Source organism: Hordeum vulgare, chromosome 1H (genome assembly GCF_904849725.1).
Source record: "Hordeum vulgare subsp. vulgare chromosome 1H, MorexV3_pseudomolecules_assembly, whole genome shotgun sequence".
NCBI lineage: Eukaryota > Viridiplantae > Streptophyta > Magnoliopsida > Poales > Poaceae > Hordeum > Hordeum vulgare.
In genome coordinates this window covers 515279259-515350415 of record NC_058518.1, presented here as the reverse complement: position 1 = coordinate 515350415, position 71157 = coordinate 515279259, and the positions used below count along the sequence as shown (strand labels likewise).

General features: G+C 45.1%; 4 protein-coding genes across 8 annotated transcripts; 2 read left to right on the top strand and 2 right to left on the bottom strand.

The window, feature by feature from the left end:
- Window positions 1-34886: 34886 nt before the first annotated feature.
- Window positions 34887-54992, bottom strand: LOC123452804 (sm-like protein LSM8). 3 transcript variants are annotated; one of them, XM_045129540.1, is made up of 6 exons: window positions 54981-54992; window positions 36765-36836; window positions 36607-36647; window positions 36263-36337; window positions 35388-35440; window positions 34887-35293 (listed from the first exon to the last, which is right to left on the bottom strand). In XM_045129540.1, the coding sequence occupies exons 2-6, from the start codon at window positions 36790-36792 to the stop codon at window positions 35203-35205; spliced, it is 288 nt and encodes a 95-aa protein (XP_044985475.1). In that variant the 5' UTR covers window positions 36793-36836; window positions 54981-54992; the 3' UTR covers window positions 34887-35202. The 3 variants fall into 3 exon arrangements, with proteins under 3 accessions (XP_044985475.1, XP_044985468.1, XP_044985463.1); XM_045129533.1 differs by lacking the exon at window positions 54981-54992 and having other exon boundaries at window positions 34887-35124; window positions 35195-35293; window positions 36765-36943; XM_045129528.1 differs by lacking the exon at window positions 54981-54992 and having other exon boundaries at window positions 36765-36943.
- LOC123452764 (notchless protein homolog) lies at window positions 37118-43241 on the top strand. The gene is made up of 12 exons (XM_045129479.1): window positions 37118-37362; window positions 37481-37562; window positions 37657-37746; window positions 38136-38261; window positions 38881-39008; window positions 39309-39508; window positions 40002-40065; window positions 41787-41897; window positions 42119-42256; window positions 42466-42608; window positions 42739-42793; window positions 42925-43241. The coding sequence occupies exons 1-12, from the start codon at window positions 37213-37215 to the stop codon at window positions 43063-43065; spliced, it is 1428 nt and encodes a 475-aa protein (XP_044985414.1). The 5' UTR covers window positions 37118-37212; the 3' UTR covers window positions 43066-43241.
- On the top strand, window positions 43371-44688 carry LOC123452795 (alpha carbonic anhydrase 2-like). The gene is made up of 2 exons (XM_045129516.1): window positions 43371-43528; window positions 43738-44688. Exons 1-2 carry the CDS (start codon window positions 43468-43470, stop codon window positions 44511-44513), a joined length of 837 nt encoding a protein of 278 aa, XP_044985451.1. The 5' UTR covers window positions 43371-43467; the 3' UTR covers window positions 44514-44688.
- Window positions 51223-54893, bottom strand: LOC123452774 (DEAD-box ATP-dependent RNA helicase 56-like). 3 transcript variants are annotated; one of them, XM_045129490.1, is made up of 10 exons: window positions 54535-54887; window positions 53943-54221; window positions 53589-53820; window positions 53373-53491; window positions 52611-52667; window positions 52345-52529; window positions 51948-52092; window positions 51785-51868; window positions 51635-51698; window positions 51223-51548 (listed from the first exon to the last, which is right to left on the bottom strand). In XM_045129490.1, exons 1-10 carry the CDS (start codon window positions 54715-54717, stop codon window positions 51538-51540), a joined length of 1359 nt encoding a protein of 452 aa, XP_044985425.1. In that variant the 5' UTR covers window positions 54718-54887; the 3' UTR covers window positions 51223-51537. The 3 variants fall into 3 exon arrangements, with proteins under 3 accessions (XP_044985425.1, XP_044985439.1, XP_044985431.1); XM_045129504.1 differs by having other exon boundaries at window positions 53943-54115; window positions 54535-54875; XM_045129496.1 differs by lacking the exon at window positions 51223-51548 and having other exon boundaries at window positions 51615-51698; window positions 53943-54115; window positions 54535-54893.
- Window positions 54993-71157: the final 16165 nt, after the last annotated feature.

Sequence of the window (71157 nt, the reverse complement as noted above, 5' to 3'; positions counted from 1 at the left end):
CTGGCCCAGCTGCTCCCTCCAGAGAGAGCCCACGCGAGGCCTCTCCTTTCCCCCTTTCCTGACGGCGTCCTCCTCCTCCCCTCGCTGTCTGCTTTCCGTCAGCACGTGTGAGAGAGAGAGAGATGACGGCGCCGTGAGCAGCTCGTCGAGGGCCCCCTATAAGTTGCATTGGCGTCCGTGCCCGAAGCCTAGGGTTCCTCTTCTCCCCTCAGCCGCCGCCGCCACCTCTCCCAAACCCATCTCGTTCCCATCTCTCTTCCTTCTTCTCTGTCAGGTAAGTTAGCAGAGGGTGCAGAGAGAGAGAGTCGCCGGCTTCTTCCGCGGGCGTCGTCGGGCGGCTCGGCCGCCATGTCCGGGGGCTCGGGGCGGCTCCCCGCGTCCCATTCCCGGAGCTAGGACCCCGAGGAGCGCCCCCCCCCCCCCCGTCGAGCACGTCCTCGTCAACGGGACGAACCGGGCGAACTGCGTCCGTCCTCTTCTTCGGTCTTCGGCGGAACGACTTCGTCGGCCCGTCTTCTTCCTCTCCGGCGCTCCCCCTCCCCGTTCGACGCCCCTCTTCTCCCCAAGGTGAGGTTCTCCGCCCTTGCCTCCTCCTCCGCGGTTCGGTCATGTTCTGCAGTAGAAGCTTTGTTCCTTCTCTGCTGCTGTATGTCGTCTAGATAGCGGGCGAAGGGTAAGAGGTGATGTGGTGTCGCCTTGCTGCGAGTTGGTAGAGTTAGCAGTAGCAGCAGCAGTGCCTCCTCCCAGCGCGAGGATCCGCCGCGTCGGGAGGGCGTGCGCCCCCTTCTCTGACGGAGGCTTCAGCCCGTCGGAACCCCAGGTCTGCAGCTTTCGTGGTTCCTGTTAGTTCAGCTCGCGGGTAGTCTAGTGGTAGTAGGAGGAGGGCTTCCTCCCCCCTCTCGGCAGCAGCGCCGTGCCCAGAAGACCCCCTCGTCGTCGGTAGCGCAGCTCGGCAGCGCCGGCAGGGAGGCCCGTCAGGTTCTCTGTCGCCGTGCTCCCAGGCGGGCGGCGCTGCCGTAGCAGAGTAGGCCGATGCAGTTCCGGCAGCCAAGCGGAGACCTTTTCCCGTGCTCAGGGCGGGAATGGAGTCCCCGAGAGTCCCGCGTGTTGAGGAACGTCGCATGGGAAACAAAAAATTTCCTACGCGCGCGAAGACCTATCATGGTGATGTCCATCTACGAGAGGGGATGAGTGATCTACGTACCCTTGTAGATCGTACAGCAGAAGCGTTTAGAGAACGCGGTTGATGTAGTGGAACGTCCTCACGTCCCTCGATCCGCCCCGCGAACAATCCCGCGATCAGTCCCACGATCTAGTACCGAACGGACGGCACCTCCGCGTTCAGCACACGTATAGCTCGACGATGATCTCGGCCTTCTTGATCCAGCAAGAGAGACGGAGAGGTAGAAGAGTTCTCCGGCAGCATGACGGCGCTCCGGAGGTTGGTGATGATCTCGTCTCAGCAGGGCTCCGCCCGAGCTCCGCAGAAACGCGATCTAGAGGAAAAACTATGGAGGTATGTGGTCGGGCAGCCGTGAGAAAGTCATCTCAAATCTGCCCTAAAAGCCCCATATATATAGGAGGAGGGAGGGGGACCTTGCCTTGGGGTCCAAGGGACTCCCAAGGGGTCGGCCGAGCCAAGGGGGGGAGGACTCCCCCCCCCCAAACCGAGTTGGACTTGGTTTGGTGGGAGGAGTCCCCTTCCCTTCCCACTTCTTCCCTCTTTTTTTTTCTTTTCCTTTGATTTCTTTCTCTTGGCGCATAGGCCCTCTTGGGGCTGTCCCACCAGCCCACTAAGGGCTGGTGTGTCTCCCCAAAGTCTATGGGCTTCCCCCGGGGTGGGTTGCCCCCCCCCCCCGGTGAAATCCCGGAACCCATTCGTCATTCCCGGTACATTCCCGGTAACTCCGAAAACCTTCCGGTAATCAAATGAGGTCATCCTATATATCAATCTTCGTTTTCGGACCATCCGGAAACCCTCGTGACGTCCGTGATCTCATCCGGGACTCCGAACAACATTCGGTAACCAACCATATAACTCAAATACGCATAAAACAACGTCGAACCTTAAGTGTGCAGACCCTGCGGGTTCGAGAACTATGTAGACATGACCCGAGAGAATCCTCGGTCAATATCCAATAGCGGGACCTGGATGCCCATATTGGATCCTACATATTCTACGAAGATCTTATCGTTTGAACCTCAGTGCCAAGGATTCGTATAATCCCGTATGTCATTCCCTTTGTCCTTCGGTATGTTACTTGCCCGAGATTCGATCGTCAGTATCCGCATACCTATTTCAATCTCGTTTACCGGCAAGTCTCTTTACTCGTTCCGTAATACAAGATCCCGCAACTTACACTAAGTTACATTGCTTGCAAGGCTTGTGTGTGATGTTGTATTACCGAGTGGGCCCCGAGATACCTCTCCGTCACACGGAGTGACAAATCCCAGTCTTAATCCATACTAACACCTTCGGAGATACCTGTAGAGCATCTTTATAGTCACCCAGTTACGTTGCGACGTTTGATACACACAAAGCATTCCTCCGGTGTTAGTGAGTTATATGATCTCATGGTCATAGGAATAAATACTTGACACGCAGAAAACAGTAGCAACAAAATGACACGATCAACATGCTACGTCTATTAGTTTGAGTCTAGTCCATCACGTGATTCTCCCAATGACGTGATCCAGTTATCAAGCAACAACACCTTGTTCATAATCAGAAGACACTGACTATCATCGATCAACTGGCTAGCCAACTAGAGGCATGCTAGGGACAGTGTTTTGTCTATGTATCCACACATGTAAATGAGTCTTCATTCAATACATTTATAGCATGGATAATAAACTGTTATCTTGATACAGGAATTATAATAATAACTATACATTTATTATTGCCTCTAGGGCATAATTCCAACAGTCTCCCACTTGCACTAGAGTCAATAATCCAGCCCTCACATCACCATGTGAATTACATTGTAATAAATCTAACACCCATACAGTTCTGGTGTCGATCATGTTTTGGCCGTGGAAGAGGTTTAGTCAGTGGGTCTGCTACACTCAGATCCGTGTGCACTTTGCATATATTTACGTCCTCCTCCTCGACGTAGTCGCGGATGAGGTTGAAGCGTCGTTTGATGTGTCTGGTCTTCTTGTGAAACCTTGGTTCCTTTGCTAAGGCAATGGCACCAGTGTTGTCACAGAACAAGGTTATTGGATCCAGTGCACTTGGCACCACTCCAAGATCCGTCATGAACTGCTTCATCCAGACACCCTCCTTAGCTGCCTCCGAGGCAGCCATGTACTCCGCTTCACATGTAGAATCTGCTACGACGCTTTGCTTGGAACTGCACCAGCTTACTGCACCCCCATTAAGAATAAATACGTATCCGGTTTGCGACTTAGAGTCGTCCGGATCTGTGTCAAAGCTTGCATCGATGTAACCTTTTACGGCGAGCTCTTCGTCACCTCCATACACGAGAAACATCTCCTTAGTCCTTTTCAGGTACTTCAGGATATTCTTGACCGCTGTCGAGTGATCCACTCCTGGATTACTCTGGAACCTACCTGCCATACTTATGGCCAGGCTAACATCCGGTCTAGTGCACAGCATCGCATACATGATAGAACCTATGGCCGAAGCATAGGGGACGGAGCGCATATGCTCTCTATCTTCATCAGTTGCTGGGCACTGAGTCTTACTCAATCTCGTACCTTGTAACACTGGCAAGAACCCTTTCTTGGACTGTTCCATTTTGAACCTCTTCAAAACTTTATCAAGGTATGTGCTTTGTGAAAGTCCTATCAGGCGTTTTGATCTATCCCTATAGATCTTAATGCCTAGAATGTAAGCAGCTTCTCCTAGGTCCTTCATAGAGAAACTTTTATTCAAGTAACCTTTTATGCTCTCCAAAAGCTCTACGTTGTTTCCAATCAGTAATATGTCATCCACATATAATATTAGAAATGCCACAGAGCTCCCACTCACTTTCTTGTAAATACAAGATTCTCCAACCACTTGTATAAACCCAAATGCTTTGATCACCTCATCAAAGCGTTTGTTCCAACTCCGAGATGCTTGCACCAGTCCATAAATGGATCGCTGGAGCTTGCACACCTTGTCAGCATTTTTAGGATCGACAAAACCTTCGGGCTGCATCATATACAACTCTTCCTTAAGGAAACCGTTAAGGAACGCCGTTTTGACATCCATCTGCCAGATTTCATAATCGAAAAATACAGCTATTGCTAACATGATTATGACGGACTTAAGCATCGCTACGGGTGAGAAGGTCTCATCATAGTCAACTCCTGGAACTTGTGAAAAACCCTTTGCCACAAGTCGAGCTTTATAAACGGTTACATTACCGTCAGCGTCCGTCTTCTTCTTAAAGATCCATTTGTTCTGAATAGCCTTGCGGCCCTCAGGTAGTATCTCCAAAGTCCATACTTTGTTCTCATACATGGATCCTATCTCGGATTTCATGGCTTCTAGCCATTTGTTGGAATCTGGGCCCACCATTGCTTCTTCATAATTTGCAGGTTCATTGTTGTCCAACAATATGATTGACAAGACGGGATTACCGTACCACTCTGGAACAACGCGTGATCTCGTTGACCTGCGTGGTTCAACAGAAACTTGAACTGGAGTTTCATGATCATCATCATTAACTTCCTCCTCAACCGGAGTCGCAATGACAGAGGTTTCCCCTTGCCCTGCGCCACCATCTAGAGGGATGAGAGGTTCGACAACCTCGTCAAGTTCTATCTTCCTCCCACTCAATTCTCTCGAGAGAAACTCCTTCTCGAGAAAAGTTCCGTTCTTAGCAACAAACACTTTGCCCTCGGATTTGAGATACAAGCTGTACCCAACTGTCTCTTTTGGGTAACCTATGAAGACGCACCTTTCCGCTTTGGGTTCCAACTTTTCAGGCTGAAGCTTTTTGACATAAGCATCACATCCCCAAACTTTAAGAAACGACAACTTTGGCCTTTTGCCATACCACAGTTCGTATGGTGTCGTCTCAACGGATTTCGATGGTGCCCTATTTAAAGTGAATGCAGCTGTTTCTAATGCATAACCCCAAAATGGTAACGGCAAATCAGTAAGAGACATCATAGATTGCACCATCTCTAACAAAGTACGATTACGACGTTCGGACACACCATTACGCTGTGGTGTTCCAGGCGGTGTTAACTGCGAAACAATTCCACATTGTCTTAAGTGAGTACCAAACTCGAAACTCAGATATTCACCCCCACGATCAGACCGTAGGAACTTGATCTTCTTGTTACGATGATTTTCCACTTCACTCTGAAATTGCTTGAACTTTTCAAATGTTTCAGACTTGTGCTTCATCAAGTAGACATAACCATATCTACTTAAATCGTCAGTGAAGGTGAGAAAATAACGATATCCGCCGCGTGCCTCCACGCTCATTGGACCACACACATCGGTATGTATGATTTCCAACAAGTCACTTGCACGCTCCATTGTTCCGGAGAACGGAGTCTTAGTCATCTTGCCCATGAGGCATGGTTCGCACGTGTCAAGTGAATCAAAGTCAAGTGACTCCAAAAGTCCATCAGCATGGAGTTTCTTCATGCGCTTTACACCAATATGACCCAAGCGGCAGTGCCACAAAAATATGGCGCTATCATTGTTTACTCTAACTCTTTTGGTCTCAATGTTATGTATATGCATATCGCTATCAAGATTCAATATGAACAATCCTCTCACATTCGGTGCATGACCATAAAAGATGTTACTCATAGAAATAGAACAACCATTATTCTCAGACTTAAAAGAGTAACCGTCTCGCAATAAACAAGATCCAGATATAATATTCATGCTCAACGCAGGCACTAAATAACAATGATTTAAGTTCATCACTAATCCCGATGGTAGTTGAAGTGACACTGTGCCGACGGCGATTGCATCAACCTTGGAACCGTTTCCTACGCGCATCGTCACTTCGTCTTTCGCCAGCCTTCGTCTATTCCGCAGTTCCTGCTTCGAGTTGCAAATGTGAGCAACAGAACCGGTATCAAATACCCAGGCACTACTACGAGAGCCGGTTAAGTACACATCAATAACATGTATATCAAATATACCTGATTTTTCTTTGCCCGCCTTCTTATCTACCAGATACTTGGGGCAATTGCGCTTCCAGTGACCCATACCCTTGCAATAGAAGCACTCTGTTTCAGGCTTAGGTCCAGCTTTGGGTTTCTTCGGCGGATTGGCAACAGGCTTGCCGCTCTTTTTCGAATTGCCCTTCTTTCCTTTGCCGTTTCTCTTGAAACTAGTGGTCTTGCTCACCATCAACACTTGATGCTCTTTACGGAGTTCAGACTCTGCGACTTTCAGCATCGCAAACAACTCGTCGGGAGACTTGTTCATCCCTTGCATGTTGTAGTTCAACACAAAGCCTTTATAGCTTGGCGGCAGTGATTGAAGGATTCTGTCAGTGATAGCTTCTTGCGGGCGTTCAATCCCCAGTTCAGCTAGACGGTTTGAGTACCCAGACATTTTGAGCACATGTTCACTGACAGACGAGTTTTCCTCCATCTTGCAAGCATAGAATTTATCGGAGGTCTCATACCTCTCGATCCGGGCGTTCTTCTGAAAGATAAACTTCAACTCCTGGAACATCTCAAATGCTCCATGACGCTCAAAGCGACGTTGAAGTCCCGGTTCTAAGCCATACAAGACTGCACATTGAACTATTGAGTAGTCCTCCTTACGCGCTAACCAAGCGTTCTTAACATCCTGATCAGCCGTAGCGGGTGGTTCATCTCCTAGCGCAGCATTAAGGACATAATCCTTCTTTCCAGCTTGTAAGATTAGCTTAAGATTACGAGCCCAGTCTACAAAGTTGCTTCCATCATCTTTCAACTTAGCTTTCTCTAGGAACGTATTAAAATTGAGGATGACACTTGCGTGAGCCATGATCTACAACACAAATATATTCAAAGTGGACTTAGACTATGTTCAAGATAATTAGAGTTCAACTTAATCAAATTATATGCTAAACTCCCACTCAAAAAGTACATCTCTCTAGTCATTTGAGTGGTTCATGATCCACTTACACTATCCCAAGTCCGATCATCACGTGAGTTGAGTATAGTTTCAGTGGTAAGCATCCCTATGCTAATCATATCAACTATATGATTCATGATCGACCTTTCGGTCTCATGTGTTCCGAGGCCATGTCTGCACATGCTAGGCTCGTCAAGCTTAACCCGAGTGTTCCGCGTGCGCAACTGTTTTGCATCCGTTGTATGTGAACGTTGAGTCTATCACACCCGATCATCACGTGGTGTCTCGAAACGACGAACTGTAGCAACGGTGCACAGTCGGGGAGAACACAATTTCGTCTTGAAATTTTAGTGAGAGATCACCTCATAATGCTACCGTCGTTCTAAGCAAAATAAGGTGCATAAAAGGATTAACATCACATGCAATTCATAAGTGACATGATATGGCCATCATCGCGTGCTTCTTGATCTCCATCACCAAAGCACCGACACGATCTTCTTGTCACCGGCGCCACACCATGATCATCCATCAACGTGTTGCCATCGGGGTTGTCGTGCTACTTATGCTATTACTACTAAAGCTACATCCTAGCAAAATAGTAAACGCATCTGCAAGCACAAACGTTAGTATAAAGACAACCCTATGGCTCCTGCCGGTTGTCGTACCATCGACATGCAAGTCGATATTTCTATTACAACATGATCATCTCATACATCCAATATATCACATCACATCGTTGGCCATATCACATCACAATCATACCCTGCAAAAACAAGTTAGACGTCCTCTAATTTTGTTGTTGCATGTTTTACGTGGTGACCAAGGGTATCTAGTAGGATCGCATCTTACTTACGCAAACACCACAACGGAGATATATGAGTTGCTATTTAACCTCATCCAAGGACCTCCTCAGTCAAATCCGATTCAACTAAAGTTGGAGAAACCGTCACTTGCCAGTCATCTTTGAGCAAAGGGGGTTACTCGTAACGATGAAACCAGTCTCTCGTAAGCGTACGAGTAATGTCGGTCCAAGCCGCTTCGATCCAACAATACCGCGGAATCAAGAAAAGACTAAGGAGGGCAGCAAAACGCACATCACCGCCCACAAAACCTTTTGTGTTCTACTCGAGAAGACATCTACGCATGAACCTAGCTCATGATGCCACTGTTGAGGAACGTCGCATGGGAAACAAAAATTTTCCTACGCGCACGAAGACCTATCATGGTGATGTCCATCTACGAGAGGGGATGAGTGATCTACGTACCCTTGTAGATCGTACAGCAGAAGCGTTTAGAGAACGCGGTTGATGTAGTGGAACGTCCTCACGTCCCTCGATCCGCCCCGCGAACAATCCCGCGATCAGTCCCACGATCTAGTACCGAACGGACGGCACCTCCGCGTTCAGCACACGTACAGCTCGACGATGATCTCGGCCTTCTTGATCCAGCAAGAGAGACGGAGAGGTAGAAGAGTTCTCCGGCAGCGTGACGGCGCTCCGGAGGTTGGTGATGATCTCGTCTCAGCAGGGCTCCGCCCGAGCTCCGCAGAAACGCGATCTAGAGGAAAAACTATGGAGGTATGTGGTCGGGCAGCCGTGAGAAAGTCATCTCAAATCTGCCCTAAAAGCCCCATATATATAGGAGGAGGGAGGGGGACCTTGCCTTGGGGTCCAAGGGACTCCCCAGGGGTCGGCCGAGCCAAGGGGGGGAGGACTCCCCCCCCCCCCAAACCGAGTTGGACTTGGTTTGGTGGGAGGAGTCCCCTTCCCTTCCCACTTCTTCCCTCTTTTTTTTTCTTTTCCTTTGATTTCTTTCTCTTGGCGCATAGGCCCTCTTGGGGCTGTCCCACCAGCCCACTAAGGGCTGGTGTGTCTCCCCAAAGCCTATGGGCTTCCCCGGGGTGGGTTGCCCCCCCCCCCCCCGGTGAACTCCCGGAACCCATTCGTCATTCCCGGTACATTCCCGGTAACTCCGAAAACCTTCCGGTAATCAAATGAGGTCATCCTATATATCAATCTTCGTTTCCGGACCATTCCGGAAACCCTCGTGACGTCCGTGATCTCATCCGGGACTCCGAACAACATTCGGTAACCAACCATATAACTCAAATACGCATAAAACAACGTCGAACCTTAAGTGTGCAGACCCTGCGGGTTCGAGAACTATGTAGACATGACCCGAGAGAATCCTCGGTCAATATCCAATAGCGGGACCTGGATGCCCATATTGGATCCTACATATTCTACGAAGATCTTATCGTTTGAACCTCAGTGCCAAGGATTCGTATAATCCCGTATGTCATTCCCTTTGTCCTTCGGTATGTTACTTGCCCGAGATTCGATCGTCAGTATCCGCATACCTATTTCAATCTCGTTTACCGGCAAGTCTCTTTACTCGTTCCGTAATACAAGATCCCGCAACTTACACTAAGTTACATTGCTTGCAAGGCTTGTGTGTGATGTTGTATTACCGAGTGGGCCCCGAGATACCTCTCCGTCACACGGAGTGACAAATCCCAGTCTTAATCCATACTAACTCAACTAACACCTTCGGAGATACCTGTAGAGCATCTTTATAGTCACCCAGTTACGTTGCGACGTTTGATACACACAAAGCATTCCTCCGGTGTTAGTGAGTTATATGATCTCATGGTCATAGGAATAAATACTTGACACGCAGAAAACAGTAGCAACAAAATGACACGATCAACATGCTACGTCTATTAGTTTGGGTCTAGTCCATCACGTGATTCTCCCAATGACGTGATCCAGTTATCAAGCAACAACACCTTGTTCATAATCAGAAGACACTGACTATCATCGATCAACTGGCTAGCGAACTAGAGGCATGCTAGGGACGGTGTTTTGTCTATGTATCCACACATGTAAATGAGTCTTCATTCAATACAATTATAGCATGGATAATAAACTATTATCTTGATACAGGAATTATAATAATAACTATACATTTATTATTGCCTCTAGGGCATAATTCCAACACCACGGACCCGCCGACGGTTTCCCCTGCCGGTGGTGGCCGGGAGTGGCGCCGCCAGCGTCCTCGGGTCCGGCCGCCGGCGGAGTGCTTCTCGTGAGAGGAGTGTTTTTCTATTTTTTACCTTCTTGTCTAACCAGTTCTCGATCCGTAGCCCGATGGTAGTGTTGTGCTGGCTTATTCTAGCGCCTGTAGGAGGGCGTGGGTTCGAGTCCCCCCTCGGCGCCTTTTTATTCCTTTGTTTTGTATATTCCTGCAGGTAGCTTACCTTGCCTTTTCTCTTCTCTTATCCAAAACTGGTGCAGCAGCGCAGTGGTGAGATAGTGGTGCTGGACACCAGGGGCCTGAGCTCGAATCCCAGCAGCCCCTGACCTTTTTTTTTTTGCTTTCTGTTCTTTTCCTGCCTAATAATTTCTGTTTCCCTAACTCCATACAAAGTGGTTTGTTAGTCTTGTGATTTCTTGTCATATCTAACTCTCTTATACAGTGGGGATGATTTTGTTCCTGCACAAAATAGAGAGGGTAGATTTAGTAATGTGTGTGTCTTGCACACTAATAGGTGATGTGTGATCTTGCTATACTTGTGATGGTTTTGGTGGGTGCACCTTGGAGAAGTGGAGCTAACCTTGTTAAGTGGATGATGTTAGATGCCTTGACCTTTGTGTGTGTTGTGCTTTGAGGTGATAAGAGTCACTAGCTACTCTTGTATAGCTCCAAACTTTTGAACTTTGGTGTGGGCTAAGGGATCTTGTAGTTTTATTAGCTTTCTTTGATTTAGTAGGGTGTGGGTGCCTCCCCCTCATCACATGTTTTGGGGTGAAGTGAGGTTCTAGATAGCTATCTATGTTAGCATGTGAGGGTGTGGATTGTTGTGGTAGTTTGCATATTGATGGTGACATGAATACTAGGAAGATCCTAGTGATGCTTGTGAGAGTGTGCACCATCACATGCCCATATGTGGGGGGTGTGCATACTCTCTTGTTAGTTTAAAGATTTCTTATGTGTGAGCTTGATGCTAGTGCTTGAGAGGAATTGTGTGTGTTGGAGTTGTTGATGTGCATGACACAAACATGGGGTTCAAACCCCCATGTCACTTTGTCATTGTGCACATGAAACTCTCCTAGGTAATTGTCATCTTAAAAGCATACCTTATGGATTTGCATTTTCATTTTGTTGAAAGTTTGGGCTTTGTTTCCATGATATAGATGGAGCCCAAAGGCATGGATCTTGGTGTGTGAGTTGTAGGGGTTTGTGCTCAATACCATAGTGGTGTCAAACACCTCTTGGGAACTTGTGTGTGCAAACTATGCCTAGACAAAGTGGGCATGTGGTTGGGAACACACAAGCTATGCCTAGACAAAGTGGGCATGTGGTTGGGAAATTCCAGATTTTTGAACTCTGAAAATTTCACTAAGTCTGGGATGCTGAAAACATTTTCTTCCCCTGTAGACAAGGTTGTTCTGGTCATTATGTTGAGAACTGGACTTAGTTCAGTGCTAGTGTTTTGAACCTGGGATGTTTTTGAAGCTTCCTGTCAATTTTCAAGTCCTTTGGAGTCCAGTAGCTTGTGTTTTGATTGCTGTCAAAAAGCTTCAGAACAGAAACAGAAACTCAGGTGCAGGAATTTTCACTAAGTCCCTGAGAACTGATGGTTTTGGGAAAGTTTGTGGCCTTGTATCTTCTAGAGTTTAATTCCTTTTGCTGTGATTCTTGCTGGAGATTGTAGTGTTCTTGGTTGGCAACAGCCACATATATTATTTGTCGTATTTGAAGACCTGTAGCTATGTTGCATGTGGCTCACAAACAGCTAAGATGCAGAAACTGGCAGATTGCGTAGTTTTGCCATTTTGTTCAAAGTTTGTGTTCAGTTGTTGTTGGGGTGTTCTACCTTGCTCCATTTCATTCATGTTGGGTTAATATATGTCTTGGCAACCTGGGAACACCAGATTTGTGCCAATTGTGTGCGTGGTGATGAATCTTTCACGTAGGGCTTCATATCGTGTTTCGTTGATTCCCGTTGATCCGTAGCTCCGTTTGCAAAGTTCTTTACATGGTTTTGCACCGTTTTTACGAGCTGCATCTGTTCATATCATTCCCATGCATGTACAAATAGTTTAGTGCAAAGTTCTGTCCAGGAACTTGTTGTAGTTTATCCTGCTTGTGCTAGTGTTAGAAATAGTGGTGCATGCTCAACTTTCATCTCATGCATCATGTGATTGTTGCATTTTGTGGTGCTGCTGTTCATTGGCTGTTATTCTTGTGTTGGGTAGCACCGGGAGCGGAGACCGATTACGTGGAGTCAGGAGAGTACGTGCAGGACGATCCAGAACCATTCCAAGCTGAGGATATCACAGGCAAGATGACATGACCTTGATCCCATATCTAGACTTGTTATGTTAGTTCCGATTCCACGTCATATTGCTCGCTGCCTACCACTGAAAATATATTGCCTCTTCATATGCCATGAGCCTAAACACCTTACTCCTTCCTAGCAAACTTGCATGGCTAGGTAGGCTTGCTCAGCTACTAATGTTAGCATTGTTAGTTGCAGGTGATTATAACTCATGAGTTGTCATGAGCTTGATATCATTATATTAATTTCTGTTATTAAATTAATGTATCTATATACTTGGTAAATGACGGGAGGCCTAGCCTTTTGCCGGGTGTCTTGTTCCGTTATTGCCGCCTTAGTTACCGGTTACCGGTGTTTGATTCCATAATGATCGCTCCTAACACGTTCGGGGTTGTTATGGGGACCCCCTTGATAAATCGCGTAGTGTTAAGGCTTGTCTGGCAGGACCCAACTTTGGTACTATTTGCTAATCACCTAATAATAATCTGCATAGGGAATAGCTACCCCGAGGATTCTAATCAACAACCCGGGCCAGTGCTCCTCATGAGTGTTGGTCCAAACTGGTCTGCCTGCGGGGCCACCACAAGGAAACTTGAGGTTTGGCACCTGTAGCTAGTTCCATCCGGCGTGTCCTGAGACTGAGATACGCGGCTCTTATCGGGGTAGTCGACACGTCGGGAGGTCCTGCTAGTCTTGTCTTGCCTTAGCGGTATATCTTGCGTATAGGAATCCCGGTGAAGCTTTGGTTTTCCCCAGAGTTGAGATTTTCCTCTAAGGAATTCGACAAGATCACGAGATTCGTGATAGAGGATGCCTTTGCGGCCTGTGTTCGTTTGTGATGGACTAGTTGGAGCACCCCTGCAGGGTTTAATCTTTCGGAAAGCCGTGCCCGCGGTTATGTGGCAACTTGGAGTATTTTGTTAACATCCGGTATTAGAAAACTTAAACATAAACTAATAAAATATGCCAACTGTGTCCGTAACCGTGACTGTCCCTTCGAAGATCTCTCTTCGATCGGGAACACGGTGGGGTTATGAATGCCGTAGGTAGGTGTTCAGGATCACTTTCTGATCAAGTATTCACGATCGTTAGGATAGAACACTGTCTCTTTTCCTTTGCGTAAGCTAGCCACTTATTCAACCTTAGGATGCAGCAGCCTGAAACACTTCACCCCTTCCTTACCCAATAACATGACTAGTTCTGGCACCAAGGTCTTAGATTGCTGAGTCCCCGTGACTCACGGATTCCTCCGAAACTCCCAGCAGGTACAGGTACCCCAGAGGCAGATGATCTCGACGGCACCCAGCTGGCGTGGCAGTACGACGAGGAGACAGATCGCCTTTACGTGAACTATCCAGAGGACTGAACCGTTGTCGTGATCGTGGGCCTGCAGCGGGTAGCATAGCATTTTCCTTGTTTTGTAGTCCGTACCGGAACTACCTTGTTTGTATCTGCGTTGTACTCTGTATTATTAATAAGAAGACAGTTGAATCCCAGATTGTCTACTATATTTATTATTATGTGCTATGTTTACTTGCTTGCAAAACACTTAGATGCGCTTCTTTCCTATTCGGGGGCCTCGACCCCCAGATCGGAAAGGACCGCATCTTGGTCGTTACACCCCATGTCAGAGAGGAACCTGAACGCCACCATGGAGATAGTGAGAATTTTCAATAGAGATCCACACGATTCATATTGATAATATCACACTCACACACAAGTGGTTGTGTAATAGCAAAACAACCTAAATTTTGGCAACAAGACAATAGTTAGTATTTTTGTTCTTCTTTATGAAGCCACTATCAATGCATCTTCGTCCTGTATTTGGTCGAACCTTCACGTTGTCTCTTGTTATTTCCAGCTTGAATAGGTGTAGCTTTGACAAAGTATAGGATGGGCAGATGTCGCGAAAGGAATGATCATGGTTTTTGAAGACTGACAATGCTCCCTCGAGTACTATAGAGCAAAAAACTCAGGCAGTGTGCATTAAGATCTACAATAGTTATGTCGCTGTAATGCAGATCTGAAGATACTTTACCTTCAGTTGGTATAATTTGATCCGGCTACTTTATGTGCTAAGGACTTCCTTGTATATTATGTTCTTCATGGTCGTTAATAAGGGCTCAGATCTTTTTCGCTTCTTTGAATTCTTGCTTTGTTCCTTGCCCTTGCCTTTACCCTTGCCGTCGTCGTTGATGGCGAGAATCTTAATGTTCCTCTTGGCGGTGGCTCTAGATAGTGCAACGTAGAGCTGACCGTGAGAGAAAATCGGGTACCGTAGGTACACCCCGACAGTCGGTATGGTCTGTCCTTGCGCCTTGTTGATCGTCATGGCAAATCTGAGCCTAATAGGAACTGCTTCCTCTTGAACTTGAAAGGGAAGATATCATCATCGGATGGACATAGAGGTATCCGAGGAAGGAACACCCTCCTACCAGCATGTTGTCCTAGCACGATTTCTGCGTCGATGGCGTTCCTCTGGAAACCCCGGACCACAAGCCTTGTGTCGTTACATAACCCATTAGCTGGATCTATGTTTCTCAATAGTATAACGGGGCAATTTATCTTTAGTTTGAGGGCATGCGGAGGCAGCCCGTTGGGAGTCAGGTTGTTGAGGAACTCTGGGGCATAGTAGCCGTGTGGGTCATCCTCTGCACTATCAAAACTATGGTAGATCTTCTCTTCGCCCTGGAAGCGCTCTATCATGCGTGTGTTTATCTTATCAACGTTGTCGTTCTTGGTGGAGAGGATCGCTCGAGATGTCATGTAATTAGGATCAGACATGTTGTGGTCTAGAGCAGGAAATACATGTTCGATTAGCTTCTCTAGGTCAACGCCGTCTCCCGTTGGCGGCACACAAATGTCTTGGGGGAGCCTGATGTGGCCTTCCTCGTCGGTTTCTTCGGTGCCGTTGCCTACCCTTAGCAAGTAATCTGCGTACCACGGGTCGTTATGCGCCCTCATGTTCGTGAGAAGCCTTAGCTGGCGCATACCCTTCCAAGGGTACGAACTCCGCAGGGTCGCATCGATTATCTGACCCCGTGAGCCTTTCCTGACGACTGGAAGCACCTGCCTGAAGTCCCCACCGAACACGACAGTTTTCCCCCCGAACGGTTGGTGTCGTCGTCCCATAATGTCTCGCATGCTATTATCCAGTGCCTCAACAGCTTGCCGCTTCGTCATGCTGGCCTCGTCCCATAGGATGAAGGAAGCCATGCGCAAGAGCTTGTCCGTCCCACTTTGCTTGGTGAAGCTGCACGATGCCCCATCTTCAATGCTGAGTGGGATCTTGAACCTCGAGTGGGCTGTCCTGCCTCCAGGCATGATGGAAGCCGCGACGCCCGACGTCGCCGTAGCCACCGCTATCTTGCCCTCCCCCCGAACCTTTGCAAGGAGTGCCCTGTATAGGAAGGTCTTCCCGGTGCCTCCCGGACCATCGACAAAGAATACACCCCCATCACCGGCATCTACTGCTGCCAGGATCTCGTCGTATGCAAGCCTTTGCTCATGGTTTAGCAAGGACGCTAAAGGAGTGTCGTGTGCGTCAACCTCGATGGTGGACTCCTCTGTGACTTCTCTGGCCTCGCCTCCAGTAGTGTCATAGGTCTCGTCGATGTCCGGAAGAGGGAACAACGCTATGTCTTTGCCCATTGACTGTAGCATGCCCCTGATGTCTAGCAACACCATCTGCTCCACTGCCTTTGAGCAGGTGTGTGATCGGCGGTAGTCATTAGACATCGCCTCTAGGTGCCTATCCCATAGACCGCGCACGTCACCTGGCTCGCAGAATACCAAGATTGTTGCAAAGAGCCTCCTGAGCGAGGCTGGCATCGCGAATTGTGTTGACTCTGTAAGAGACTCGTCAAGCGTGTTGTCGGCCTCGATGAGGCCCAATCTCTCGGCAGCCTCACGGAAGCTATCACATAGCACACCGTCCATGGTCCTTAGGTCCTCGAAGGATGTCTTGCCTGGTACGTGGTTGAGGAGCACTCGTAGAAAGTACCGCTCCCCCTCGGCTAGATGTGCTGACACGATTCGACCTACTTGGTGTTGCTTTTGCCTCGGCCTCTAGTACTTTGCTCTCTGCCATGTGAAACTTCCCGGAAAGTCCTTGTACAGGATGTCTCGAGCCCAAACATGCTGCTGATTAGCGAGGAAATACTCCGTCAACATTGATTTAGATGCTTTATCACGGCCGACGACATCGGTCAGGTCCTCTCCTTCTTTGAACGTGATACTATGCGTATTTGGGAGATGAAGCGGCAACTGTAGGACCGACCGGAAACTCTCGGAAAGATTGAAGCCGAATATCCTCCACATCGCCTCCGGTGGAGTAACCCATCTCGCATCGATGTACCTTTTAATCTCGTCTACAACCCCTTTCTCGTCAGGCTGGTCGATGCTGATTGAAGCTCGGTCGTGGCCCTTGTATACGTATTTGTAAAGGTACTTAACGGCCTTGATGCTGGAGCACACCTCGACATTTATGTGGCAGTTGAACATCCGCAACAGATAAGGGTTGTAAGGCACCACCCATCTGTTATCCAACATCTGACGTCGGACCTTAGCCTGACGACCATCGTCCCGCCGTCGATACGCAGGGTATGAATCCTTCCCCTGTAAGGTGTTTTGGTTGAATGGTCGTGGGTACTGGCTCTTGCACTTCAAGTCTTGCATACACACATTTTTGGGATTTAGATTACCGCATGGGCCGTGCATCATATGCTTCACGACCATGGCATAGAGCTCTGGATACTTATGCTTGTCCGGGAGCTCTGCGGATATGATGTTGTCATACTACTCTAGCACCACAAGTTTATATTCTCTATTCATGATCAACAGGAAGTGCGCGTGGGGGAGGCCCCTCTTCTGGAACTCGACGACATACACATGCGCCACCACAACACCCAGGATGTGCTTCTTGAACAACATCTCTTTCATGGTCTCCAACTTGGCCCTAAACACGCGTGCGACAAGATCTGGTCGGTCCTGGGGTGTCTGGCCAGGAAGTAGCTCATTCAGTATCTCCTCCCAGCTAGGATTGCACGTCATAGTCAAAAAGATGTCAGGCTTCCCATAGGTCTGCACCAGTGCCATAGCGTCCATATGCCTCCCCTTCATGTCCCGGTTGCTCCCCTGATGCGTGCCTGGGAGCACGATCCTCTTGCCAATAGCGCTCGCTCGCACCTCCCCAACCGCGATGCTATCCACAAAGCCTTGATATAAATCGGCACGTATCTGCGTTTGGTGGTCCCTGATCCACTTCAGCCTACAACCCTCAATCTTGATGAACATGTCCACACCCCACTGCTGGAACAGGCATGCTCTGTGAAGTATGGGGTTGAATATCGCAGGGCGTGTCTGTAGCCGGTAACAGTAGTAGTCCCTGACAGAGACGCACAATCGACTGTTCCCCTCTGTGCATAGACGTGATAGAAGAAGGTTAGTTACCATATGGGAAGGATATACAATGCTATCTTTTTTGCATATAAGCATAGCAAACGGGCAAACCTGAATCGTTATCGTGGTTCCATCTTGGTTGCTGTGCAAGCTCCCAAGGGAAATTGCGCTTCGGGATATTAGGATGCCAACCAAGCTCCCCCCTTGGGAAAAAGAGGGGATACGAGAGCGGGTCATAGAAGCCATCTGTGGCATGTATACTATGCTTCTCATCATTGTCCCCATAGAGTGTAATGTTGCGGTTAAACCTGTTTGCTAGATCGTTTCCCTCGACCCAAATCGCAGCCACCTCGGATGACACATGTCTGTTATATCTCCGTTGATCTAGCTTCTGCTCAATGTTGAGGTCTATGCGGTACTCCTCGAGGTTTTCCTTGTGGGCACCCAAACTTCTAAACTGTTGGGAGTAGGGGTTGCCCCTGAGGATGTCCACTAACTTGCTGACTACGCGTTGGTCCAATTTCTTGGTAGCCTCCTTGCGATGGCTTAAGTTGGGGTCGTCGTCATAGAAGTACAACTGCAGATGTCCACGAAGAGTTGTTGGACTGAACGAATGCACTTTGTCGTAAATAGTGCCCTGCGCCCGAAACGTGTATACCCCAGACTTCATGTTCGTATAGTTGTTGTCTAGGCTGACGCCAAGGGTAGTGAAGGAGAAGTAATCGTTGAAGAACCGAATGCTCTCCCGGAAGTGCCGAGAGTTTGCATCTACGCTAGACCATAACCTCATCAGCTCTGGAATAGGCTCTTCTTCAGCCAACTTTATTTTCCCATTTCGACAGCAGAAGCCATCTGTCTCGTACTGGAACTTCCTGGCCTTGCAATGGTCGCAGTTTGCCGTATGCTTCGGGATGTGCGTGTTGTCTGGGATGTTCGAGTAGACATAGTCAAAAGGATCAAGGTCGATAGGCCCCATTTCGGAGGAGTCCACGGGCTGATCGATGTCCGTGCCATCAACGTTGTATCCTGCAAGCATCGACTAGACATAACATGACATGATAGGATTCACATCATAAATGAATAGTATACATGGACGAGAAGCGAAAGGCGTCTCAGAGTACCTTCACCGGCAAACAGGTAGTACTCATCATCCATGAGACCATCGGAGAGTGCACCATCGTCCATTATGTCGCTGAGGAAGGCTTCCATATCAGCTGCATCATTGTTGAGCCGGTAAGACGACGTGCTTGATGAAGGGGGAGGAAGGTTTAGTGTGATTGGTGACATGGTGGACAGTAAAGATGATAGGGTTACCATCGGTCCCTATGGTGTAAGACGTCGTGCTTGATGAAGGGGGGAAGCCAGTGAAGCAGCTCCTATGGGTGGTGAAGATGAGCTTGTTGGTGATTTGTTCACATCTAAGGTAGTTGCCTCTTGGCGGGGAGTCCTCCGCTTAGCTTCAAAGCTTGCATTACGATGATCTAGTAATGCTGACTTCTTACCCTCTGGTATGTTCTTCACGCGTGCCCTTCGTTTTACGACATTCCCTTGAATCTTGTTTACAGTTCCACCTTCTTTGTCAGCTCGCTGCTTAGCCCTACGCTCTGCTCTGGTCTCATGCCTCTGCTCATGGGCATGATTCTGGTTCTCGTATATTCGCTGATCGTTGCCTTGTTGGGACGCATTGATGTGCTCTTCCTGTTGATCTCCATCGTCCAGGGTACGACTAAGGTACTCGCCTGCACCGTCAGGTAGCTAGTAAATACTGGTTGAACACACATGGACATATCAAGTAGTGTAAAGATGGGGGGATTACCGTCTGATTCCAAGCCGTGACCAGCCTTATTTGGTGGCCCGGGGGCATGAGATGAAGCGGCGGGTTCCCCGACTGCGAACAGATGAGTGGTCGACATATGGTTGGGGACAGCTAAGTTAGATGCATATGGTCGCGGCATTGCTATGGATTCAATGCAAGGGGTGTTGCGCCTAGCCGCGAGTTTTGCGTTTCACTGAGCTCGCATATTCGCATATTGACATGTTTTACACACGTGCTCTTCGGCGGGAGTTTGTTTGTTCTTTGTCCTCGACCGACATATTTTGGTAGGCTGCCCTTCTAAGGGTGCTACTCTGTTCCTTCTCGTCTGATGTCATATGTTGCCTAACTTCTCTTTGACGGGAATTCCTCTCCTCACCTCTCTTCGTTTTCCAAGCTGCTCTGCGACGTGCATTGATTTCCTCCTTCTGTTCACGTGTTAACCTATTTCACCGTGCTACGTATTGGTCTCATCTTTTCTGTCTTTTGTCCGATGTAATGACCGCGCTTGAAGCAAGGTGTTCAGGACCAGTTTGTGAGGTGTTGAGCCTCGGCGCTATATATGAAACAATATCATGCTCAGCGCTGCTAGGTATTCCTCCAAGTGATGCACGATGATCATAGTAGATGGCTTCACGAGAATGATTTCCTGAAGAACCATTTTATGGACCACTCTGGTTATGAATTGTATAAATGCTAACGGAAAATACGTTAGTGGTCAAGGGCGATACCACTTCGGGTTTCGACATGCTGCACTGGCCGAAAGGCCGTGAGATTGCTGGCTACGGGAACCATCATACGGAGTTGAGTTGGCAGATTCTCATCATCGTCGGAAGACGAAACATTGTTGTTAGTAGTATCCGTTTGGTCGCGAATGGAAAAACAGAAAGTGGTCGGTGGGTAATGGTGGGTTGTAGCCTCGGTGTCCTCTCATATTCAACAACTTTCCAAGAATTAATGTAGGATAACTTGTGAAAGAACACTGTATACCTTATATGCAGACATGTGATAGGCATAGACATACCTCTTTTTGTTGGGTAACGTAGCATAAATTCAAAAAAATTCCTACGCATATTCAGATCTTCCTATGGAGAGACCAGCAACGAGAGAGGGGTGAGTGCATCTTCATACCTTTGAAGATCGCTAAGCGAAAGCGTTACTAGAACGCGGTTGATGGAGTCGTACTCGCGGCAATTCAGATCGCGGTGTGATTCCGATCTAGTGCCGAATTACGGCACCTCCGCGTTCAACACACGTGCAGCCCGGTGACGTCTCCCGCACCTTGATCCAGCAAGGAGGAGGGAGAGGTTGGGGAAGATCTCCAGCAGAACGACGGTGTGGTGTCGATGGAGAGATGAGGTCTCCCGGCAGGGCTTCGCCAAGCATCGGCACAGAGAAGGAGAAAGAAGAGTAGGGCTGCGCCGAGGGAGAGGGAAAACTGTGTCTCCAAAAGCCCAAAAGTGCCCACTATATATAGGAGGAGGGGAGGGGGGTGCCACCCCTAGGGTTCCCACCCTAGGTGGTGCAGCAGCCCCCCCCCCCAGATGGGAGGTGCGACGGCCAGGGCAAGGGGGAGGGGTGGCGCACCCCTAGGTGGGCCTTAGGCCCACCAGCGCCTAGGGTTTCCCCCCTCTCCACCTTCTGCGCCTTGGTCTGAGTGTGGGGGCGCACCAGCCAACCTAGGGGCTGGTTCCCTCCCGCACTTGGCCCATCTAGCCTCCCGGGGTCGTTGCCCCCTTTCCGGTGGACCTCCGGGGCCACCTCCGGTGGTCCCGGTGGTCCCGGTACATTACCGGTGACGCCCGAAACACTTCCGGTGTCCGAAACCTTCCGTCCTATATATCAATCTTTACCTCCGGACCTCCTCTTGACGTCCGGGATCTCATCCGGGACTCCGAACAACTTTCGATAACCTCGTATAACAATTCCCTATAACCCTAGCGTCATTGAACCTTAAGTGTGTAGACCCTACGGGTTCGGGAGACAGGTAGACATGACCGAGACACCTCTCCGGCCAATAACCATCAGCGGGGTCTGGATAGCCATGGTGGCTCCCACTTTCTCCACGATGATCTCATCGGATGAACCACGATGTCAAGGATTCAATTAATCCCGTATACAATTCCCTTTGTCTGTCGGTATAGAACTTGCCCGAGATTCGATCGTCGGTATACCTATACCTTGTTCAATCTCGTTACCGGTAAGTCTCTTTACTCGTTCCGTAGCACGTCATCGTGTGACCAACTCCTTTAGTCACATTGAGCTCATGATGATGTTCTACCGAGTGGGTCCAGAGATACCTCTCCGTCACACGGAGTGACAAATCCCGATCTCGATTCGTACCAACCCAACAAAGACTTTCAGAGGTACCCGTAGTGCACCTTTATAGTCACCCAGTTACATTGTGACATTTGATACACCCAAAGCACTCCTACGGTATCCGGGAGTTGCACAATCTCACGGTCGAAGGAAAAGACACTTGACATTAGAAAAGCTTTAGCATACGAACAATACGATCTAGTGCTACGCTTAGGATTGGGTCTTGTCCATCACATCATTCTCCCAATAATGTGATCCCGTTATCAATGACATCTAATGCCCATGACCAGGAAACCATGATCATCTATTGACTAACGGGCTAGCCAACTAGAGGCTTGCTAGGGACACATTGTGATCTATTTATTCACACATGTATTACTGTTTCCTGTTAATACAATTATAGCATGAACAATAGACGATTATCATGAACAGGGAAATATGATAATAACCATTTTATTATTGCCTCTAGGGCATATTTCCAACAGTCTCCCACTTGCACTAGAGTCAATAATCTAGTTACATTGTGATGTATCGAACACCCATAGCATTATGGTGTTGATCATGTTTTGCTCGTGGAAGAGGTTTAGTCAACGGGTCTGCAACATTCAGATCCGTGTGTACTTTACTCCACTCTGGACATGGTCCTGGATGGAGTTGTAGCGGCGTTTGATGTGCTTCGTCTTCCGGTGAAACCTGGGTTACTTGGCTATGGCAATGGCCCCAATGTTATCACAGAAGAGTGTCATTGGACCCGACGAGCTTGGAACCACTCCAAGGTCGGTGATGAGCTCCTTCATCCAAATTCCTTGATGAGCCGCTTCTGAAGCATCTATGTACTCCGCTTCACATGTAGATGCTGCCACGACTTCTTGCTTGCTGCTGCACCAGCTCACTGCCCCACTATTCAAAACATATACGTATCCGGTCTGTGACTTAGAGTCATCCGGATCTGTGTCGAAGCTAGCGTCGACGTAACCCTTTACGACGAGCTCTTCGTCACCTCCATAAACGAGAAACATTTCCTTAGTCCTTTTCAAGTACTCAAGGATATTCTTGACCGTTGTCCAGTGTTCCATACCGGGATCACTTTGGTACCTCCCTACCAAACTTATGGCAAGGTTTATATCAGGTCTGGTACACAGCATGACATACATAAGAGAGCCTACGGCTGAAGCGTAGGGGACATAACTCATCTTCTCTCTATCTCCTGTCGTGGTCGGCGACTGAGTCTTACTCAATCTCATACCTTGCAAAACTGGCAAGAACCCTTTCTTTGAGTTTTCCATATTGAACTTCTTCAATATCTTGTCAAGCTATGTACTTTGCGAAAGACCTATGAGGCGTCTCGATCTACCTCTATAGATCTTGATGCCTAATATGTATGCAGCTTCTCCAAGGTCCTTCATTGAAAAACTCTTGTTCAAATAGGCCTTTATGCTCTCCAACATCTCTATATTATTCCCCGTCAATAATATGTCATCCACATACAGTATGAGGAAAGCTACAGAGCTCCCACTCACTTTCTTGTACAGACAGGCTTCTCCGTAAACCTGTATGAACCCAAACGCTTTAATCACCTCATTAATGCGAATGTTCCAACTCCGAGATGCTTGCACCAGCCCATAGATGGAGCGTTGGAGCTTGCACACTTTGTTAGCACCCTTAGGGTCGACAAAACCTTCTGGTTGCATTATATAGAACTCTTCCTTAAGGTTCCCATTAAGGAACGCTGTTTTGACGTCCATTTGCCAAATTTCATAATCATAAAAGGCGGCAATTGCTAACATGATTCAGACTGATTTCAGCTTCGCTACATGAGAGAAAGTCTCCTCGTAGTCAATTCCTTGAATTTTTCGAAAACCCTTTGCGACAAGTCGAGCTTTATAAACGGTTACATTACCGTTTGCATCAGTCTTCTTCTTGAAGATCCATTTATTTTCTATGGCTCGCCGGTCATCGGGCAAGTCCACCAAAGTCCATACTTTGTTCTCATACATGGATCCTATCTCGGATTTCATAGCTTCAAGCCATTTGTTGGAATCCGGGCCCACCATCGCTTCTTCATAGTTCGAAGGTTCGCCGTTTTCTAACAACATGATTTCCATTATAGGGTTGTCGTACCATTCTGGTGTGGAGCGTACCCTTGTGGACCTTCGCGGCTCAGTAGTAACTTGATCCGAAGCTTCATGATCATTATCATTAACTTCCTCTTCAGTTGGTGTAGGCGCCACATGAACAACTTCCCGCGCTGCGCTACTATCTTGTTCGAGAGGGGGTGTAATTACCTCGTCAAGTTCTACCTTCCTCCCACTAACTTCTTTCGAGAGAAACTCTTTCTCTAGAAAGGATCCGTTCTTGGCAACAAAGGTTTTACCTTCTGATCTAAGATAGAAGGTATACCCAACAGTTTCCTTAGGGTATCCTATGAATACACATTTCTCCGCTTTGGGTTCGAGCTTTTCTGGTTGAAGTTTCTTCACATAGGCATCGCAGCCCCAAACTTTAAGAAACGACAACTTAGGTTTCTTGCCAAACCATAGTTCATACGGTGTCATCTCAACGGATTTAGACGGTGCCCTATTTAAAGTGAATGCTGCAGTTTCTAATGCGTATCCCCAAAATGATAGCGATAAGTCGGTAAGAGACATCATAGATCGTACCATATCTAATAAAGTGCGATTACGATGTTCAGACACTCCGTTGCGTTGCGGTGTGCCTGGCGGCGTCAGTTGTGGAACAATTCCACACTTCCTTAGGTGTGTGCCAAACTCGTGACTCAAATATTCTCCTCCACAATCAGATCGCAGACTCTTAATTTTTCTGGCACGTTGATTCTCAACCTCACTCTGAAATTCCTTGAACTTTTCAAACGTCTCAGATTTGTGCTTCATCAAGTAGATATACCCATACCTACTCAAATCATCGGTGAGAGTGAGAACATAAAGATAGCCACCGCGAGCTTCAACGTTCATTGGACCACACACATCAGTATGTATTATTTCCGGTAAGTCGGTTGCTCTCTCCATTATTCCTGAGAATGGAGTCTTAGTCATCTTGCCCATGAGGCACGGTTCACATGTGTCAAATGATTCAAAGTCAAGAGACTCTAATAGTCCATCAGTATGGAGCTTCTTCATGCGCTTAACGCCGATATGACCAAGGCGGCAGTGCCACAAGTATGTGGGACTATCATTGTCAACTTTACATCTTTTGGTACTCACACTATGAATATGCGTAACATCACGATCGAGATTCATCAAGAATAAACCATTCACCGGCGGAGCATGACCATAAAACATATCACTCATATAAATAGAACAACCATTATTCTCTGACTTAAATGAGTAGCCGTCTCGCATTAAGCAAGACCCTGATACAATATTCATGCTCAAAGCTGGTACTAAATAACAATTATTAAGGTTTAAAATTAATCCCGACGGTAGATGTAGAGGTAGCGTGCCGACGGCGATCACATCGACCTTGGATCCATTCTCGACGCGCATCGTCACCTCATCCTTGGCCAGTCTCCGCTTATTCCGCAGTTCCTGCTTTGAGTTGCAGATGTGAGCAATAGCACCGATATCAAATACCCAGGAGCTACTACGAGCGCTGGTAAGGTACACATCAATAACATGTATATCACATATACCTTTAACGTTGACGTCCTTCTTGTCCGCTAAGTATTTGGGGCAGTTCCGCTTCCAGTGACCCTTTCCCTTGCAATAGAAGCACTCAGTCTCAGGCTTGGGTCCATTCTTTTTCTTCTTCCCGGTATCTGGCTTACCGGGCGCGGCAACGGCTTTGCCGTCTTTCTTGGAGTTCTTCTTACCCTTGCCCTTCTTGAAACTAGTGGTCTTGTTGACCATCAACACTTGATGCTCTTTCTTGATTTCTACTTCTGCAGACTTGAGCATCGAGTACAACTCGGGAATGGTCTTCTCCATCCCTTGCATGTTGTAGTTCAGCACAAAACCATTGTAGCTTGGTGGGAGAGACTGGAGGATTCTGTCAATTATAGCATCATCCGGAAGTTCGACTCCAAGTGAAGTCAGACGACCGTGTAATCCAGACATTTTGAGTATGTGCTCACTAACAGAACTATTCTCCTCCATCTTACAGCTAAAGAACTTGTCGGAGACTTCATATCTCTCGACACGGGCATGACCTTGAAAAACTAGCTTCAGCACTTGGAACATCTCATATGCACCGTGTTGCTCAAAACGCCTTTGGAGCCCCATTTCTAAACTGTATAACATGCCACACCTAACCAGAGAGTAGTCATCACTCCGCGTTTGCCAGACATTCAGAATGTCCTGGGCTGCTGCGGGAGCGGGAGGGTCACCTAGCGGCGCATCAAGGACATAAAGCCTTTTTAGCTGCTTCAAGGATGAGCTTCAAGTTGCGAACTCATTCCGCATAGTTGCTACCATCATCTTTCATCTTGTTTTTCACTAGGAATGCGTTGAAATTGAGGTTGACGTTGGCCATCTACAATATTTATAAAGACAACTTTTATACTAAGTTCATGACAATTAAGTTCATTTAATCAAATTAAGTATGAACTCCCACTTAAATCGACATCCCTCTAGTCATCTAAGTGATACATGATCCATGTTGACTAACCTGTGTCCGATCATCACGTGAGACGGACTAGTCACCATGGTGAGCAACTTCATGCTGATCGTATTCAACCATACGACTCATGTTCGACCTTTCGGTCTCTTGTATTTGAGGTCATGTCTGTACATGCTAAGCTCGTCGAGTCAACCTAGGTGTTTCGCGAGTGTAAATCTGGCTTACACCCGTTGTATGCGAACGTTAGAATCTATCACACCCGATCATCACGTGGTGCTTCGAGACAACGATCATTTGCAACGGTGCACACTTAGGGGAATACGTTCTCGAAATTTTAAGAGGGATCATCTTATTATGCTACCGTCGTTCTAAGCAATAAGATGAAAAACATGATAAACATCACAATGCAATCATATAGTGACATGATATGGCCATTATCATCTTTGCTCTTTCGATCTCCATCTTTAGGCATCGCATGATCATCATCATCACCGGCGTGACACCATGATCTCCATCATCATGATCTCCATCATCGTGTCTCCGTGAAGTCGTCACGCCAACTACTATTATCACTACTACTATAGCTAACCGTTAGCAATGAAGTAAAAGTAGTAAGCACATGGCGTTGCATCTCATACAATAAATTAAGACAACTCCTATGGCTCCTGCCGGTTGTCATACTCATCGACATGCAAGTCGTGAAACCTATTACAGTAACATGATCATCTCATACATCATACATGCAACATCACAACTTTGGCCATATCACATCACATGTCAAACCCTGCAAAAACAAGTTAGACGTCCTCTAATTGTTGTTGCAAGTTTTACGTGGCTGATTTGGGTTTCTAGCAAGAACGCTTTCTTACCTACGTGACAGCCACAACGATGATATGCCAAAGCTATTTACCCTTCATAAGGACCCTTTTCATCAAATCCAATCCGACTAAGTAGGAGAGACAGACACCCGCCAGCCACCTTTATGCACGGTGTGCATGTCTGTCGGTGGAACCAGTCTCACGTAAGCGTACATGTAAGGTCGGTCCGGGCCGCTTCATCCCACAATACCGTCGGAAAAGAATAAGACTAGTAGCGGCAAGCAATTTACAAATCATCGCCCACAACCTTTTGTGTTCTACTCGTGCATAGAGTCTACGCATAGAAAACCTGGCTCGGATGCCACTGTTGGGTAACGTAGCATAAATTCAAAAAAAATCCTATGCATATTCAGATCTTCCTATGGAGAGACCAGCAACGAGAGAGGGGTGAGTGCATCTTCATACCTTTGAAGATCGCTAAGCGGAAGCGTTACTAGAACACGGTTGATGGAGTCGTACTCGCGGCGATTCAGATCGCGGTGTGATTCCGATCTAGTGCCGAACTACGGCACCTCCGCGTTCAACACACGTCCAGCCCGGTGACGTCTCCCGCACCTTGATCCAGCAAGGAGGAGGGAGAGGTTGGGGAAGATCTCTAGCAGCACGACGGCGTGGTGTCGATGGAGAGACGAGGTCTCCCGGCAGGGCTTCGCCAAGCACCGGAAGAGAGGAGGAGAAAGAAGAGTAGGGCTGCGCCGAGGGAGAGGGAAAACCGTGTCTCCAAAAGCCCAAAAGTGCCCACTATATATAGGAGGAGGGGAGGGGGATGCCACCCCTAGGGTTCCCACCCTAGGTGGTGCGGCAGCCCCCCCCCCCCAGATGTGAGGTGCGGCGGCCAGGGCAAGGGGGAGGGGTGGCGCACCCCTAGGTGGGCCTTAGGCCCACCAGCGCCTAGGGTTCCCCCCCCCCCCTCTCCACCTCCTGCGCCTTGGGCTGAGTGTGGGGGCGCACTAGCCCACCTAGGGGCTGGTTCCCTCCCGCACTTGGCCCATCTAGCCTCCCGGGGTCGTTACCCCCTTCCGGTGGACCCCCGGTGGTCCCGGTACATTACCGGTGACGCCCGAAACACTTCCGGTGTCCGGAACCATCCGTCCTATATATCAATCTTTACCTCCGGACCATTCCGGAGCTCCTCGTGACGTCCGGGATCTCATCCGAGACTCCGAACAACTTTCGATAACCTCGTATAACAATTCCCTATAACCCTAGCGTCATCGAACCTTAAGTGTGTAGACCCTACGGGTTCGGGAGACAGGTAGACATGACCGAGACACCTCTCCGGCCAATAACCATCAGCGGGGTCTGGATACCCATGGTGGCTCCCACTTGCTCCACGATGATCTCATCGGATGAACCACGATGTCAAGGATTCAATCAATCCCGTATACAATTCCCTTTGTCTGTCGGTATAGAACTTGCCCGAGATTCGATCGTCGCTATACCTATACCTTGTTCAATCTCGTTACCGGTAAGTCTCTTTACTCGTTCCGTAGCACATCATCGTGTGACCAACTCCTTTAGTCACATTGAGCTCATGATGATGTTCTACCGAGTGGGCCCAGAGATACCTCTCCGTCACACGGAGTGACAAATCCCGATCTCCATTCGTACCAACCCAACAAAGACTTTCAAAGGTACCCGTAGTGCACCTTTATAGTCACCCAGTTACCTTGTGACGTTTGATACACCCAAAGCACTCCTACGGTATCCGGGAGTTGCACAATCTCACGGTCGAAGAAAAAGACACTTGACATTAGAAAAGCTTTAGCATACGAACAATACGATCTAGTGATACGCTTAGGATTGGGTCTTGTCCATCACATCATTCTCCCAATGATGTGATCCCGTTATCAATGACATCTAATGCCCATGACCAAGAAACCATGATCATCTATTGACTAACGAGCTAGCCAACTAGAGGCTTGCTAGGGACACATTGTGATCTATTTATTCACACATGTATTATTGTTTCCTATTAATACAATTATAGCATGAACAATAGACGATTATCATGAACAGGGAAATATGATAATAACCATTTTATTATTGCCTCTAGGGCATATTTCCAACACTTTTTTCCTTTATCATAAAGATTCCTTCTTTCGTGTGACATCTCTATCTCATATATGTTATTCACTAAAACTGCATTCATATGGCAAGATACAAAATTAAATTAGAGGGTGTGATGTGCTAGATTTGAAGTATTCCCTTGCTAGTGGGAACTGGGCAAGCAAACCAAGCTGGCACACGAGCTGGTGTGTATCAGGTGTGTACATTTTCATGATCACATTCATGTGTATGTTTTACGTATGCGTCTACATTATCACATCTTCGGAGGTTAAACTCTCCCATTGGGCATGAAGGTTGATATTACTCAAATTGTTTTCCTACAATACTTCGCCATCAAAATTTGATCTTCTCAGGACAGGTAAGTTATTCACATTTTAAAATTCTCTCAGGGCTAGTGATTTGTTGGCCTTTCATATGCAATCCTGAATTAGTTTCATATTTGGTACTTACTATGCAAACATCTTTGTTTCTTCTTTCTATTTGCATTTCTTTATGCCGAGGCCTTTCCTTCATCCTATATTAATGCTCTGCTAGTAATTCACGCTTCACTGATATTTGACATAGAAAATGACTGTTTCCAATATTATCATATAAGGGTACCCCTATGCATGTGTCAATTTTCATTCCGTTTGTTAAATTCGGTCGTGGAGAAAGAGTGCAAATGGGGGCTGACAGGGAGGGAATGAAACAAAAAATGCACATGCTTATAGCTATTTTTAAAACTGGTCACCCATTGCCAAAGTACTTTTCTGTACTATTAAAGTTGTTGTTTTTCTATGGTTATGGATATCAGTCGACTAAAAGCTGCAGTTATATGGCCAATTGGGAGAATAAAGATTCTGACAATGAATTATGAAGCAGTTTCGTCGTCCGCTCCGCCGCCCACTGACCCTACCTTCTCATTCCCCTTCCCGCATTGAGTTCGTATGGCGCTGAGCAAACGATCCTGTTCCACGTGGAACCGCTGGCTGAAGAGGGATTGCTGTCGTTGACCCATTGTTGGCATGCCATTCAATAAAGAGGGATTGCTGCCATCCCTGCTTTAATTCTATCTTTATGGTTCACTCAACTAAATCTTTCTAGTCAACTTCATTAATACATCACAGAAAACAATGACAAAATATTACTTTAGCCCACTTCAGGATCTGGAAAGACTAATTCCTAATAGGTGATGCTTTATTTCTTTTTAAGGTGGTGGAGAATCAGGAAAGTCCACGATATTTAAACAGGCAAGAATCCTATTGTATCTTATTTTTTCCCTGAAAAATCACTATAACCATCCCTGTGACAAAACAGTCTTATCGTTTCTGAATGCTTATCTCCAGATAAAGCTTGTTTATTTCCTCACTTACTGTATAGTGGGGATTATTCAGGAAATCTACATTGGATCGTCTTATGGGGGTGTGTTTACACATCTTATTACTGAGTATCAGTTAAATGTGCACAGATACTATATGATGGAGCTAAAGAGGTTGCCCAAGTGGAACCAGAGTCCTCAAGATATGTCTGATTGTAATTAGGGCCCATCTGCTCCATGGAGGCACACCATTGAAGGTTAGGGTCTGAACCCTGATATGGTTGTCTGTTGGTCTTCCTTGTTACAGTGTTCTTACTAAAAAAATTAAAATAAATCGTCATGTATACTGTTGCACCTTAAGCAATGCTCCATTAGTTCTCTATCAGACTGAAGTCTAGTTTTTACTTTCCGTTTTGTATTTTCAAAATTATTCAGATCTCCTGAGCAGTTTCTTGAGTTGACTTGACTTGGCAAGCAGAAACTATAATTTACATGATTATAACTCACCCACTAATACTCAGATTCTGATTGCAGGATCTGATGACATGCCAGCACATATCAAATTCATCAATGTTTGGCTGTGACTTGACGTATGCCCTCCCTCCCTAATGTTTCTCTTTTACAAAATATGAGTGCCTTCGTCCAAAACAAATTTGTGACATTTTTCCTTTGTCTTCAGAATTCCTATCACTGATGGGTGTCTCTACATGGGAACTTGGCAGGTGCGTAAAGACATTTGACTCACAAAAGGGGTCATCTTTTGGTACACGATTACTAATAATGTAGTATAATCATCTTCGATGCATCTACTCTCAGTATTTAAGGTTCTATTTTCTTGATAGGCTCGACTGAACATACAGTAGAATATTTAGTTTTTAGGTTATATACCTTTGTGTCTATAGATATCTCCTATGTTATAGAGTGTACTTGCATTCGACACGGGCATTCGACAGGGTTGCCGTTATAGAGTGTACTTGCATTTGACACGGGCATTCGACAGGGTTGCCATTATAGAGTGTACTTGATGCAAAGACACACTATCACACAATTACGTAATGAAGCACCTCCAAGATTTGGTACGTGGTACATAGCTTAAAGATGCAATCTGATTACTACTGTATTTTTAATGCCCGTGAGGAATAGATTTACGTTGAGGAATAAACATCGATATCTCTGCAACATGATAACCTTGACCTGCTACAACTTACAACTGAACCTGTTTGGACCGTGCACCTGCTTTAAGCTCTCTTGCATTATTGTGTTATGCTGCTCTTGCATTGTCATTCTCCATCTCGAGGATATGTATTGAATTGTAGATGATTCACCCAAATGAAATATAATAAAAAAAAGGGCTCTTTCCATTTTCAGCTAATTATTTGTCTTCTGAGATGATCATATAACAGGTAACTGGAATAGTTAGTTAGTACACAATTCGAATGAAAAAAAATACATATCCCTTAAAATTCTCACAGCAACTCTAAGGCTTTGTTAGAGTGTTTTGGTTCATGTTTGTTTTCATGGTGTATAGTTATCGGAATTTCCTGCGACGGCATCAAGATAGTTTTCTTATTTGTTGATGTGCAATTTAACTATCTTGGATCGCCCGTCTCCAGGTTGCTCTTGGTTCAGCAAAAGCCTTAGAGTAAGCTACGACTTAGAACAACACACTACAGGGGCTAGCTTTTGATTGATATATCCATACACTATAGAGTACAGACTACAGATTAGGTGTTGGTATTGATTGGTAATGCATCTGGTGTTGTCTTGGGTTGATGGTATTGACATTGATATTTCTGTTTTGGTTCAAATTTGAAAATAAGTTTGAACAAAAACAACATGAGGTCTACATTGTTGTCCTCATATATCCACTACTTAGATACAGTTTCTCTGTTTGTATTGCTCAATGAACTATCAGTTTGTACTGCTTCTTTACACCCCTCAAAAAATACATATTGTGTAGGCTGAGCTGGAGAGCGGGCTGAACTTGTCTGATGCAGTTCCCTGTCGCGGCCGTAGAGGAGGCAGAACCTGGACCCGAGCCCCGCCGCGGCCGTAGAGGAGGAGCCCGACGCGGCCTTAGAGGAGGCAGAGGCCGACGCGCGGCGGAAGTGTGATCGGGAGGCAGAACCTGGACCTGAGCCTCGCCGCGGTCGTAGAGGAGGAGCCCGACGCCGGCGAGCGGCGGAAGTACGCGGCTGTAGAGGAGGCAGAGCCCGGCGAGCGGCGGAAGTGTGATTGGGCTGGGGCTACGTCACAGGAAGATGGAGGAACTGCAAAACCATGATTGTAGCTGCAACAGAACAGTTCATGCTCCGGCTAGACGATGCCTGGAATAGATAGATCGTGCTCCGGCTGGGCGACGTTGATTGGCACCCAGTCGTGAGTCGTGGGTTTGAATGGGCAGTTTTGTCGGATTTTTTAATTGTCGCTGGTTTTCGAAGGGATGTAAAAAAATCTATTAAAGCGGGTGGACCGCCTTGGTTTTTAGAGGGATGTAAAAAATCGGAAGGGGGGTGACGTGGGTGCCGAGACTATTAAAGAAGGATCGTTGGTGGAACGATCACGACGGTAGATCCCCTTTAATAATAAAGATAATACTTACATCTGCTCATAAATATAAGACATCTTATATTTAGGAACGGAGGGAGTACAAATTAAGAGATGATAGTAGAAACCACCCTTACTAAGAAATCATGTCTTGGCTAACAGATCTCTTCCACATTCCCTCAAAAAAGAAAAAAGAAAAACAGATCTCTTCCAAATGGACAGTTATCCCATGTGAATGTGACTGCCATGATTAGTTTAGCAGTGTTGTGCACGCCCTTTGTGCCCGGGCGCTGGATTGACCAAAAAAAGCAGTACCGGTTTGTATGTCATGCATGCACGTACGTCAAAAAAGAGGTGAGGTAGCTAGCAATAGCATGGACGCCGGCCGGCCAACCAACCTCCTTCCCTCCTTTCCCTTCTTTGGTGGTGATATATAGCTATCAAACAGTTGCATCGACGTCCGTACGTCGGCGTTGACATTTGAGACGGACAGTTGACATTTGAGACGGACAAAGAGAGGGAGAGAGCTAGCGGAGGCCGGCGGCAATGGCGCGGACGATGCTCCTCCTCGCCGCACCACCACCACCACCTGCCCTACCACACGTGTTGCTCCTCCTCCTCCTGGGTACGGCCGCCGCCACCATGACCACCATCAGCAGCAGCAGCGACCCGATGACCAACCAACAACAGCAACAGGTGTCGTCGTCATCACCACCACCACCACCACCATCATCATCATCATCATCATTGTCATCGTCATCATCGTCACCATCATCATCGTCACCGTCGTCATCATCACCGCCGTCGCCGTCATCGTCATCATCATCATCGTCATCATCACCGTCGTCATCATCACCACCGTCGCCGTCATCGTCATCATCTTCTTCTTCTTCTCCAGCAGGAGCAACACCGCCCCCGCCGGCAACACCGCCCCCGCCGGTGGTGGGATTCTACAAGGGCATGTCTCGTGAGTTCGTGAACGAGCACAACAAGGTGCGCAGCAAGTACGGCGCGCCGGCGCTGGCGTGGGACAAGAGGTTGGCCATGTACGCACGACGGTGGGCGTCGGTGATACAACAGGACTGCGACCAGGCCCGCCACTCGCCACAAACCGTGCCGCTGGGCTACGGCGAGTGCTTCTTCGTGGGCGACAACGGCACGGCAAAGGAAGCGTTGTGCAGCTGGGAGAGGGAGGAGTTCATCTACGAGAAGGGCACGGACCACTGCACCTCCGGCCACGACTTCCGTGACTGTGGACACTTCATCATCATGATCGAAAAAGCCTACCACTACGTCGGCTGCGGCCGCGCTCCCTGCCTCGGCGGCCCCCGCCATGGACAGTTCTTCATCTCTTGCAACTACAGCGCCGTCAGGCCCAACGCCACCACCACCTCCTCCTCCTCCTGAAGCAAACCACCACCGGAGCACCATCATCCACCTACCTATCTATCTACATATCTACTGTATTACCCTTCCTCCCTCACATGCAAGCAAATGTATATCAACACACATACATAAGTGTATACATATACCTGTGTAAAAATCGATTTGGTCCGTCTTGATTTCGACGATTTCTCTTGTTTGCTGTCAAGTACGTATAAATGGATCATCATATCATAATATCAATGTAGCTTCCAACATTTAATTGCCTGCTTCATTCGTTCATTCATTACTTACGCTTACAGAGATACATGTATCTCTCTCTCACATACAAGAGCATGACCGTTCGATCGACACAGCAAACCATGTTGTTTTCATCATACAAGAAGACGCACGCTCTCGGTGCATGGTATGAGATATGAGATATGAGCAAGCGATCAATCGATTAACCTACATTACAGATTGACTGAGCAAAATCAGCTTTGGCTTGCACAATCAGGATCAGATCGATAGAAGATACCATCATCTTCAGTGGATGACCGGCTTGAGGGGCTGCGCTCTGAGCTTCGACATGTCCAGCGCCGCGTCAAGCTCCTCGTCCACCTCACCCACCACGCCTCTGCATGCGCCGTCAACAAACAACTTCATTTTTTTACGTACATGCAAAGAATTCAGTAAATGCAAACATATAGAGAAGTGAAAGGGGCACGCACATGTTGTCGCCCCTGATGATGTACAGTCCGAGGACAAGCTGTTGTACTCCCTCCTGCAACACAGTGTCTGTCAGCAGATGGACACGACATGTATAAAACCCGACAAGAAAGACAGCAAGTCCTATAGTAGGATTTCCATATGTGAAGGCCTTGATGATTACTAACAGAAACACCGAAACTGGAAAACCAATAACCACAATGGGAAAAAAAAACACGGGCCTCTGTTTACCTCTTGTGAAGAAATAACCAGCAGAGGAAGAGGTATACAAGAGAAGAGAAGAGTGAGTAATCCTTGGACCTAACTAAACGAGAAGAGTGCAGTGCACGGTGAAGGGTGACATGGGTAGAATGAACGTCCCTCCTCAACATGAGAAGAAGGTGACCCAAGTAATTAATTCCGTGCGGCAACAAGAGGATCACAAGAATGCCTGCAGCTGTTGGACTTTGTGGGGATGCAATAGAGTGGTTTAGCGGATTTCCAAATTTATCATCAAGCTGTGTCGCGAGGAAGCCAGTTTCTATCCTATAACTTGTACGGGGTACATTTTAAGCATATGATGAGCTAAGTGGGTGAGGCAGAGAGAGAGAGAGAGGCTATAACAGGCAGGTTGTTGGTCCATGATGTACAATTCTTGTGTCCAGGCAGTCGTTGAAGGCAAATAATTTAATTTTGCAAGCATCATTTGTATACCTCCATCCATCCATCCATCCATCCATCCATCCATCCATCCTCTTAGAATTGTTAAGCACCTCCTAGAGTAGAATTGTTTCTGTCCATCCATCCATCCATATCTTCCATCCTGTGTGTGTGTGTGTGTGTGTGTGTGTGTGTGTGTGTGACCTTAATGAGCTTAATGAGTGAGTGAGGGAGTGACCTTGGTGGAGTAGACCCTCTCGTGGGACTCGTCGAGGATGATGTTGGTGGCCTGGTCGAACCCCCGCAGAGTCCCCTGGAGAAGCAGAGCATATGAAGTTGGTTGATTGATTACAATATAACATAACATAACATAACATAACATAACATAACATAACATGATATATAACATAACATAACATAACATAACATAACATGATATATAACATAACATAACATGATATAACATAACATAACATAACATAACATGATATATAACATAACATAACATAACATAGAGGAGGAGAGGAAGCAGAGGATACAGCGAGCAGAGGCAGAGGCGGAGGCGGAGGCGGGTGAGCTTACCACGATGTTGCGGCCGTCGTTGGTGATGACGGAGATCACCTCTATAATGAAATGAAGAAAAGAAAAGAAAAGAAAGATTAGTGGTGGACGAAAAGGAGGGAAATTTCTTGTCTTGAAACAATGTCGAGCATAGGAGAGGATGGGAGGTGGAGACTCACGGTCGACGAGGGACTCGAGCGTCGCCATCCCCCTTTGTGCTGTCTGATCTCTCTCGCTAGGGTTGAGAGGAGATGAGAGGATTGGGATTGGGCGACGGCGGCGGCGGCGGCGGCGGCGGCGCTGGTCGAATCGAATCTCGCTCGCTCGCTAGGGTTGTTCACTTTCACTTTCACTTGAGACCTCACCTCACCTCACCCACCTGACCTGATCATCTCATCGCAAGAGAGGCCGGGCCGGGCCGGGCCGGGCTCCCTCTTTAGTCTTTAGTTTATAGTTATTAAGTGGGCCGGGCGTCTCCTTCCTGTCTGTCTGTCTGTTACGATGATATGAGCGGCCCGACCCAAACCATAGCAGCAGAGCAGACTCAGAGCAGCAGCCGCCGCCTCCCTCCCTCTTCCTCGTTTTCCGCCGCCGCCGCCGCCGCCGCCGCCGCCTCTCTTGAGCGTGATGGACGCCGCCGCCGGCAACGGAAGCAGCGGCAGCGTGATGTGCCAGCTGGTGAGCGCGGAGGGGGAGCACCTGGGCGCGGCGCTCTACCTGCCGCACAACGTCGGACCGCCGCAGCTCCAGGAGATCGTCAACCACCTCCTACGCAACGTACCTCCTACCTATTCCTTCCATCCTTCCTTCCTATTGCTTCTTGCTTCTTGCTTCTTGCTCCTACACAACGACCTCACCTGATGCTGATGCTGATGCTGATGCTGCTGCTGTGCAGGAGGACAAGCTGCCCTACGCCTTCTACGTCGGCGACGAGGAGCTCTCCCTCCAGCTCGGCGCCTTCATGCAACGCAACAACGGTCAGTCACCACGCTACTACTGTAAAATCAATCAATCAATCAATCAAGAAAATAAAAAAAGAAAAGAAAATAAATTGAACGCATGCCTCAACAGCCAACGCCGAGGTCACCCTGCGCATCGTCTACCAGCCGCAGGCAGTCTTCCGGATCAGTCCCGTCAACCGCTGCTCCGCCACAATCGCCGGTACCAACTTCCTATGCCTTGTACAGTACTCCTAAATTCTAGTAATACCACCAAACCTTCCAATTGTTTCTTTCTTTCTTTCTTTGTATGTTGCCATTTGACTGACTGACTGACTGACTGATTACTCGACACACGGGATTCATTATTACAGTTTGTTTATTACTCCCTCGGCTCCGTTCCTAAATATAAGACATTTTAGAGATTGCATTATAAACTACATACGGATGTACATAGACATATTCTAGAGTATAGATTCACCCATTTTGCTACAACTTATTGTCCAGATTTTTGTTTACCTTGTTGTTGAGCCTGCCTGTGTCTGTGTTAAAACAAGGGTACGTGCCACCCTGGAATCATCAAACTATCTTTACCCACTGCCCTGCCTGCAGGCCACACGGAGGCTGTACTCACCGTTTCTTTCAGCCCCGACGGAACATGTCTCGCCAGTGGTTCAGGTGACACCACCGTTCGCTTCTGGGACCTCAACACTCAGACCCCATTGTACACATGCAAAGGTGCTTTTCAATTCTTCTTGCCTTTTCCTCATTTCTTCTAGTCTATGTTTGCTTCAATTCCTTCTCCCTCCATGATAATAACTGCACTTGTACCAAACTTTCCTAATAAGAGTTATCTTACAAGTCCCATGGAAAGACATAGTTTTTTCTTCTTCTTCCAGAACCACGTATGTCGATTTAATCTCTTCATCACAGCAAACCTTGTAAATTACCGACTGAAATTAACCTCTTCTAATACTAGGCGAACCATCTTCCCAAGTGTCCTTATATTATGGGACAGAGGGAGTAGAATGGAACATGTACTGGCTAAGATGGGCTTGATATAATGAATATGATATCCACACACATGATGATTTCGGAATAGTTTTCTTGGCCAAAGCCGTGACCTGGAGGCTTTGAAGCAAGTAAAGGAATGACATAACACATATCTTGTAATTAATGCATTTCATGAATCGGTTTTTTACATTATGTTTGTATTGTAATGGGAATTTGATTGCCTTTGTCATCTCTTCTGGGGCTCTTATGACTCTTTCAGCTTGTTCCATTCGCACATCTGCACTCCTTTTAGGGTGATATCGTCATTGCTTTGAAACTCATGTGATAACCCTGTATTTTGTAGGACACAAAAATTGGGTTCTCTGCATTGCATGGTCACCTGATGGGAAACATCTTGTTAGCGGAAGCAAGTCAGGAGAGCTTATATTATGGGACCCCAAAACAGGCAATCAATTGGGCACTCCTCTTACGGTAAGATTGCACATTTCTTTATTTTCTGACATCTGGAATCTACTGTAAGATAGGATAAGATTTTATCATATTTCTTCATTTGCGTATCACACTCCATTATATCCTAATCATCAAGTGAGAATTTTCTATGAACCATTTACTAAAATAAATGCTAGTTAGCAAGAACTACAAGTTTGTTTCTTTTCTAGTAGACTGAATTTCCTACCGCAGATTGCTAGAAAGAAGATGTCTATTTAGATCTTGCAGATGTTTTTCCACTCTTGCTACATCTAGTCATTCATTCTGGTGTTTTTACAATAGGGGCATAGAAAGTGGATTACCGCTGTATCTTGGGAGCCAGTTCATTTGCAATCTCCTTCCCGCCGTTTTGTAAGCGCAAGTAAAGATGGCGATGCACGAATTTGGGACATTACCACAAAGAAGTGTGTTATTTCCCTTACAGGTCACACCAATGCTGTGACCTGTGTCAAGTGGGGTGGAGACGGTTTGATATATACAGGGTAAGATTCTTACTTGGTAATCCCTTTTCTTCTTCCGGTAAAAGGAGACTCTATGCGTACTATTGTGTAGTAAATCACTATTGTTTTTCTGATACGTTGTGCTTGGAAGATGATGTATAAGCTTAACTGTATAATAATACTTGGCGTTTTCTCTTTGGATAATTGTTGTCAACAAGAACAAAATTTACCGTGTAGCAGTAAGCATATATGTTGTTGCGGGTAGGTAATTTTTGCTGGTAAATTAGCTCCTTGTTATTTTTATTTTTATTTTTATTCATTCTTAAATCCTTATAGCCACAATTGTTGGCAAAGCGGTTGACTGACACACCCGACATCCTAGATGGCTAAAGGCCATTAACTAAAAGCATAATCCGAATCACTTATGTCCTTGACCATAAGTGTCTAGTGTTGTCATGAATGGCGTTTATAAATTCCCCCACATCAGGTCATACATTACATATACAATTCTGAAAATAATGTCTTTCTACTGCAGTTCTGAAGATTGTTTAATCAAAGTATGGGAAACTACTCAGGGCAAGTTGGTCAAAACACTGCAGGTAATGTTAACAACTCCAAGTATATTCTTCTGCAAATGCTTATGTACAATGATGAAATCTGAGTTTTTAACAACCCATTGTATGTATGGCCTTTCAAGTCATGTCATATTGTTATTTCAAAGCAGGATTTCTCCAACTTGTGTAACTACATTAAGGGCCATCAGCACTGCCTGGTCAACTTTCTGACTAAATGTTAACACCAATCTACCTTCTTTTGTTGATTGGCTGTGCGAATAAGTACCTGTGTTGAGATTGTTCAGAAATTCCCTTTATAGACGTCTTTGTCATCTAAATAATTAATCACTCATATTCTAATTTGGTATCATTGTTAATGATGTCACCATGTTTGCTTGGATATTCAAAATTTGCGTTTACAACACATGAATATTACTAAGGAGTTACAATGGGTGCTTTATACCTTTTTCAGAAGCCTTCTCTACTTGTAAATCAGATTTCTTCGTAGATGAAAATTCAGATAACTTGCTATCCTATACTTGTAGCTGAATGTGTTTAGCCAGTCTGTCACACAACTTGTTGTTCTCACAATGTAAAAGTTGTTGAACAAGTTGTGTTTTTTAACCAACGAAAAATGATGAAGCCGCAGTATAGAAGTGAACAGGTTGAAGAGTGTCTTATCCTTTGCAAATTATGTGTTTAGTTGACTACTCCCTCCGTCCCAAAATTCTTGACTTAGATTTGTTTACATATGGCTGTATCTAGTCACATTTTACTATTGGATACATCCGTATCCTGACAAATCAAAGACACGAATTTTGGGACTGAGGTAATATATAAATTTCATCTTCAGTAGGGTGTTAGTTTATGACGTTCATGTTCAGCCCTGTTAAAAGAGGGGAGTTTAGGACATAACTGGATGTTAGGTTGCCATGGACCTCCATCTCAAGGTATAGGGTTTAAACTCAGGTATCTACTAAATTGACCCAGCCAAGCCACGCAGTTTCATGGGTGGAATGGAACACTTGAGGCTCACCGTAGCACACTAGACTATCAGATTTTAGTCATGCTGGGTTGTTAGCCATCAACAGAATATCAACCGACACAATGTTTATGGCCTGTATGCTAATATCAACAGCATATAAATCGACCATGGTTATTTCACTTGCTCTTGTATGCATATATAGATTATAAAGTCGTTGTAAAATTTGGTTATTTCACTTGCCACTATCAACTTTGCTTAATCGAACAAATCCACCTATGAGAACGCCACTGCCACATTGGCATTTATCGAACTATCCCAGTGTTTGCAGTGACATTTCTGTAAGCCTTTTTGCAGTGCCATTTCTCGAATAATCAAAGTTGGCAATGACACATTGAATTAACAGTAGAAACTTGTGTACATGCATGATGTGAGTAGATCTTGCTCTGGTTTCTCAAATCTGCTTTTTCATTTGTGTTTTACTGTTTAATATGTACGTTGTGACCGATATACCAGCAAATACCAAGTAGTGATCCTTCAGTTGTGACCCGCAAAAAAAAAAGAGTTCCTTCAGTTGTGAGCTGTGAGCTCTGTCATGGGCGGATCAAGTTTGTCAATGTTTTTCAACTGATTTTCGTTGTGATTTTAGCGTGCACTTGACTCATGTTCCATGAGTTGTTATCGCAGTACCAAATCAGCGATCCCATATTTTATTACGGTGAAACCATTCAATATTGATGTTCTCCTATTCATTTTTTTACATGATTTTATTTTATGTATTCAGGGTCATGGGCACTGGGTAAATTCGCTTGCCTTGAGCACAGAATATGTTCTCCGCACTGGGGCATATGACCATACCCGCAAGACATATTCTAGTCCAGAGGAAATGAAAGAGGTAAAAGTTCACGTGTGGCACAAAATTTGTTATTTTAATTTAATATGCTTGTCGGGACAATAAATTAGATTTTACTTAAGCTGATTGATTGACATTCTTGAGAGATACAGCTTCGGAAGTGAGCCGGGACAATAATTTGTTATGTTAAGCTGATTGATTGATTGATTGATTGACAAAACTTTGGAAGGGAGCCTGTACAACTGACAACTTTGCATGTTTAGGCAGCTCTTGCAAGATACGAGAAGATGAGGGGCAATGCTCCTGAGAGGCTGGTCTCTGGTTCAGATGATTTTACCATGTTTCTTTGGGAACCAACAATTAGCAAACAACCGAAAGCTCGCATGACTGGTCATCAGAAGGTATATTATGATATAAAATCTTTCTTTTGTAATCCCACCCACTGTAACTTGGACACAACCATGAATCTCTGACATCAACTCAGGAGTGTTGAAATTGTCAGAACTTTGTGTAAGCTACGGCTTTGCATTCGTGCAAGGCAAGGTAATTTCGTTTTGTTGAAGCGGTGCTTACAACTGTGTGTGCTCTCTGTTTTGCTGTGTGCGCGAAGGTGGTGAACCATGTGTACTTCTCCCCTGACGGGCAGTGGCTGGCGAGTGCCTCGTTTGACAAATCGGTCAAGCTGTGGAACGGCATCACGGGCAAATTCGTCACAGCTTTCCGAGGGCATGTCGCTGATGTGTACCAGATCAGGTCGGTCAGCAGCAGCAGCAGCAGCAGCCTTTCTCTAGAAACATAATACATGCATTCCCAGTTTCACATGGATATCTTTCTGATGCCTAACTAACATGATGGCCGGCTGTGTTTTATTTTATATATATAGCTGGTCCGCTGACAGTCGGCTTCTACTGAGTGGAAGCAAGGACTCGACCCTAAAGGTACTATGTGTGTATGTTTTTATTGGCATTTCATTGTGTCATTAGAGTAAGAGAAGAAGATGAAGATGAAGATGAAGATAATGCATTTTGTGCTTGTCGATTGGTTGATGACATGACATGACATGAATCAGGTGTGGGACATCCGGGCGCGCAAGCTGAAGCAGGACCTGCCAGGGCATGCGGACGAGGTGTATGCCGTGGATTGGAGCCCCGATGGCGAGAAGGTTGTGTCTGGTGGCAAAGACAGGGCCCTCAAGTTGTGGATGAATTAAGCTTGCTTGTAGTATCACCATGAATGTTACTAAGATGACAAATGTGATGATCAATTTATTGAGCATGTGGATGATGGGGTAGGATAAGCAAGCTCATGAATGGTAGTTACTCTAGATGCTTGTGTTGACGTTTGATTTTTATATATAATTTATATACTAGCACTAGTATTTGGTTTGGTTTGGTGATTACTGTTCTGATTCAAAAATAGACTGTCGTCTATTTTTGGTCCATCCGTATGTCCATATATAGAAGCAAGCAAGGCAAGAGGTCTCTATTTCCTTCCCTCCCTCCCTCCCTATTGTATGGGTGGCCACAAATTGGTCTCTATTTCCTTCCCTCCCTCCCTGCCTCCCTACACATCTTAAGCCAACCCGACGAATTTGATTGCGATCGATCGATCAATGACGGTGTCGACCTGGGCTGCCGTCGTCCTCCTCTCATCTCTCACCGTCGCTCTCTCGCGTAAGTCCTCGTCCTCTCTTTCCTTTCCTAACAATTAGTGTACGTAATTGCAATTGACGAAAAATAATAATAAACCAATAAGGATGAAATGAAAGAAATGCAGATGAAGAAGGTACAGTAATAATAATATATAGAGAATTTGTGAAGGAAATAAATTGCAATTGATGAAAAATAACAATAATAAAGCAACAAGGATGAAATGCATGCAGATGAAGAAGGAGGTGGGCCCAGCTTCGGGTACACGCCGGGGACCCCCGACGGGCCGGAGAACTGGGGCAAGCTGAGCCCGGCGTACAAGGCGTGCAACGAGGGCAAGGCGCAGTCCCCCATCGACATCGTCACCGCCAGTGCCATCCCCAACCCTAACCTCGACACCCTCTCCCGCGTCTATGTCCCCTGCAATGCCACCCTCCACAACAACGGCAAGGACATCGTCATGACCTTCGAGCGCGACGGCGAGCCCGTCATGCCGGGCTCCATCAACATCACCACCGCCGACGGCACGGTCAAGGTGTTCAGGTTCAAGATGGTCCACTGGCACGTGCCGGCGGAGCACAGCATCAACGGCAAGCGCTTCCCGCTAGAGCTCCACCTGGTGCACGCCGACGACCACGGCGACAAGGCCGTCGTCGGCATCCTCTACAAGATCGGCAAGCCGGACCCTTTCTACGACCAGCTGACGGAGAAGCTGCGGGAGCTCAAGGAGACGCCCACGGTGGCGGCCGGCATGGTGGAGCTCAAGTCGCTGCAGAAGCGAACGGGGAGCTACTTCCGGTACATGGGGTCGCTGACGACGCCGCCGTGCACAGAGAACGTGGTGTGGAACATCCTAGGCAAGGGCAGGGAGATGAGCCAGGAGCAGTTCGAGCTCATCACGGCGCCGCTGCCTCACCAAGACAATCGCCCGCCGCAGCCGCTCAATGGCCGCATCGTCGCCTTCTACAACCCGCCAAACAGCACCATCTCCCACTACACTTACATGTAGATCAATCATCATCATCTTCTTCTTCTTCTTCTTCTTCTTCTTCTTCTTCTTCTTCTTCTTCTTCTTCTTCTTCTACCACCCGCCAAACAACGCCACACATACACGTAGATCCATCTACTCTATTTAATTATCACTCCATTCTTCTTCTTGGATTCTTTTTTAATGCATAAGTCATAAGGGAAGAGATTATTTTTCTCTAATTATTAATTGGTGATGGCGGCGGCGGCATAAGCCAAGCCTTTTCTATCCATCCATCATTCATTCACGTAATGGTTGAGCGGCAATTTTCCTTTGTCAAATCAATCTATAGTTGGATGGTTAATTAAAAGGACAGTGATATCCTTTGTCAAATCAGAGTTCAAGTTTCAAGCTTGACAGTGATATTCGCTTGCGCTTAGTCAGAGCGACGTTCCGTCAACTATAAAGACCTTTATAAATTATATTACGTTAAAAAAAACATCATTACAAAGTCAACTGAAAACCGAGACTCGAGTTTAGGGGTCAACTATAAAGACCTCTATAAATTGTATTACGTTTAAAAAAAACATCATTACAAAGTCAACTGAAAACCGAGACTCAAGTTTAGGGGCACCCATGGGCCATGCATGAGGGGAGCAACTAATTGACAAGTGATCATTCAGGAGCTTTCTAAGGGCCACTCTCACGCGTCGTCACTTAACGCATTTTTAGCCGTCGTTACGTGTCGCGCTTTGGACATTTTTTTTCAGATTTTTTTCGCATGCGTTTTCTGCTTTTTAGATAAATTTTAGGGCTTTTCGGTTGTCCACCGGTCTTTCTTAGCTTTTCGATAAAAAATAATAGTAAAACAAAGTATTTTTGCATGAAAAATGTGTTTTTTCTTTTTATCTTTCATTCCTCGAGAGTCACGGTTTTGCTTCCACGAGAGACACATATTAGCTTCCTCGTGAGGCACAGCCATGCCGCTCGGAAACGACAAAAAAACACGTTTTTTTCTTCGTCGAGAGGCATGATTTTACTTCAGCAAGTGGCACGGTCGTGTCTCTTGGAAACAGAAAACGAAATGTGTTTTTTCCTTCCTCGAAAGGCATTATTTCTGCGGGAGGCACGGCCGAAAAAAATGTGTTTTATTTATTTTTTCCTTTCATGCAAGGTACGGATTTACTTCCGCGCCCCTCGAAAGCACAGAAAAACATTTCGTCTTTTTTCCTTCCTTAAGATATACGGTTTTTCTTCCATGAGGGACACGGCTGTGCCTCTCGAAAATAGAAAAGAAACGTGTTTTTTTCTTACGAGTGAGGCATGGTTTTTTTGTCCGGTTTTATTCGTGAAGAAAAGTTTACCAAAACCTATCAACATGGGATCTAGTTTTAAAAATTTCAACACGAGGAATCCAACGATAAAAATGGTTCGAGGTTTGGACATACAATTAAAGTGATAAAACATTTTGAATAAACTGGTGTACGAAAAAAGATAAAACTCCCAATATGCCACTTGTCACAATCTAAGAAGGTGTGGAGGCATACTTGGCCAAACGGGCCGGCCCGGCCCGGCCGTAAATGGGCCCAACATGGCACGGCCCCCAGACACGAATATTAGCCGGACCGTGCCGTGCCGACCCACGTGCGCAGCCTCCCGGCCCAGGCACGATACGAGAGCTAAACGGGCCAGCCCGTCGGCACGCAAGACACGATTTTAGGCTGCTTTTAGGTAGTTTTTGGGCTGATTTTAGCCTATTGGGCTATTTTATACGTTATACATATATAGGCAAAATTGTGTCTATCATAGCTTGCCACAGAAAATTCTATTCCTATATAGAGGGAAAATACATCCTACAACCGGATGTAGTTACACCACGTTTCATATACTACCTTGTGGTAATATATATACTATCCTATCATTTTTGCTATGTTTATATACTATATTTAAGATAATCCAAAGTGAGTTATCTAAAAATAATGTAAGGGAGCCCATAGGTTTTATTAGATTTATGAAATACATATATATTTATACGTCAAAAAGAGTATGCTTAAAATATGGTACATATTACCTAAAAAGTAGTATATATACTACATAAATATTGTTATATACTACATATTACGTGTGTGTGTGTGATATATATATATATATAGGGTCGCGATATTTAGGGCTAGCATTAGTCCCGGTTGTTTAGTCCTGGTTCGTGAACCGGGACTAATGGCCCAACCGAACCGAGGCTATCGGCCCTTTTTCTACTAGTGTTAAAGCTGCAATGCTCTCAGAGGATGGATGAGCTCCTTCAACAGTTGGTTCATTTGATATACACTCCCAATGCTTAATTTCCCCATTTATATTTGTATAGGAAAGTAGATCAGTGGAAGTACTACATATACACAACAAAAATGAAACCGTGACCTTTCTGTTCAGATCAATACAAATGAAAAAGATATAGGTATACAAGTTTGGTCAATTGATGCAGACAAAATGATATGTTGTGGGGATCCAGGAGCAGAATCTGTTTGTACAATTAGAGCCTGCAGTTTGCTTTCCAGGAGCAGGAGATGGATCTCTGATCATGTCTTTGGGGAAAAGTATGCCAATGTTGACAAGTATGCCAATGTTTCTTCTATCCTTTTTCCAAGTGCATGTTGGGGTGCGGAAAAGGTTGGATTTCTATCAATCTCGATTTTTCTGGGAGAGTGACGAGGTAAAAACTAAATATAGACTGGCTAGATGGGACATTATTTGTAGACCCAAGGATCAGGGAGGTTTGGGGATTGAAAATCTAGAGGTTAAGAACAGATGTCTGCTTAGCAAGTGGCTATTCAGACTGTCTGTCGAATCACAAGGGATGTGGGTACAAATTCTAAAGAACAAGTATCTACAGCACAAGACCTTAGCCCAGGTCACTGCGCGACCGGGCGATTCACCTTTTTGAAAGGGTCTCATAAGGACAAAGGTCGCTTTCTTTAACAGGACTAGATTCGTCATTGGCAATGGTGAAAATACTAGATTCTGGGAAGATACTTGGTTAGGAGCGCAACCTTTGGCTCTCCAGTATCCACAACTCTATAATATTGCACAGCGAAAACAGACATCCGTTGCGGCAGTGTGACGACAGACTCCTCTCAACATTCAATTTCGTAGAGCCTTGATCGGAAATAGATGGGTTAGATGGTTACATCTAGTCAGAAGGCTAATGGATATTTCCCTGTCTGATTTTCCTGACAGTATTCGTTGGAGGTTGACCACCAATGGTACTTTCTCAGTGAAATCGATGTATGACCATATTATTGATACGTCACCTATTCCAAAGTTCATGAATATATAGAAGGTCAATGTTCCCCTTAAGATAAAAATCTTCATGTGGTTTGTTCACAAAGGAGTTGTTTTAACTAAGGATAACTTGGCTAAAAGACATTCGAAAGGAAATAAAAGATGTAGCTTCTGTCAGACGCATGAGACGATTAAACACCTCTTTCTGGACTGCCCTATGGCTAAATTATTATGGCGCTCAATCCAAATTACATTCAACATTACCCCGCCTACTAGCATTCACATGTTATTTGGGACGTGGCTGGACGGGGTTAATGTACTTTACGCCAAACTAATTCGAGTCGGAACTTGTGCTATTCTGTGGGCTATATGGAACTGTAGAAATGATCTAGTTTTAACAGAATGCATTATATTAACTTTTTGCAGGTCATCTTCAGGGCTACCGCCTTGATCCGCATGTGGTCCTTACTCACTCCTGTGGAAACCAGGTAGCCTTTGGTTACTGGGTGTGTCCGATGGGAGATGGTAGCTCAGGTTATCTTCAACCGACATGGATGGCGGCATGCTAATAGGATTGGACCATAGTCGTGTATACCGATGGATATAGTCGGTATTGGCGTTATGATCGCCGTGTAACTCTTTTTCTTGTTTTTTTCCTTTGGATTCTCGGACTTATTTGTATTTCGTTCAGACTACTTCCTTCTTAATAAAATGGCTGCATGCATCACTCTATGCAGAGGCCGGGGCGATGCCTCCTTTTCAGAAAAAAGAAATGAGTAGACAAAGGGAATAATACCATGGGAGTCGTGCATCCTCAAGGAAGTGCGCGTGATTCATAAGTTGTAGGTAGTGATGTTCATCCTTATCTCTGTAAAAGTTGAAGATGATTTCTTTGCAGCTATAGATTACTTGAGCTAAGGGCGATGTACAAGTTATGTTATCGAACTTAAAAAATTCACATGTCATGTTGCCTGATAGCAAATTTCTTCTGCACTATTTGTTGTTTCTATGCAATCTATTGAGACTTACTGGAGCAAACATCCAATTTCAGTAACATCATTTCCATGTGTTGTTAGTGCTACCGTGTCTGTTTTCACTTTTCACATGAAGATTTCCAAGAAATTCGTGGGAAAAAATTTGTGCTGTTTGAGAGAAATCCAGCTTCAGTTTCAAAGAGATGAGGTGTACACTTGGACTAACATGATTCTCATTGGTAGCTACTGATTTGTTGTTTGTTCAGTTTATCGTATGATTTACCTTACCAGCTACAGCATCGATCCAGAGGTAGTGTCAAATTGTCGAGTGTGATTGTTTTGATGGAACCTTGGAATTGCTTCAATATGTTTTTGGTTAGTGTTGTTGAGTTCATTCCTGCTCTGCTATTTCTTATGCTATTGTTAACATATACTTTCTTCGTTTCTAAATATAAGTCTTTAAAGATATCTTCGTTTCTAAGGTTCTATTGTTAACCTTAGAAACGAAGGGAGTATAACCCAGAGTTGACTATAAAAAATATTAACCAAATTCAGATTTGTTCTTCTCACGGGCTGATGATGGCATTTCTCTAGATGTTTCTGAGCTGCGATAATATAATGTTTCATCTGCTTGCTTGCTAATATCCTTGGAAGATACCCAGAACTATTGGGAGCTCTCCTGCCCACCAGGCCAGGCTGCACATCACGTGCCACTGTGGCGGTTTGACGGGTCGTTCCTTCTATCAGCAAATGAAGACGCTGCTGGAAGTTGGTCTGCGTTATGACATCAATAAGCCCACGATCAGTCCACACACCATAACATACTTCCTCCGTTCCTAAATATAAGTCTTTCTAGAGGTTTCATTAATGGACTACATACAGATGTATATAGACATATTTTAGAATATAGATTTACTCATTTTTCTTCGTATGTAGACACCTAGTGAAATATCTTAAAAGACTTATATTTAGGTACGGAGGGAGTAGATTATATGTAGAGAATTTCTCTCGTTAGCACAGCACAGGGGTCAGGGATATGAAACACGGTTTTAGACTACGAATCAGCTAGAGCTATAGTCTATTAACTGCAACTGGTCCAATGTTAAGCATTCTAATAATATGCCAAGATGGAGGTTCTATGAGGTTGAGAATGCTGAGCTGTCGAATAAATTATGTATTAGGTGTGTATGAGATGGTTTTCAAGATAACTATTTGATGCCTACTACTGCCATATTTAAAAAGAAGAAACATTTTCTTGCATTTTGTGCATAAAATTTCAAAATCAAGCGATCATGTGTGAACATAATATAGTCATCATCATTGAAGATTATGAAAAAAAATTCCTCCCGCTAAAAACAAAATGTTTCAATGATAAGCAATGTTTTTCTCCTTCTACCTTTCCTATGATTAGAAAAAGCATCAATCACCAGATTTTCATTTCGGTTTAGGTTGAATTTTATTGGCCATGACAAACTGCATTACTAAAACTGATAGGCAGCCGCGGCAAAGAAAACATATACTGTATTAACATTCCCTAAACACACTGCATGGCTCAATGCTGAATATACAAAATTGAACTTTACTGCAAGAAATTTTTTGCGAGGATGGCAAAGAAGCATATTTGAAAAGTTTTGTCCATTATAGGATAGATATAATATGGAACACTCTTAACTCCGTACGACCCATCCGTCGCCCGCTCATCCGTTGATCCTGCCTTGATCTCACGAATGAGACCGTACCCGCGCTCAACGAAGTAGCGACCTAGTCGCAAACCGTTTTCTGAAACTGAATCCTTGTTTCAAAAAGCGGTCCTGAAGCAGGGGTTCCACACGGCGCCTCCGCCCCGACGACCTTGCCCGCCATTTGCCTGGTGCCGCGCAACCCTCGCCGGAGCCGCAACCGTTGCCATGGCCGACTGGATCTGCTCCACACATAAATCGAGAATCGTCACCGTGCTCTAGTGCACATATTGGACCGGTGACGCAGAGACGACGGCTGCAGTGTTGTCGAAGCTCCGTCCGCTTCCTTAATTCGCACGCTCCTCGGCCACAACTGCATCCACCTCCACCGATGCACCCTCTTGTTCGTGCAGCTCCCACTCCCACAGGCTGCGGCACTCTGCTCCGCCGATGAGGCTGACGGCGGCTGCGAGGCCGGAAACCACCACCAACCGAAAACGACAGGTGTGGCGGACCCCTCCGCAGCACTCTGCTCCGCCTGCGTCAGATCCAATGAGGCTGACGGCGGCTGCAAGGCCGGACACACCGGATCCGGACCACCACCAACCGAAAACGCCAAAAAATTCTGCAACAAAACAATTGTTTCGACCGTTGTTTCAAGAATTAACGGATCCAAAGTTCAATTTTTTTGCAACAAATCAATTTTTTCTACAACTCAACCGTCATTTCAAGAATTACTCTATGCCCAGACAGAGCCCGCACACACATCGAACGGCTACCCGTGTAGATCAAACATCCAGGTGGTGGGTGTTTACTAAAACATCACGTAACAGGCCCCATATGATATAATGTAATAATCATGGTCCTATCTACTAATCATGATCTTTTAAAAATTCAAAGCAAACCATGATACATTCATCCATCCAATTCTAGCTCAAGTTAAATCATTTCATTTGGCCTAATTAACAAAACAAACTTCTCTCTCGGATTAAATAGGGTACAGCTGCTGCTGATGCCTCCCTAGCAGCAGGGCAGGCAGGCAAGCAAAAAAAACAACCATCACTTCAACCAAACATTCAAGGACTCCATCTTCCATCTTCTCCTTCCGTCCTCCTTGCAATGTCCGGGGGTGGTCGTCTACGACGGCACTGGAATATCACATCATGAAGCAACAAACAAATCAGATACAGATTACATTGCAAACAACACACCAGCTAGGGTATGCGCCACTTACTGTATGTTGAAGTGTCAATCTGCTCAGGCAGCTCCTTGATGTCCACCTCAAACCGTTCTTGCACCTAAAATCAAACAACCAACCATCTTCTTGTTACTCCACCTGACATATCATAGAAACCAAACAACAGAGACAAACAGACAGACATACTTGGTTAAGAACGTCCGAGTCCGAGGCCGACGAAACAAAAGTTATGGCAAGCCCCTTGGTGCCAAAACGCCCAGCTCTTCCAACCTACATGCATTACGTAGTTAGTTTCTAAAGTTACCTACAGCAGCAGCATCCCAAGCAAGAAACATGCATGGAGGCTTACCCTGTGCAAGTAGGTATCAGCTGAATCAGGCATGTCATAGTTTATCACAATGTTCACACGCTCAATGTCGATTCCTCTGCCAACCAGATCCGTCGCCACAAGAATCCTCTTGTGCCCTTCCTTGAAGTTCTTGTATCGGGTCAGCCTGCAAAATTAACCAACAAGTGTCATCATCATTATTATTATATATTACTACTATATACAAATAGCTTCTGCAGCATTTATTCACAAGCATCCTTTTTTAGGTTAGGATATATGGTTGTATGGAGCAAAATGCTTCCAACAAAGGTACAACATACAGGAGAAATTTACACACAATTTCAGCAAGAGATCAAGAAAGCCATGCTACAACTGTCGATTCAACAACATGAAAGAGAACAAGTCAGCACATATATACCTCTCTTCCTGGGTCATGCCAGAATGGATGCAGATTGAAGGGAAGTTGCATTCACACAGCAACTTGTTCAGCTCTGCAGCCCGGCTAACACTCTTCACAAATATCACAACTTGGTTGAAATCAAGGGCATCCAAGAGATCGTTCAATTTTCTGTTCTTCTCCGACTCAGTCAATTTTATATAGTGCTGCGGAAAAAAAAAGACAGTAAAATCACACAAGAACCAATGAAATGAATAGGCAAATCAGAGAATCATGACAAAAGCTACCTGAACTAGACCGTGAAGGGTCAGCTTCGCCTCATCGTCAACATAAATTTCCATCGGCTGTAAGAGAACCAAATGGTAGATGAAAGAAATTAGCATTCCAGCATCAACTACAGTTACATTCCAAGAGATGGGTATTTGAACTCCTTGATCGTCAGAATATGCTGCCCCAGCATGGAACTTGAGTTCTGCACTGTTGCGCACCAGATTTGCACTGATCAAGTTCAGCAGTCTTTGCAACAGCACACCACAAACAATTCCAGGCTGAAGGATGGAAACGTTGAAAAGAAGAACCAGAACCACCACAAGCTAAACTCCAATGAAACTCCATATCTGTGTGATCCAGTGCAGCAAACTACACGAGTGATCCCAGATACTTAACCTCCGGACCGTCTCCCAACAGAATCTGACAGCAGCTACTGAGACATACCCAAAACCAGTCAGAAGAATCCTTAAAAACCTCCTGACCGTCTCCCAACAGAATCCAACAGCAGCTACTGACACATACCCAAAAACACTCAGAAGACCCCTTAATAGCCTCCACAGTATTGCCCTATGGAAGATAGTACTTGAAAACAGAAGGGAAAAAATAGGACATGACCAGAGAAGTCTATACATGTAAAGAGGAAAAACCTAGTAACAAGAGGAGAAAAGTCGTGACACAAATGCAATTGTGGACCAACAATCAAAGATAACCACTGGAGTAAGCGACTTAAATATGATGCACTGTGCAATTGAGATAGAGACTGCAGGCAGGGGAATTACATCTTGCATAAATTTCTTGCAAATCGGACGGATCTCCTTGCTGAGAGTTGCCGAAAACATCATGACCTGCTTATCATGAGGTGTCATCTTGAAGATCTCCTGGACATCCCTCCTCATGTCTGCAGAATGCATATTTTTCAATCATGGATGTAATGACATGATGATGGTAATAAAAGAAAAAAGATAGTTGGGACAAAGAGGGTGGTGCGAAATTACCCAGTGACTCAAGCATCTTGTCACACTCGTCAAGAATGAAATGCCTGACATTCTTCAAAGAAAGGTCCTTGTCTCTAGCTAGAGCTAGAATCCTTCCGGGTGTGCCCACCACAATATGGGGGCAGTCATTCTTGAGCAAATCCTTGTGTTTCTTGATGTGAACACCTCCATAGAATACAGCAACCTTTAATTCAGGCAGAAATCTGCTGAACCTCTCGAACTCGCTGCAAATCTACATAAGACAGACGAATGAGCAAACCAGGGGAGAAAATATCTACATAAGACAGACGAATGAGCAAACCAGGGGAGAAAATGTGAAGGGCGGATTTACATAATATTGACAAACGAACCCACCTGGTAAGCCAGCTCTCTGGTGTGGCACAATACAAGTGCTGCCACCTGACCAGCAGTAGGATCGATCTGCTGGAGAGAAGACAGGACAAAGACAGCAGTCTTGCCCATCCCGGATTTTGCTTGGCAGATGACATCCATTCCGAGGATTGCTTGAGGGATGCACTCATGTTGCACTGATGTGGACGAAATAAATCGGAGCAGCACCCCAGTGAGTAAAAAGTTGGTCCCTGGTAAATGGAAAGTTTTACCATATTTCCCTCCAACGGGAAGAAAGTATACCTGCATATATATATATAGCAGCAACGGAAGAAGTTGATCAGAATAAAGCTGAGAAGAAGAAAGTTGACTTTTTTTCACACATGGATCCAGTTCCAAATCCAATCCAATCCAATGTTTGAAAAAGCAGCAGCAGCTTAGAGCAATGGGAGCTAAAGTGTTTAAACATGGCAAGAGTTTGATTGGATTGGATTGGATTGGATAAAAAAAAACTAACTTTTATATTAGTTATTAGTTTACATTGCATTACATTACATTACAGAGGGAGACAAAGTATGTAATAAGTAAGTTTGGGAGAGAAAGTAGAGAGAGAGACCTTCGGAAGGGTGCTCGAATCCGCAGTCCTGGATGGCCCGTAGCAGCTCGGGCTTGAGGAGGAAGTCGCGGAATCCGGAGCTGTGGATGCCGACGTAGCCCTTCTTGGCGTCGGCGGCGGGCTTGGCAGCGGAGGCTTCGAGGACCACCTTGTCGTCGTCCTCCTCGTAGTCGAGCAGCTCATCCTCGTACACGTCGTTCTCCCCCGTCCTGGACTCGGCCATCCTATTCAGCCCTAGTAGAAACCAACCAAACCAGATCTACTCCGTATGAATCCGGTAGGGTTTGGGGCGGCTGCCGGAACGGAAGAGGATGAAGGGAAGGGAAGGGAGGATAGAGCTTGGGCTTGGGGTCGGCTAGGGTTGGAGCTGGAGTTGGAAGGATCAATATATAGATAGATAGGGTTTGGGCTTGGGCTTGGGCTTGGGCTTGGGGCCGCAACGCCACAGGAGAGGAGAGGAGAGGTGCCTTGTGCCCCAACCGTAACTCAACTCCTTCCACCGCTTTTAAGGATATAAATAAATAAATATTTTCTTCTCAAGATTCCAAAAATGTTCAATTAAAGTTTTGTTAAATTAAAAATATGTTTTTAAAATTATGAACATTTTTATATTCTATTTTCAGACTTTTAATTGCTTTATTACCTTCTTGTAAGTGGTGAACATTTTTATATTATATTTTAAAACCTTTAATTGTTTTACCTTTTCCTAAGTGTTGAACATTTTTATATTATATTCTGAGACTTTTAATTGCTTTACCTTTTTGTAAGCGGTGAGCATTTTTATTTTACTTTTATTAAATATTAATAGATGCCGACGAAACGACATACTGCTTCTGATCCAACACACTCAAACATTAAAGACACTTGATTGATTTTCAACACTTTTTCATACTAAAGACTTGTCATAAAATGGCCAAACTAGATAAAAACGTGCCACCTAAATCTCATTTAAAACAAAAGGCTTGTCATTGCTGATCTCATTCAAACCAAATTACAATGTATTTCACAAGTGTTTAATGGATTTCACAAGTGTGGCTCCACTAGTAGATCATGTACTTAGGAAAAAAATTATTGACTAGTACTAGCAAGTGCAAGGAGAAGTGGAGACAATTCAAGATATCAAATCAGCATTAACATCTTCTGTGTATATAGATAGCACTATAACTCTTAGTTCTAAAATTTTCCTCTTAAGTACAAACAAAAGCAATAAAGTCGGAGAAGCAGTTGATCCATGCACTTACATTATTGTCAAATACACACCAAGTCAAAATCAGTATGCGCAGTGAAGTGAGTAGGCAACATATGCATTTAAGCAGATTTTGTAGGCTTGTTTGCCAAAACTATGTAATGTAGGTATGTTTGCCAAAGCTATGCATATGCGATACTTAAACAATTATATGAACTAGAGTAGGAACAAGTGTTACTTTTTTATTGCCAAAGGCATGCACATGTTGTCATATATATGTTGTCATCCTAGGCACTATGTGAACTATGAAATTGTTATCATCTTTAAAGAATTGTTCAAGTATATGAAGTAGTGCCGTTTTTTTCAAAGCTAGCTATCATATATTGTCATTGTCATCATGTTTAAAGAATGCAACCAAGCCCTAACGGCGAAGCCCCCGAATGGCAGCAAGAAAACCATCTTCGGGCCCTCAAAGACCCATAGCTAGCACGAGGGACTGTGGAAATCCCCCACGAACACACTCTAGCCGATCACGTAGCTCAGAAAGGTTGGCTATCTGACGACGGTCTAAGAGGAGAGAGAAGGTTTATAAAGCCAACATATTTTTTGCTTTGATAGACTTTGTATATTGGATTGCTATATTTGCACAAAACACACAATGACGTGTGGGCATAGTTTGTCATAGACACATTACACACTAGCATATATATACATATATATGTATACTAGCACAACTCGCGTCCACGTACACATGTGTACACATGCAGCACATACGCGTACACGTACACATAAAAACACACGGACATGTACACACGCAGCGCACGCACAACACACACTTGTCATTGAGACAAAGTGAGACTTGCTAAAATTTTATAAAATGTCATTTGGCTTGGCAAATATATAAAGTATGAGTGCAACTATAACAAGCTTTTTTACAAAAATTAATAGGGGGCCATTTATATAAAGGCTGTTGGAGAAGGTTTTTTGAACAAGATTTATAAAATAACAAATGAGTACAAATATACAAAGGTTGTTAGACATGATCTAAGAGCAACTCTAGCGGACCCCGCGTCCGCCCCCAACCCGTAAAATAACCGCCAAAAATGCGGGTACGGGCCGGAAAGCCTGCCCGACCAGACCCCGCATCCCGCCCCGGCCTGCAAATTTTTTTTTGGGACACGGCAAATTCCCTACCCCAACCCGGGAAAACGCGGGTTTCCCCCTCGCGATTGAGGTGTCCTACATCACAGAGAAGCAGTTGGCGGGTGGGACATTTCAGCCGCGCTCTTTTCCCCTCCTTCCACCGCCGCCCGCACTTGCTTCCGCCCGCCCGCCGTTGGCGATTTCGGCCATATCTGCAGGCGGAATCGCGCCCCGGGGCCGCCCCACACCCTCCCGCACCGAGCATCGCGCCCCGGGGCACTGAGTTAATAAATTAGTTTCAAAAAATATATAAAAGGCATGCAAAATATCCAAAGTTTGACAAGATAATAGCATGAAACCATGAAAAATTATAGATACGTTGGAGACGTATCAGATCTTCATGGAGATTTATCCGATGTAACCTTCTTTTGCGGTGTGTTTGTCGAGATCCGATGAATTGTGGATTTATGATCAGATTATCTATGAATATTATTTGAGTTTCTTCTGATCTCTCTTATGCATGATTTCTTATCAAATTCGCTTCAAGTTGTGGGTTTTGTCTGGCCAACTAGATCTATGATTCTTGCAATGGGAGAAGTGCTTGGTTTTGGGTTCATACCGTGCAGTGACCTCACCCAGTGAGAGAAGGGGTAGCGATGCACGTATCGTGTTGTTGCCATCAAGGGTAGAAAGATGGGGTTTTCATCATTGGTTTGAGATTATCCCTCTACATCATGTCATCTTGCTTAAGGCGTTACTCTGTTCGTCATGAACTCAATACACTAGATGCATGCTGGATAGCGGTCGATGTGTGGAGTAATAGTAGTAGATGCAGAAAGTATCGGTCTACTTGTCTCGGACGTGATGCCTATATGTATGATCATCGCCTTAGATATCGTCATGACTGTGTGTGGTTCTATCAATTGCTCGACAGTAATTTGTTCATCCACCGTAATACTTGCTATTTTGAGAGAAGCCTCTAGTGAAAACTATGGCCCCGAGGGTCTACTCCACACCATATTTTCAGCCTTACACTTTTTACTTTGTTGCACTTTCCGCCTTCAGATCTCACTTTGCAAACAATCTTGAAGGGATTGACAACCCCTTTACAGCATTGAGTGCAAGCTCTTTTGTGTTTGTGCAGGTACTCTGGACTTGATGAGATTCTCCTACTGGATTGATACCTTGGTTCTCAAACTGAGGGAAATACTTACTGCTCCTGTGCTGCATCACCCTTTCCTCTTCAAGGGAAAAACCAACGCAAGAAAGTCTCCGTCAACGTGTCAATTTCTGGCGCTGTTGTTTGAGAAGTAGCAGAAGGATTTCTGGCGCCGTTGCCGGGGAGGATCAAGTCAAGAACTCATCCAAGTAGGTGTCGCAAACTCATCTCTTGCATTTATTTTGTTTGCGAGTTGTCTCTCGTTTTCCTCTCCCCCACTTCACAATTTGCCTCTTTCGTTCGCCTTTTCGTTTGCCCTTTTCTCTCGCTTGCTTTCTGTTCGTCTGTGTGGGATAGTCTACCTATCCTCATGGCTAGATCCACCACTTCGAACGATACTCCCGAGAGCGAAGTTCTCAATTTCAAACAAACTTAGGAAGAAAACTTAAAGGACGCTTGGTATAGGATTTGCAACGCTCGGAGTAGATCTACTCATAAGCAATCCACTACCCTTCTGCTTCGCAGTTTTTATGTGGGTGTTTCTCCTTGGAATAGGTATATTCTTGACACCATCGTAGGTGGAAATTTCTTGGGTAGCCATACCGTTGTTTCTTATGGAGTTGTGATAAATTTGGTAGGCTCTCTGGAACATGTGATGCGTAGGCTTGACGTCTTTGAAAATAAAGTTGCTACGATCAAACTCATTGAGAATTTGGATAAAAAGATCCACAATCAAATCACTCAGTACGGATCCAAGGTGGGAATGGTTTTGAAAAAATTAAAGGAAAAGGAACCGAGAGTTAACGAAAAACTAGGTCATGATTCCGCTAGGATTGGCAAACTAGAGGATGTTATAACCAACTTGGGTTTCGCTTTTGCCGCTGTGCAGAATACTACAAATTTTGCCCACAATAAAATCACCAAGTCTATCTTTGTTCCTAAAAGTAGTGGTGAATCATCCAACAAGAAAGATGAAAACCTTAAGATGATAAGAGATCGCGCCACTTATGGTTTGAGCACCAAAGACGACGATACGTGATTCTATCACTTTTATGCCTAGCTAAGGGCGTTAAACAATAGCGCTTGTTGGGAGGAAACCCAATGAATTTATCTTTTTCTTTCTGTTTAGTTGCGTCCACACCATCACAATTCTGTTGTGATTGTGTTTTTTGTGTTTTTTTTGTGTTTGAGCCAAGCAAAACCTTTATGACTAGTCTTGGTAATGGTTGTTTGATCCCCGTGAAAAAAGACAGAAACTTTTTGCTCACGAGATGATTTTTCATTTTTATTCAGAAAGAGCATTTGAGTTGAGTCTTTTTCCTGTTGGTTGATATGCCTTTTTCCCAGGCCTTCGTAATTTTTCAGATTTTTTGAGGTATCAGAAGTATACGAAGCATACAGATTGCTACACACTGGTCTGTTTTTGACAGATTCGGTTTTTGTTGAGTTGGTTGCTTGTTTTGATGAAAATATGATTACTATAGGGGGGTACTAGCCATGGAAAAGTGAGAATACAGTAGCCCAACACCAATATAGATAGAATTCAAGTTTCCTACAGTACCAAAAGAAGTGGTAGTTTGTTTTCTTGTGCTAATGTTATCACGAGTTTCTGTTTAAGTTTTGTGTTGTGAAGTTTTCAGGTTTTGGGTGATGTTCTCATGGACAAAGAGATAAGGAGTGGAAAGAGCTCAAGCTTGGGGATGCCCAAGGCATCCCAAGCTAAATTCAAGGACACCAAAAAGCCTAAGCTTGGGGATGCCCCGGGAAGGCATCCCCTCTTTCGTCTTTAATCCATCGGTAACATTACTTGGAGCTATATTTTTATTCACCACATGATATGTGTTTTGCTTAGAGCGTCTTGTATCTTAGGAGTCTTTTCTTTTTGTTGTGACACAATCATCCTTTCTGCACACCTTTTTGAGAGAGAGAGACATGCACTCATCGTGATTTTTGCTAGAATGCTCATAGTGCTTCACTTATATCTTTTGAGCTAGATACTTTTGCTCTATGTGCTTCACTTATATCTTTTAGAGCACGGCGGTGCATGGCTTGGTAGTTGGCTTATGCTATGAAAGTAGTCCCAAAGGTGATAGGTACCCAAAGAGGATACAAAAACCTCCATCTTCATGCGCATTGAGTAGAAAGAGAAGTCTTGATTCCTCTCAATTAGTTTTGAGACGTGGATTCGGTAATATTAAGAGCTATGTTAGTAGGGTGTTGTGAATCTAGAAATACTTGTGTTGAAGTTAGTGATTCCCGTAGCATGCACTTATGGTGAACCGCTATGTTAGGAAGTCGGAGCATAATTGATCTATTGATTGTCATTCTTTGTGTTGAGGTCGGGATCGCGCGATGGTTAACACCTACCAACCCTTCCCCTAGGAGTATGCGTTTAGCACTTTGTTTCAATTACTAATAAAAACTTTCGCAACAAGTATGTGAGTTTTTCATGACTAATGTGAGTCCATGGTATAGATGCACTTTCACCTTCCACCATTGCTAGCCTCTCTAGTGCCGCGCAATTCTCGCCGGTACACAAACCCACCATATGCCTTCCTCAAAACAGCCACCATACCTACCTACTATGGCATTTTCATAGCCATTCCGAGATATATTGCCATGCAACTCCCACCGTTCCGTCTCATGACTTATGCTGTCACTCTCATATTGCCATTGGATGATCGTAAGATAGCTAGCGAGATGTTTCAAAGTCATACGCCATGCTAGATCGTTGCACATCCCGGTACACTGCCGGAGGCATTTCCTATAGAGTCATCATCATTTTGAGCTGTGAGTAAATAAAAGTGCGATGATCATCATTATTGGAGCATTGTCCCATGTGAGGAAATAAAAAAAAAAGGCCAAAGTGCCCAAAAAAAAAAAGAGAGGCCTAAGAGCCCAAATAAAAAGAGAGAGAGAGAAAAAGAGAGAAGAGACAATGCTACTATCTTTTTCCACACTTGTGCTTCATAATAGCACCATGTTCTTCATGATTGAGAGCTTCTTGCTTTGTCACTACCATGTGCTAGTGGAAATCTTCATTATATAACTTGGCTTGTATATTCCAATGATGGGCTTCCTCAAAATTGTCCTAGGTCTTCGTGAGCAAGCAAGTTGGATACACACCCACTAGTTTTCCTTTTGAGCTTTCACATACTTATAGCTCTAGTGCATCTCTTGTATGGCAATCCCTACTCATTCACAATGATATCTATTAATGGGCATCTCCATAGCCTTTTGATACGCTGAGTCAATGTGACCATCTCCTCCTTTTTGTCTCACAACCACTGTTGTTGGCTACGCCTATAGGGATTTCCTTGGCAAATATGCAAAGGATTCCCCCGCGGCCTTAGAGCCTTGCGTTTGTGTTCCCTTGAAGAGGAAAGGGTGATGTAGCACATCGGCGATAAGTATTTCCCTCAGTTTGAGAACCAAGGTATCAATCCAGTAGGAGGATCGCGTCAAGTCACAAGTACCTGCACAAACACAAAGAGCTCGCACCCAACGCTATGAAGGGGTTGTCAATCCCTTATAGATTGTTTGCAAAGTGAGAACTGAAAGAAAAAAGTAAACAAAGCAAAGTAAAAGTAAAAGCTGAGATGATAATTGTGAGTAGACCCGGGGGCCGTAGTGTTCACTAGTGGCTTCTCTCATGAAAGCAAGTAGACGGTGGGTGAACGAATTATTGTCGAGCAATTAATAGAACGCGCAAAGTCATGACGTTATCTATGGCAATGATCATACATATAAGCATCACGTCCAAAACAAGTAGACCGATACTTTCTGCATCTACTACTATTACTCCACACGTCGACCGCTATCCAACATGCATCTACTGTATTGAGTTCATAAGAACAGAGTAACGCCTTAAGCAAGATGACATGATGTAGATGGACAATCTCAAATCTATGATGAAAGCCCATCTTGTTACCCTTGATGGAAACAACACGATGCGTGCCTTGCTGCCCCTTCTGTCACTCGGAAAGGTCACCGCACGGTATGAACCCAAAACCAAGCACTTCTCCCATTGCAAGAATCACAGATCTAGTTGGCCAAACAAAACCCAAGACTCGGAGAGACTTACAAGGATATCAAATCATGCATATAAGAAATCAGCAAAGACTCAAATATAATTCATAGATAAGCTGATCACAAATCCACAATTCATCGGCTCTCGACAAACACACCGCCAAAGAGGATTACATCGGATAGATATCCATGAAGATCATGGAGAACTTTGTATTGAAGATCCAAGAGAGAGAAGAAGCCATCTAGCTACTAACTACGGACCCGTAGGTCTGAAGTAGACTACTCACGAGTCATTGGAGAGGTAATGATGTTGATGTAGAAGCCCTCCAGCTCCAAAGTCCCCTCCGGCAGGGCACCGGGAAGGGTCTCCAGATGAGATCTTGAGGAAACGGAAGCTTGCGGCGGCGGAAAAGTGGTTTCGTGGACGCCCTTATTTTTTCTGGGATTTTAGGGAATATATAGGCGAAAGAGCTAGGGCAGGGGAGCTCCAGGGAGGCCACAAGCCTGGTAGCCACGGGCCTCCCCTGGCCGCGGCTACATGGCTTGTGGGCTCCGTGTGGGCCTCCTTCCTTGGCCCTCAAGTCCCCCGGTCTTCTTATATTCTGGAAAAATTCATTTCGGGGATTTTATTCCGTTTGGACTCCGTTCCAAAATCAGATGTGAAAAGAGTCAAACACAGAAAAAACAGGAACTGACACTTGGCACTGAATTAATAAGTTAGTCCCAAAAAAGATATAAAAGGTATATAAAACATCCAAAGTTGACAAGATAACAACATGAAACCATAAAAAATTATAGATACATTTGAGATGTATCAAGCATCCCCAAGCTTAACTTCTGCTCGTCCTCGAGTAGGGAAGTGATAAAGATTGAATTTTTGATGCTTTCATGCTACCTAGCATAGATGTCCTTTGTAACTCCTCTTATGTGACATGAATGTTCAGATCCGTTAGATTCAAAACAATAGTTTGCTATTGACGTGGAGACAATAATACTTCAAGCAAACTAGCAAGGTAATCATGAACTTTCAAAATAACAAGGCCAAAAGAAAGTTATCCCTACAAAATCATATAGTCTGGCTATGCTCTATCATCCTTGCACAACGAATTTAAATCATGCACCACCTCGGTAGTGGCCAAGTAATTGTTTTCACACCTTTACTTTCTCAAACTTTTTCAACTCTCACGCAATACATGAGTGTAAGCCATGGTTTTAGCACTATAAGTGGAATGGAGTGTGGTGGAGGTTGCAAGGCAAACAAGGAGAAGATGGTCACATTGACTAGGCATATCAATGAGCTATGGAGATGCTCATCAATAGATATCAATGTGAATGAGTAGGGATTTCCATACAAATGATGCACTAGAGCTAAGAGTATGTGAAAGCTCTTAAAGAAAACCGGCGGGTGTGCATCCAACTTGCTTGCTCACGAAGACCTAAGGCAATTTTGAGGAAGCCCATCATTGGAATATACAAGCCAAGTTATATAATGAAAATTTCCCACTAGCTATATGGTGGTGACAAAACGAGAGACTCTCAATCATGAAGATCATGGTGCTTAATAAGCACAAGTGTGGAAAGATAGTAGCATTGTCCCTTCTCTCTTTTTCTCTCATTTTTTTGGTGGGCTCTTTGGCCTCTTTTTTTTGTGGGCATCTTTGGCCTCTTTTTGTAAATGGGCTTCGCTGGCCTCTTTTATTTTCCTCACATGGGACAATGCTCCATCAATGATGATCATCACACTTACCACTCAAAACTTAGAGCAATGATGACTCTATATGAAATGCCTTCGGTAGTGTACCGTGACAATGATCTAGCATGGCATAGACATCAATGGAAACATCATGCTAGCTATCTTATGATCATGCAATGGCAATGTAGAAGCTGTGGCACATGTCATGGTGGCAGTTGCATGTCAATATATCTCGGAATGGCTTTGAAAAAGCCATAGTAGGTAGGTATGGTGGCTGTTTTGAGGGAGGCTAATGGTGGGTTTTATGCACCGGCGAAATTTGCACGACACTAAAGAAGATAGTGATGGTGGAAGGTGAAAGTGCATCTAAACCATGGACTCAACATTAGTCATGAAGAACTCATATACTTGTTGCAAAAGTTTTAGTAGTAATCGAAGCAAAGCATTCAACACATACTCCTAGGGGAAGCGTTGGTAGGTATAAACCATCGCGCGATCCCGACCGCTACACAAAGGATGACATTCAATAGACTAATCATACTCAGACTTCATCACATAGCGGTTCACCATACGTGCATGCTACGGGAATCACTAACTTCAAAACAAGTATTTCTAGATCCACAACACCTTACTAGTATAACTTCAATATTACCACAACCACAACTCAAAACTAATTGAGATGAATCAAACTTCTCTAACTACTCAATGCACATGAAGGTGGAAGTTTTCATATCCCTTTGGATAACTACCCCTTTTGAGACTACTTTCATAGCATAGACCAACTACCACACCACGCACTGTCGTGCTCCAAAAGATAGAAGTGAAGCACATAGAGCAAAATCAACTAGCTCAAAAAATATAAGTGAAACACATGTGAGTTGAATTGCCTAACCAAAGGATATAAGTGAAGCTCGACAAAATCACGGTGAGTGCATGTATCTCTCTCTAGGTGTGCAGCAAGGAAGATTGTGACACAACAAAAATAAAAGACTCCTACGATACAAGACGCTCAAAGCAAAACACATAACATGTGGTGAATAAAAATATAGCCCCAAGTAACGTTACCGATGGATTGAAGACGAAAGAGGGGATGCCTTCCCGGGGCATCCCCAAGCTTAGGCTTTTTCGGCATCCTTGAATCAAGTTGGGGAGCCTTGGGCATCCCCAAGCTTGAGATCTTGCCACTCTTTATATCTTTGTCCATAAGAACTTCACCCAAAACTTGAAAACTTCACAACACGAAACTTAAACGGAAACTCGTGATATCATTAGTATAAGAAAGTAAATCACCACTTCCTTAGGTATTGTAGAAAACTTAAATTCTACTTATGTTTATGTTGGGTTACTGTATTTTCAATCTTCCATGGCTAATAACCCCCGATACTATACATAGTTTCATCAAAATAAGCAACCAACTCAACAAAAACAAAATCTGTTAACAGCAGACCAGTCTGTAGCAATCTGTATACTTCATATACTTCTGGTACATCAAAAATTCTGAAAAATTACGACAGTATGAAGAATTTGCATAGCAATCAGCAGCAAAAAGAATAAACTCAAAAGATCTCACAGAAAAAAATGAATATTCTTTTCGTGAGCAGAAAGTTTCTGTCTTTTCCAGCATGATCAAACGATCATCCCCAAGACTAATCATAACGGATCCCCTTGGCACAAACGCAAAAGAAACACAATCATAACAGAATTATGAAAGTGTGGAAAACACAAAACAGAAAGAAAAATGATAGATTCGTTGGGTTGCCTACTGATACGTCTCCATCGTATCTACTTTTCCAAACTCTTTTGCCCTTGTTTTGGACTCTAATTTGCATGATTTGAATGGAACTAACTGTTGGGGAACGTCGCATGGGAAACAAAAAAAATCCTACGTGCACGAAGACCTATCATGGTGATGTCCATCTACGAGAGGGGATTTCCGATCTACGTACCCTTGTAGATCGCACAGCAGAAGCGTTAGTGAACGCGGTTGATGTAGTGGAACGTCCTCACGTCCCTCGATCCGCCCCACGAACCGTCCCACGAACCGTCCCGCGATCCTTCCCACGATCTAGTGCCGAACGGACGGCACCTCCACGTTCAGCACACGTACAGCTCGACGATGATCTCGGCCTTCTTGATCCAGCAAGAGAGACGGAGAGGTAGATGAGTTCTCCGGCATCTGCAATCACAAACGTTAGTTTAAAGACAACCCTATGGCTCCTGCCGGTTGCCGTACCATCGACGTGCAAGTCGATATTATCTATTACAACATGATCATCTCATACATCCAATATATCACATCACATCGTTGGCCATATCACATCACAAGCATACCCTGCAAAAACAAGTTAGACGTCCTCTAATTTTGTTGTTGCATGTTTTACGTGGTGACCATGGGTATCTAGTAGGATCGCATCTTACTTACGCAAACACCACAACGGAGATATATGAATTGCTATTTAACCTTATACAAGGACCTCCTCGGTCAAATCCGATTCAACTAAAGTTGGAGAAACCGACACTTGCGAGTCATCTTTGAGCAACGGGGTTACTCGTAGCGATGAAACCAATCTCTCGTAAGCGTACGAGTAATGTCGGTCCAAGCCACTCCAATCCAACAATACCGCGGAATCAAGAAAAGACTAAGGAGGGCAGCAAAACGCACATCACCGCCCACAAAAACTTTTGTGTTCTACTCGAGAAGACATCTACGCATGAACCTAGCTCATGATGCCACTGTTGGGAAACGTCGCATGGGAAACAAAAAATTTCCTACGCGCACGAAGACCTATCATGGTGATGTCCATCTACGAGAGGGGATTTTCGATCTATGTACCCTTGTAGATCGCACAGCAGAAGCGTTAGTGAACGCGGTTGATGTAGTGGAACGTCCTCACATCCCTCGATCCGCCCCGCGAACCGTCCCACGAACCGTCCCGCGATCCGTCCCACGATCTAGTGCCGAACGGACGGCACCTCCACGTTCAGCACACGTACAGCTCGACGATGATCTCGGCCTTCTTGATCCAGCAAGAGAGACGGAGAGGTAGATGAGTTCTCCGGCAGCGTGACGGCGCTCCGGAGGTTGGTGGTGATCTGATCTCGGCAGGGCTCCGCCCGAGCTCCGCAGAAACACGATCTAGAGGTAAAACCGTGGAGGTATGTGGTCGGGCTGCCTTTGAAAAGTTGTCTCAAATCAGCCCTAATACCTCTGTATATATAGGTGGGAGGGGAGGGGCCTTGCCTTGAGGCTCTAGGAGCCCCAAGGGGGTCGGCCGAACCAAGGGGGGAAGTCCTCCCCTTCCAAACCGAATCCAACTAGGATTGGAAGGTGGAGTCCTTCTCTCCTTTCCCACCTCCCCTTTTTTTTCTTTGATTTCTTATCCTTTGGCGCATAGGGCCTTCTTGGGCTGTCCCACCAGCCCACAAGTGGCTGGTGCGCCACCCCCAAGGCCTATGGGCTTCCCCGGGGTGGGTTGCCCCCCCCCCCCCGGTGAACACCCGGAACCCATTCGTCATTCCCGGCACATTCCCGGTAACTCCGAAAACCTTCCGGCAATCAAGTGAGGTCATCCTATATATCAATCTTTGTTTCCGGACCATTCTGGAAATCCTCGTGACGTCCGTGATCTCATCCGGGACTCCGAACAACATTCGGTAATCAACCATATAACTCAAATACGCATAAAACAACGTCGAACCTTAAGTGTGCAGACCCTGCGGGTTCGAGAACTATGCAGACATGACCCGAGTGACTCCTCGGTCAAAATCCAATAGCGGGACCTGGATGCCCATATTGGATCCCACATATTCTACGAAGATCTTATCGTTTGAACCTCAGTGCCAAGGATTCATATAATCCCGTATGTCATTCCCTTTGTCCTTCGGTATGTTACTTGCCCGAGATTCGATCGTTAGTATCCGCATACCTATTTCAATCTCGTTTACCGGCAAGTCTCTTTACTCATTCCGTAATACAAGATCCCGCAACTTACACTAAGTCACATTGCTTGCAAGGCTTGTGTGTGATGTTGTATTACCGAGTGGGCCCCGAGATACCTCTCCGTCACACGGAGTGACAAATCTCAGTCTCGATCCATACTAACTCAACAACACCTTCGGATATACGTGTAGAGCATCTTTATACTCACCCAGTTACGTTGCGACGTTTGATACACACAAAGCATTCCTCCGGTGTCAGTGAGTTATATGATCTCATGGTCATAGGAACAAATACTTGACACGCAGAAAACAGTAGCAACAAAATGACACGATCAACATGCTACGTCTATTAGTTTGGGTCTAGTCTATCACGTGATTCTCCTAATGACGTGATCCAGTTATCAAGCAAGAACACCTTGTTCATAATCAGAAGACCCTGACTATCTTTGATCAACTGGCTAGCCAACTAGAGGCTTGCTAGGGACAGTCTTTTGTCTATGTATCCACACATGTATATAAGTCTTCATTCAATACAATTATAGCATGGATAATAAACGATTATCTTGATACAGGAATTATAATTATAACTATATTTATTATTGCCTCTAGGGCATAATTCCAACTGTCTCCCACTTGTACTAGAGTCAATAATCTAGCCCTCGCATCATCATGCGAATTATATTGTAATAAATCTAACACCCATACAGTTCTGGTGTTGATCATGCTTTGCCCGTGGAAGAGGTTTAGTCAGTGGGTCTGCTACATTCAGATCCGTGTGCACTTTGCATATATTTACGTCCTCCCCTTCGATGTAGTCGCGGATGAGGTTGAAGCGTCGTTTGATGTGTCTGGCCTTCTTGTGAAACCGTGGTTCCTTTACTAAGGCAATGGCACCCGTGTTGTCACAGAACAAGGTTATTGGATTCAGTGCGCTTGGCACCACTCCAAGATCCGTCATGAACTGCTTCATCCAGACACCCTCCTTAGCCGCCTCCGAGGCAGCCATGTACTCCGCTTCACATGTAGAATCTGCTATGACGCTTTGCTTGGAACTGCACCAGCTTACCGCACCCCCATTAAGAATAAATACGTATCCGGTCTGCGACTTAGAGTCGTCCGGATCTATGTGAAAGCTTGCATCAACGTAACCCTTTACGGCGAGCTCTTCGTCACCTCCATACATGAGAAACATCTCCTTAGTCCTTTTCAGGTACTTCAGGATATTCTTGACCGCCGTCCAGTGATCCACTCCTGGATTACTCTGGAACCTGCGTGCCATACTTATGGCCAGGCTAACGTCCGGTCTAGTGCACAACATTGCATACATGATAGATCCTATGGCTGAAGCATAGGGGACGGTGCTCATATGCTCTCTATCTTTATCAGTTGCTGGGCACTGAGTCTTACTCAATCTCGTACCTTGTAAAACCGGCAAGAACCCTTTCTTGGACTGTTCCATTTTGAACCTCTTCAAAACTTTATCAAGGTATGTGCTTTGTGAAAGTCCTATCAGGCGTTTCGATCTATCCGTGTAGATCTTAATGCCTAGAATGAAAGCAACTTCTCCTAGGTCCTTCATAGAGAAACTTTTATTCAAGTAATCCTTTATGCTCTCCAAAAACTCTACGTTGTTTCCAATCAGCAATATGTCATCCACATATAATATTAGAAACGCCACAGAGCTCCCACTCACTTTCTTGTAAATACAAGATTCTCCAACCACTTGTATAAACCCAAATGCTTTGATCACCTCATCAAAACGTTTGTTCCAACTCCGAGATGCTTGCACCAGTCCATAAATGGATCGTTGAAGCTTGCATACCTTGTTAGCATTCTTAGGATCGACAAAACCTTCGGGTTGCATCATATACAACTCTTCCTTAAGGAAACCGTTAAGGAACGCCGTTTTGACATCCATCTGCCAGATTTCATAATCGAAAAATGCAGCTATTGCTAACATGATTCTGACGGACTTAAGCATCGCTACGGGTGAGAATGTCTCATCGTAGTCAACTCCTTGAACTTGTGAAAAACCCTTTGCCACAAGTCGAGCTTTATAAACGGTCACATTGCCATCGGCGTCCGTCTTCTTTTTAAAGATCCATTTGTTCTGAATAGCCTTGCGACCCTCGGGTAGTACTTCCAAAGTCCACACTTTGTTTTCATACATGGATCCTATCTTGGACTTTATGGCCTCCAGCCATTTGTTGGAATCTGGGCCCACCATTGCTTCTTCATAATTTGCAGGTTCATTGTTGTCTAACAACATGATTGACAAAACGGGATTACCGTACCACTCTGGGGCAGCACGTGCTCTCGTCGACCTGCGTGGTTCGACAGGAACTTGAACCGGAGTTTCATGATCATCATCATTAACTTCCTCCTCAACCGGCGTCGCAACGACACAGGTTTCCCCTTGCCCTGCGCCACCATCTAGAGGGATCAGAGGTTCGACAACCTCGTCAAGTTCTATCTTCCTCCCACTCAATTCTCTCAAGAGAAACTCCTTCTCGAGAAAAGCTCCATTTTGAGCAACAAACACTTTGCCCTCGGATTTGAGATAGAAGGTGTACCCAACTGTCTCTTTTGGGTAACCTATGAAGATGCACTTTTTCGCTTTGGGTTCCAGCTTTTCAGGCTGAAGCTTTTTGACATAAGCATCACATCCCCAAACTTTAAGAAATGACAACTTTGGCCTTTTGCCATACCACAGTTCGTATGGTGTCGTCTCAACGGATTTTGATGGTGCCCAATTTAAAGTGAATGCAGCCGTGTCTAATGCATAACCCCAAAACGATAACGGCAAATCGGTAAGAGACATCATAGATCGCACCATCTCTAATAAAGTACGATTACGACGTTCGGATACACCATTACGCTGTGGTGTTCCACGCGGTGTCAACTGTGAAACAATTCCACATTGTCTTAAGTGAGCACCAAACTCGAAACTCAGATATTCACCCCCACGATCAGACCGTAGGAACTTGATCTTCTTGTTACGATGATTTTCAACTTCACTCTGAAATTGCTTGAACTTTTCAAATGTTTCAGACTTGTGCTTCATTAAGTAGACATAACCATATCTACTCAAATCGTCAGTGAAGGTGAGAAAATAACGATATCCACCGCGTGCCTCTACGCTCATCGGACCGCACACATCGGTATGTATGATTTCCAACAAGTCACTTGCACGCTCCATTGTTCCGGAGAACGGAGTTTTAGTCATCTTGCCCATGAGGCATGGTTCGCACGTGTCAAGTGAATCAAAGTCAAGTGACTCCAAAAGTCCATTGGCATGGAGTTTCTTCATGCGCTTTACACCAATATGACCTAAGCGGCAGTGCCACAAAAATATGGTGCTATCATTGTTAACTCTAACTCTTTTGGTCTCAATGTTATGTATATGTGTATTATCACTATCAAGATTCAATATGAACAATCCTCTCACATTGGGTGCATGACCATAAAAGATGT

What these genes read in the sequence shown, in the direction of transcription:
- LOC123452764 (XM_045129479.1), top strand. Translation starts at nt 37,213, where the DNA reads ATGGACGCCGCCGCCGGCAACGGAAGCAGCGGCAGCGTGATGTGCCAG. An exon ending in CCCATTGTACACATGCAAAG is followed by an intron (nt 38,262 to 38,880) that starts GTGCTTTTCAAT and finishes TGTATTTTGTAG; the next exon opens with GACACAAAAATTGGGTTCTC. An exon ending in AATTGGGCACTCCTCTTACG is followed by an intron (nt 39,009 to 39,308) that starts GTAAGATTGCAC and finishes TTTTTACAATAG; the next exon opens with GGGCATAGAAAGTGGATTAC.
- LOC123452795 (XM_045129516.1), top strand. Translation starts at nt 43,468, where the DNA reads ATGACGGTGTCGACCTGGGCTGCCGTCGTCCTCCTCTCATCTCTCACC. An exon ending in TCTCACCGTCGCTCTCTCGC is followed by an intron (nt 43,529 to 43,737) that starts GTAAGTCCTCGT and finishes AAATGCATGCAG; the next exon opens with ATGAAGAAGGAGGTGGGCCC.
- LOC123452774 (XM_045129490.1), bottom strand. Translation starts at nt 54,717, where the DNA reads ATGAGCTGCTCGACTACGAGGAGGACGACGACAAGGTGGTCCTCGAAG. An exon ending in CCAGAGAGCTGGCTTACCAG is followed by an intron (nt 53,821 to 53,942) that starts GTGGGTTCGTTT and finishes TGTCTTATGTAG; the next exon opens with ATTTGCAGCGAGTTCGAGAG. An exon ending in GCAAGAAATTTATGCAAGAT is followed by an intron (nt 52,668 to 53,372) that starts GTAATTCCCCTG and finishes GTTCTCTTACAG; the next exon opens with CCGATGGAAATTTATGTTGA.
- LOC123452804 (XM_045129540.1), bottom strand. Translation starts at nt 36,792, where the DNA reads ATGGCGACGCTCGAGTCCCTCGTCGACC. An exon ending in GCTCGAGTCCCTCGTCGACC is followed by an intron (nt 36,648 to 36,764) that starts GTGAGTCTCCAC and finishes ATTTCATTATAG; the next exon opens with AGGTGATCTCCGTCATCACC. An exon ending in AGAGGGTCTACTCCACCAAG is followed by an intron (nt 35,441 to 36,262) that starts GTCACTCCCTCA and finishes ACTGTGTTGCAG; the next exon opens with GAGGGAGTACAACAGCTTGT.